General features: G+C 38.8%; 2 protein-coding genes across 2 annotated transcripts; both read right to left on the bottom strand.

Moving 5' to 3' along the window:
• Positions 1 to 24,776: 24,776 nt before the first annotated feature.
• LOC124145379 lies at positions 24,777 to 26,917 on the bottom strand. The gene is made up of 5 exons (XM_048395410.1): positions 26,495 to 26,917; positions 26,288 to 26,341; positions 25,939 to 26,131; positions 25,654 to 25,782; positions 24,777 to 25,474 (listed from the first exon to the last, which is right to left on the bottom strand). Exons 1-5 carry the CDS (start codon positions 26,915 to 26,917, stop codon positions 24,777 to 24,779), a joined length of 1,497 nt encoding a protein of 498 aa, XP_048251367.1.
• A 1,048-nt stretch (positions 26,918 to 27,965) lies between these two features.
• LOC124145380 lies at positions 27,966 to 30,427 on the bottom strand. The gene is made up of 4 exons (XM_046515129.2): positions 29,915 to 30,427; positions 29,224 to 29,404; positions 28,824 to 28,925; positions 27,966 to 28,401 (listed from the first exon to the last, which is right to left on the bottom strand). The coding sequence occupies exons 1-4, from the start codon at positions 30,372 to 30,374 to the stop codon at positions 28,269 to 28,271; spliced, it is 876 nt and encodes a 291-aa protein (XP_046371085.2). The 5' UTR covers positions 30,375 to 30,427; the 3' UTR covers positions 27,966 to 28,268.
• Between the last annotated feature and the right edge of the window lie 41,662 nt (positions 30,428 to 72,089).

Genomic DNA, 72,089 nt, shown 5'->3' on the forward strand with positions numbered 1-72,089 from the left:
TGCTGTTCCTGTTCTTGTTCACGTGTAATCAGGAGTCCTTTATCGACATGTTGTATGATAACCGTCTGCTTGTAACCAGTACAGCAGAGAATAATGGTTGATGATAAAATTACAACTTGATAAAAACCATCTAGTTTATTGCAATACTGACGTGTTGATGTAGAATCTTACACTGTTATCAAGCTGCAATGAATACAAACAAGTGATGATAAGTGTATTAACATACTAAGTTGTCATACGCAGCAGATTAACAATAACAAAAACAGGAGAATGATAACAAATATCACAAAGATAGTTGGATTAAGCCAGATTTGATTAAGGATAGGAAGACGATGTTAAGTTGTTCTTACATGCTTCTTTGGAATCTAATTAAAGAATCATATTGCTTTATTAGATCTCCATGGGCAGGGGGGATCTAATACCTGAAATCTGTGTTGATCAAAGGTTTTCAACAGAGGATTTCTTTAGCTATTGAGAGTTTTCTTGTATTTTCTCTGACATCGGTTGAATACATGTTTCACTCCATCCTGCTGCTCACAGTTTTGAGTGAGTGCGTTGTGTTTTAACGGCGTTTTTAATAGTATTCCTGTTATATCACGGCGTGTCAGCTTTACGTGGGAGGAAAGCCCGAAATGAAACAGGTCTCAGCAGTTTACCACTTTGGTGAAACCCACGAGCACAGGTATGGTGCTGACAAATCTAGAAACATGAGCGGGGGACACCGGGATTCCAACCAACAATCATAGGTTTCTGGTGTGCCCAATTGACGCAACTCTGCACAGCAAATCGCTGCGCCTCAGACGACGGGACCACCAGTGCCCCCACTTACAGTTATTCGCAAGGGATTCACATTATGAAAGCGTAAATGTTAAATATCTATTTTTCCGTGTCAGCGGGCATCTTATTATCAGCTCTGTGAAAGAAATTGGTCTGTATAATAATTTTAAATTTGAACGGGAATAATTAAATGCTTGTTTTTAAATTTGGTGTGATTCTATTATCAACTGACATTATTGAAGGCTCTGTCCAGGGGCTTAAGCATCGTAAAATTATTGCCGCCCCCCCCCCCCCCCCCCCTGTGACACGTAATCCTCTCTTATTACCCACCTAGTGAAGATACAGGTGGTAAAATACTAAATCCGTACGTCACACGTGTGTCGTGACGTAGTTTTATTCGTTTTGATTGTATCACCGTGACCTCTGTCACACCGGGACTACTTTTTTCATTCATAAAAAAAATCGCGAGACATCATTCATTTTGCAACTACAAGGCAGAACTGAAGCATGAGAGCGAGAGATATTAACAAACACTTCATGAAACCGAACAAGATAGTCACACGCATCACATGCGGTTTGCATCCTATATTAATTATGCATTGTGCTTCTACAGACATTATATAATCGAACTATATCCATTTACAATGTACGACTACAGTTCAATAGATCAAGGGTCCCCATGAGCGGGACGCACCCGACCGCTTTTGCATCACGTTGTGCCATCAGTGTCCTCTTCGAAGCGTATTTTGTGGCACTGTGGAGTTGTTTGTTCACTATTGCACGACCAGATCACTCAAAGTGAACATTTCCGATAGAATTCATTCGAAAACTCTGTAGAAGTGTGCCTGATTTCTGTTTATGGGGCCAAAATATCCTTATCTCCAGCGTAAAACGCCGAGTAGATCACGGTTGTCATTTCTTATTCCGGTGGTGACCTTGCCCTTCGTTCGTAACTGTCACTGACATGCAAGGAGACTTGAGCGTGTTGATTTTCACGTCTTCAATATTGGGTGGTACTGTAAACATGAATGTCTTACGCGAAAACTCTGATTTCTCTCTTCCAAAATGGTACAGACATGATGTAAATTCAACTGATAGATCAAGGAATACGAACCATTTTAAATGCACAGGCGGGACGCCGGCAGTGCGAGTGACCGACTGTTTGTCCCATATTCAAAGCGCGGCGCTAATGATATTTTTCAAATAGGTGTCTTATAGGTGACCTGCGTACTAACAATATGAATTCTCATAAGTTGAAGAAATTCTTCCAAAAGGATCTTGAACGTCGGTGCTGTTATGTTTGCAAACACAACTGCAGGTGCATGTTGTTAATTCGTATGCATAGAAATGTCAACAATGTCAATATTTGGGCATATATCAATATTCATGCGCAGCCAGATTTTGCAACTGGTTTCAGTTTGGTCTGTCAACGAACAAAAGTTGTTATGTATTTACACTTACGTATATATTTAACGTGGGCAATAACTTCGCTCAGTCAGATATCACAGAAAGTCCACTCGTTTTGTACAAATGGTATCTAACGAGAATGAAAGAAGTATTCTCAATATAATCAACGTTAATATCATCAACCAGTGTTTTTAAGCCAACTCAATTCCGAGTATCTTTTAACATTGGCTTGGGGGGCACCGGTGGCCCAGTCGTCTAAGGCGCCGCGATTCGCTGTGCAGAGATGCGTCCCTTGTCCACGCCAGAAACCTATGATTGTGGGTTCGAATCCCGGTTCACCCCCATTATGTTTCTAGGTTTCTCAGCACCATTCTCCTGTTTGTGGGTTTTACCGAAGTGGTAAACGTCTAAGACCTGCATCACTTCGGGCTTTCCTCCCACATTATATATTTACATGGTATAACTGGAATACTGTTAAAAGTAGCGTTACACCCAACTCACTCACTAATATTGGCTAGGATTGTGCACAACCAGAAGTATCAAAAATGATGCCCGTGTTTTAAAAATGTATATATCATATTGTTATGCTGAAATATGTTTCATAAATAGTTTTTAAATTTAGTATGCTCAAATATGTTCCATAAATTGTTTTTTTTAAAATAAATAAATGTTAACTCACTCACCCTGATAATGCCTGTTAGTTTGATTGAAATTGCAATATAGATATTATTTTTTCATATATACAGGTTAATGAGTACCGATTTCCTTTTATCTTATAACTAAAACTGAATATATTACTTGAACATAATGGATCATATGTATATTAAATATCGTATGCAGACATTTGCAGAAGGAATTAATTAGCTACTGTTCCTGTCGTTTGATTGACAGAACATTGATGTCTTTCTACCAGCTGTGTATCCAAATCACTTCTCTCGTTTTGTGAAATATTATCAAGTGTGTCAACCGTTTAGATATCATAATAACAGGATTTTAAACTGTTCATTTTATATATTCGGTGTTTTTGGAAATGCATAAAAGCGTGGCATGTACCCCACTGGTCGAACAATTTATGAATATCTTGATAATTCCATACACAAGGAGGGTTTTCCACATCTTTTAGTGTATAAATCTGAGACGGGATGACAAGAGCCACCCACATAATAGTGACCAATTAAATGTCCAATATTAAATTTACATTTGCTTGTTTTTAGATCATTTTTTTTAAACCTAGTTTTAAATATGTATCTGTGATAAGTCTTGTTCTTTTACTGTCCTTAGTCGCAGGTTTAGTCACGATATACTGCTGATGTGACTATTAATCATAGCACACTCACTCATTGATGCCTCAAACTGGAACATTCTTGAAATTATAACACTAAAGCATTCTACGTTCGTAGCGTGACGCCAAAGGACTGTAAACATTTACAGTGGAATATCAATACAGTCAAAGCTGCTGATTATAGGCAATATTTCATGAATATTGATTTTTGACACTTTACACCAGATAGAAAAGTTATATTTTGTGCTTGCAGCAACATCCAGGTTCAGAAAGATGCTTCCTTACAGACGATGTGACTGTAGTCTTCGAATAGTTTGCGCTGCTTTTATAATGGTGGTCACGGCAAGATTTGAAGAGAGGCAGCCAGTCGGGCTGGAAATGTGCAAAGATCATTGTGGCCACTGCGATGATTGCACTTTTTGCGTATTTCTGATAAAACGGTTGGCCTGCATAGCTACATGGTCCAAATATCCACTACAGACACATGGAGAGGAGGCAATATATCTGAAAATAAGCAAGGTACCACCTTTTACTGAGGCTCTAAGGACAGATTTAGGCCTCTTAGTCGTATGATAATCATGCGAAAATACACTTGAGGTTTAACAAGTTGAGAGTTCAGGCAGCTATGTATTTATATCCTTGCAATGACAAGCTGTTACTCACAGTCGCTTTTTTATCAGTTTATTTTCTTTTTTGTCTGCTTGAAAATAATAATGTTTAAATCGTCGGAAAAAACATATGACTTTTACTAATCCTCAACGTGAATCAAAATAGTTTCTCCTCTGCTACATGGAGTTATCTCTTGGGTTTTGGCATTACACATTGCAAGATTTGCATCCCACTTGTCTCTATTCAATCTAAACAGAAATGGGGTTCATCGTGAAGATTCTCAGCATCCTTCGGACAGTACTGATATCAGCACCAGCGATTAATCAGCACAGCCTTGAAGTGTAATAATGATTATGAAAGCTGAATTGAGATTACTTTGGAGGAGTGAATGAGTTGTGTTTAACGCCGCTTTTAACAGTATTCCAGTTATATCACGGCGTGTCAGCTTAATGTGGGAGGAAAGCCCGAAGTGATGCAGGTCTCAGACGTTTACCACTTCGGTGAAACCGGCGAGTACCGGTAAGGTTCTGACATACCTATAAACATAATTGGGGCGAACTGGGATTCGAACCCACAACCAGAGGTTTCTGGCGTCCAAGGGACGCAACTCTGCACAGCGAATCGCGGCACCTTACACGTCTTGGCCGCCCATGCCCCCTACTTTGGAGGACACACTTTCTCTTCTTAGTAAGACATTAAAATACCATTTGGCGAATAATCATAGTTATGATTTGTTTGTGATTCCGTAACAAGATTCTATGTAATTTGTATAAATACATTTGTAAAATCGATATGTCTGTCTTAGAAAACACTCGGATCTTTTTCACAAAGAAAGGAGCTTTGCACAGAGAGACATTCTAGGATTGTTCTTTCCAGATCAAAAGGCTTTCGATGCATAAAACGTAAGTGTTCAATATGTGTTCTTTCACTTATTTGAAGCAAATCTAACTGCAACGTGATAAATAATTTGTAATAATAATCAACTGATGATTTCCCTGTGCAAAATAAACTTGGATAGTTTTCAAACATAATAACATGATATCGTTAATAACAAACGGACATTTGGAAAGACATTTTAACACGAGAATTAACGGGAACACTCAGGGCATTCTGAAAAACCTTGCTCAAATACATTGCCTTTATGTTGGCCGTATTATGAAGCTCTTCTCTCATTCATTAAATCATACCCTCTCGGTGAGCTCGGAAATGATGTAATGTATATGTTTATGTGGAAATGATAGAATTTGAAAGGCATATAAAGTGCTACATTAATTATGACCAGGAATGTTAGCAACATGTTACCAGTGTATTGTGTGTATGTGGAGTTGTAGTCACATTTTGAGGAGTCACGTTTTCTTCATAAGAAATATATAGTTTTTAGATCTTAAGTTCAAACTAACCGCACATAACTCTTGCTATCCCGAAAAAAACTTAAAAGAAACCCCTAACCACATTAAATAAGAAAGGGTCATCCTCTTCTAAAATGGCAACGAAACTGACATATGTGTCCTAGGGGATTAAACAAACGAAGCATTGCCAGACTTTCCCTGTTATCAACTCTTTTTTCCCCAGCATGTGGCATTTTCATTTTTTTACCGGGAGCAGGTGTAGCTGGAATATTGCTGAATGCCAAGTCAAAAAACTAACCAAAAGAACACCTGGTGAGCCTGTCACATAATTAGTATGAAAATGTTCGTTTGTTGCCTTCCGACAATGAAGTGATGGACCAGAAAATCCGATGACATGATGGTAATGTACTGAGTTAGAGTACTTACAGATTGCACACTTGTTTCTAAGATTCAAAACCGGATCAACCGAAATTGATATCAACGGTCAATTCATTTATAAAACAAAATTATATATTTACAGGGAGAACAGAGGAGAAGACACATCTCTTGGTTGCACCCTATATGAAGGGATCAAAGACGCCATTACGTGCGCTCAAACTTCCGAACGGCTCCATTACAACATATTATAATATAAATCAACGATACGTCCTTGCCCTGGCATATGTGCCAACACTCCAAAAGCTTTTGATGGCTACTTCAAGTCCAATGAAGATCAGGTCATTCTCATTGCATTCTAAAGGCAGTGTTACTGTAAGGTCGCACATCCGTGCACTGTCAATGGCAGTGGACGATGCTCAGCAGCTCGTGTTCCTGTGTTCGAGGTCGCCACATTCCTGCTTATATAGGATGACACCTGATGGGAGATATTTCAAGAAGATCACATGTCGCACGATACTTTGGGCTGTTTGCCTTGATACAAGGCGAGAACTAGTGTATGTTGCTACCAGAAGAGAAATCTACTCGTCTGAATATAATGGGCAGGGTTTGCGGAAGATACCAGCATCAAATGAAGTACATGGTCTGACTTTGAGTGACAATGGAGAAGCCATTTATTACAAAGACAAAACCAATCTCATGGAATTATGGTTGTTCAAAAACGGAAAGAGAAGAAACCTAACAAGATTACATTTTCGGGTCAAGAACATTGTAAGGAATAAAGGTGACTTGTATATGAGTTCTCTGGAAAACAAATTCATTCACCTATGGCATGAGTCAAAAATGTACCGTTTGGGAGAAGCTAATCCTGATGGTCGAACTAAACAGGTGATTGCTCTGATACCTTAAAGTGCTTGATTTTATTGTATAAAACAACTGTACTTATTTACTCTACATTCTTTTGGAAATCTATTACACAGGGCGTACCAATGTCTGTATGTCGTCTGTGGAAGAGACAATACGTGTTCACTTATCTGACTGATTACATGTAGCTGTCTTTTATTACAACTGTTACATGTCATCATGGGGGCACGGGTGGCCCGGTCGTCTAAAGCTGTGCAGAGTTGTGTTCCTTGGGCACGCCAGAAATCTATGATTGTGGGTTCGAGTCCCGGTTTACTCCGATTATGTTTCTAGGTTTGTCAGCACCATACCCATCCTCGTGGGTTTCACCGAAGTGGTAAACGTGTGAGACCAGCATTACTTTGGGCTTTCCTCCCACATTAAGGTGACACACGGTGATATGACTGGAATACTGTTAAATGCGGGGTTAAACTCACTCACTCACTACATGTCATCATATTCCTCGTCATTTTAGGTTGTTCCAGTATTTTAAACCTGCTTAATCAAGGAAGGAATGGGCACCAATGTTTGAGATTTTGCTGAATCAAGTTCTGGGGTCAATGACTCCAGCATCCTTGGTTCACATACGGGTTCCCTTTCCAATTTTCGGTTGCAAACGTAGACCCTTTTCAGTTATTCGTTTCCGATTCGCCCTGAAATTGTCGAGGATTCAAAGTGGTAATATCTCTTCAGTTATTAAAGAAATAAATATATTAAGACGTCCTTTGGAGATGGCTGTGGTCATCACCTTTAACTGATGTATATATCCACCTCTTGATCTTAATTCTTACTGTTGTAAATAGTGATCTTCTAAAATACGTTGGAAAGTTTGCTTAAACGTGTAACATTTATGTATTTATAGTATAAGTGCCTATAGCTATTGAAACTTGTTCTCGTAGCTGTATGGGTGAAATAATTCTGATGCGATGTTAAATTGTATCTCACTCACTGTCGACCTTAACCGACAATTATACGTAACATGAACTTTGAGAAACCCTAAACAATATCTTTTGTCATCTTTTGACGATATTGCTGTTCCACTGCATGCGTATATTATAGAAACACTACAACTGCACTCTTTTTGTAAATATCATCAATGTAAATGTTTATATGTTCCTTCAATTTCCTATCTTAAACTACTCGTATGTCAGTGACATTGTTATTGTTGTGCAAAGAGAGGTGTTTTGTCACATCCTCTGCACGAAAGCATCTGTTTTGTATCTGGATCTTGCTGCGAGGAAATGGCTAAAGTTCATTGACTGTGGTAGGAATATTTCCAACACAAAAAGGTGTTTGCATTACGTGCACAAATAGACACATCCTCACCCCCACCATTTCCTAATCCAGGATTCCTATCAAAACCATGTAACATGAACCATTTTGTCTTAACCGAATCAGATGACAGCTATCTGACATCGACACTTTCTATCTAGCTTATATCTATCTTATGCTTAAGTTATAAGCATTTCATTTCTGGAAGCACAAGCCAAAAGCAGTATAGATTTAAATGCAACTTTTACCTGTTTGGGAAACACCCGCAAATGCTAGACAAGTTTAAAACAGAACGTCACGTGCCTCTAGTTACTTTAATAGACTCGTTATAGGCACTTCCGGTTGAATTACATTGACCCTCAGTTTAAAATCATATGCTTCATTAACTCTAGTCGTGAACATAGGGGCTGGCTCTTGTAAATATATCCTACAAAAACGGGCCTTGGTGCAATAACAACGAGACAGTACAAACTTAGGAGTGACAATTCGAGGATTCTTGACTTTCTATAACTGTGGCTCAAAGGTTAACCAGTTCAATGTTCCAAATTTCATCCTTTTGTCATAAAAACTACTTAAACACATCAATTTTGGTCATATTTTTAGTGCATGCAATGATAGTTTGAAGGTTGTTCAGAGAGTTCATTTTGTTCTACCACAGCGCCACTTGCATTATTTTTCAGAATAACACTTTCATTGTGTGCACTATAAATAAGACCAAATGTGATATTCATGTCTATCAACTATAATTTGCAATGTTTAGTTGTTTTTTTCAAAATAACACTTTCTTTGCGTGCAATATAGATAAGACCAAATGTCATATTCATGTCTATTAACTATAATTTGGAATATTTAGTTTTTTTTCTCGAAATAACACTTTCATTGTGTGCACTATAAATAAGACCAAATGTTATATTCATGACTATCAACTATGATTTGCAATTTTTAGGGTTTGATCTCGAAATAACACTTTCATTGTGTGCACTATAAATAAGACCAAATGTCATATTCATGTCTATCAACTATAATTTGCAATTTTAGGGGTTTGTTCTCGAAATAACACTTTCATTGTGTGCACTATAAATAAGACCAAATGTTATATTCATGACTATCAACTATGATTTGCAATTTTTAGGGTTTGATCTCGAAATAACACTTTCATTGTGGACTATAAATAAGACCAAAAGTCATATTCATGTCTATCAACTATAATTTGCAATTTTTAGTTTTTTTTATCGAAATGATACTTTCATTGTGTGCACTATAAATAAGACCAAATGTTATATTCATGTCTATCAACTATTATTTGCAATTTTCAGTTTCTTTTCGAAATAACATTTTCTACATTTTGTGTATTCCTTATTATTCATAAAATTCAATTGATCGAGCATAAAATGTTACATAATTTGCCCAGTTGCTTGTTATTTTGTGTATTGGTACCAATATCTGTCTAAATGAAAATATTGTACTCAAGGCATGCGCAATTTCAAAAACGTTTCGTGATTAATTTTACTTTTGTATTGTTAGACATGATGAGCTACCTTAAAAAAACACACGACTGTTGCTGTCTTGTCGTAAAATTGCATCGTGATATGGATAATGGATTAGGGAAGTCTGCTGGTCTGTTTTCAGAGTGGTTAATTCTGTCTAGTGTAGGTATTCTTATACTGCTGGATGGTTGGTTGGTTTGTTGTTTAACGCCACACTCAGCAATATTGAAGCTATATGACGGCGGTCTGTAAATAATCTAGTCATGTACAGTGTAACCTGATATCAAACCAAAGTGTCGAGTTAATTGGTCGGCCAAGACGAGGCTTAACGGATGTGATTGTTGGGGTACTGAGGCTTATAATGAGCAGCTACTTGGATGCATTTGCTTATTTATGACAAAGATAGACATGAGCGAAACCAAGTTGAGGATTGTTTGGGTCAGTGTTTTCTGTTGACTTGCCAAGGGACTGCCCACCAGCTCCCTGCAGTTCTCCAGTCTTCCTCGCCAATACGCCATATGGCTACTGTTAACTGATGAGTGAACTGAAGGCTCCCCTCTGTCCAGTTCATTGTGCCGTGCATAATATTGTTACTAACAAGTTTAGAATGAGAATCCTTGCCGTGGCCTTAAACAAATTATAACAATTCAGTAAACTATGGAAACAGGAAATGTAATTCAGTTTTATGTCACCTGAATATATCAGTTTAATCTTACGTATTTTAGGGATATTATAAGAATAAATCGATTCTTCTTTTGAGCTAGCATGACTGTCATAAAATAATACCCCCTGTTCCACCATGCATTTGATCCTACATTAGACGTTCTTCATGAATACTGTAAATCATGAAATTAGCCACCAAATTTTTGCAAAGGCAAAAAGCTAAGTTATGTGAAGCCCTCTGCTTTTCATAGATGACTCGCTCTGGCAAGCCACTGAACAGACGATAAGAAGACAAGACAGACATGATGGACCACGCCATCGAGCTGCCTACGGCGACCTCCATCAACGTCTACAGGCTGGAGGTGGAGAACCAGTTCACCTACTTAGGCTCCACTATCACAGACAATCTGGATGCTGAGATCTACCGACAGATTAACATAGCGCCGCCCTGTCGGACTGATGAAGAGAGTGTGGGAGAACAGCAAGCTGACAACCCACACCAAGGTCATTGCTTACATGGACTGCGTCTTCAGCACATTGCTGTACGGCAGCGAGTCTTGTACCCTCTGCTCTAGACAAGAGTTGGATCCTCGGACTAAGTTGGAGTGACCGAGTTCACTGGCTCGGACACGTCCGTCGCATTGAGGACGTGACAACACGTAAAACCTTCTTACTTACTTACTTACTTTGGAGATTTAACGTGCGCTTTCCGACTGATGCGTATTTCTGCATGGCGCACCTTGAAATACGCCTGCAGGCGGGACAAGTGTCACTGGGCATTGCGAGGAAGAACAAAAGCACGACATTCGAATTTACAAAGTTCGATACAGTTCGTTATTTTTATTGATTTAAAGACCCCAATCAGCCCTAATCCCATTGTTTATATTACTGACTCCACCGATGATTGTCATCGCTACCTTTGTTCTCTACGCCAGTATAACAGTATCTACTCTACTGAATAAACATTGCCTTCTACTTGTATATATACTTGCCAACCACACTCTGTATATCACTTGCTTGATATCGGTGATAGAACCTACACCGAAACGTCGCTCTTAATTGTAATAAAGAAGTTGTACATCCATAGATTTTTTAGTACTCCAACTTCTAAATGCCTATCAAAGAAGTTAGAGTTACATATGTTTGTATTTTTAAGTGTTTGTATTTTGTCTGAACGGATTCATTAATTTTGTACCTGAAACATTTATTTTTGCAATTTAAATATGCACATACTGCTGAATATCGACATGTATATTGCTACGTATATTTATTCAGAATATCATAAATGTGTGAGTAGTATTCCATTTGTTCAATAGGCTTTAAGTGATTTTTATGAAATACCGACGACCTGAGTTGAACAAATCATTCACTATAGAAACTTGAATATATGAGCTTCTATATGTATCATATCAAACAATTATTCATGAAAGTTTCATGCTGGAATGTGTATGCATACATTATATACAGTAAATGTTTAGATTTATTGCGGAGGTAGTGTTAACAGGTAAAGTTAAGGGAAATACTTTTCCTTCTGAAAATTATTATATCAATGTTTGTCAAAATGAACCTATAATGTAAAGTACGCAGGTTTGAGTATGAGATAATATGACAGTTGCGTATATCATGATCAAACAATAGATGCCTGGGGGAACTTTTTAAGTGCTGCGCCAATTTCCCCCTTTCCGCGAAAGGTTATGAGGAAGTCTCTTACTGTGTTAACAATTTTGCATGGAAAAATAATGTTATGGCTTTTAACTTTATAAATACTTTAGCCACATAATAATCATAATTCCTCATAAAACCTCATGATTTCGATGTTGTAGTGTGATTATTTTGTAAACATATGTAAATATTTCCCTCAATTTTTGTCTTGTAGCGACATTCAGTGCTTGACGCCCCACAACACATTTGACTGAACTTCTCTTTCTTTTGCTGAAAGCAATGGTCTACCGTTTGAAAATTGGAAATATTCACTTTCGTTTAATACATTGCGCCATGTATTTTACGAGTTGACTTTAAGTCTGATTACATATGTGACCCACCAGGAGAAAGGGGACCTTATGGATGCCAGGAAACAATCGTGCTGTGACCTCAACTTACTTCTGAGAAAATGGCCATGTGTGCGAACTGTACACAACTCTTCTCGGTAGTTCTTAATGTAATAAAAACATTAATTCATAACATTTCAGTATACATACATACGTTCAATTAATCAGACTTTATAAAAAAGTCCAAATGTTTGATGTCATGCATCTCTGTAATGAATATAAATTGAAACTTGTGAATTGTATGTTTGTGTTTCTTAGATACTTTAGTTTTCAAATAAAATGAGAAATCTTAATGTGATATTTCATCAATGTGGTCCTTTATCGCATGGTTGGTCATGTAGGTCATTATAGAACTGCACGGTAACACTCAAGCAAGGTTGTTTAATTAGCATCAGTTCCTAGCATCAGTTCCTAGCATCAGTTCCTAGCATCAACGGTTGGTTACTTATGTCATTATAGAACTGCACGGTAACGCTCAATCAAGGTTGTTTAATTAGCATGGGTTCCTTGCATCAATGATGTTCGTGTACGATATACCTTGTCATCAACATAGATCTTTGCGTGTGTTCATATGAATGTGTTTAAAAACATATATATCAGGGACATGAACACTTCCGACAGTTAATATCCCATAACTTGTAACATAGGGGGCACAGGTGGCCCAGTCGTCTAAGGCGCCGCGATTCGCTGGTCACAGTTGTGTCCCTTGGACACGCCAGAAACCTATGATTGTGGGTTCGAATCCCGGTTCGCACCGATTATGTTACTAGGTTTGTCAGCACCATACCCGTGCTCGTGGGTTTTACCGAAGTGGTAGACGTCAATTCGGGCTTTCCTCCAATATTTAGCTGACACGCCACGATATAACTGTAAAACTGTTGAAAGTGGCGTTAAACCTAACTCACTCACTCATTCACTCACTACTTTAAACATGAACTCGTATCACAAAATATTTCGAGAACTGCAATAAACAAATATTGGATTGGAGTGTTTGGGAGTATCTACCCCACCTGTTGTAATCTATTTTGTTTCTTGAAGTGTAACCCAAAATATATAGAACCGAAAACCATCGACACTTCATCACAAAAAATACTTTATAATCCCTAATAGCATATATCAATTATATTGAATCCAGGACAATAGCATTGGTTTCCAGTTTCAACAAAATTATCAGATTCTCTATCGTGTCGCTAAATCTTCAGGTCCTTTTATCACTTGACTGTCTGGTTTGTATACAGGCCGCCGTCACAAGGCAGGAGTACTTCGGGGCGGTGTCAAGCTACAAACACTTGCTTTTTTGTAAATTGCAACGTGTATCAGCGCGCGCGGGGGGGGGGGGGGGGGGGGGGGTACTATCATTTTGGCAGAACATGATCTTCTTTTCAGGAACACCGGTGTCATCATGGACTTTAATTGGGGACATTCGAGATAGGTTTGGTCTTGTGTCCACGTTACACTGGCTTTATACTTTAATCCATGGAGCATCAGACCCTCGATGTTTCATAACGTGGTAATACGTGGGCGAGAGGCACATGTGTCACAAACCAGGTGAAGCTAAGCACTGTCGTCCACGGAGAGTAGTTGGGTGGGGTGATCGCATTTCTAGAGCTCCTGTCCTGCCCGACACTGAAGCATGTGTATCACATGTCTTGTCTCCTGAGGCAAGTGACTTTGTTTCGATCTGCTTCTGTTTACCCAGCAGTAGTCACTATATAAGTGCACTAATCTTGGACGCGACGTTAAACCCCATTTCACCTCACCTCACCTCACCTCACCCCACCTCACCTCACCCAGCAGTAAAATTAGGTACTCAGTAGGATGAATGGGGATATGACTGTTAACCTTTAAGTGCACCACAAGGATAAGGTAGCTTGGGTTTTTTACTCCCCAGGGAGCTGAGAATGAAAATCGAGAGCACACTCATTCATTGACTGGGGTAATAATGAAGCGTTTTGAGCAAGCACCGACTGTATTGCGACTAATGCAATATATGTACACACATTATCATTATTCTGATGACTATCGATATTATTATTATTACATAGGCAGCTTTATATGGAACATTGAACCTTCAATATAGCATCACACAACATGAAATAAAATCTCTTGAACTGTGAACCTTTGATATCACATCAAATAACATGAAATATAATCCATTGAACTGTTTCATCATAACACCTGCTTTATTATACATGGAACAGTGAACATTCGATGTCTTATCACATAACATGAACAATATTTTTGGGGGAATCAAACGTTCGGTGTTTCATTAAAACACCTGCTTTATAATCCATTGAACTGTGAACTTTCGATGTTTCATCCCAGAACATGGTTCATAATCCGTGGAACAGTGAACCTTAGATGTTTCATCACATAACATGAATCATAATTGATTGAAAATCAAACCTTTGATGTTTCATCACAACACTTGCTCTATTTTCCATAGAACATTGAACCTTCGATGTTTCATCATTTTGCATGGTTTATAATCTCTGCGATATTGAAACTCTTAATATCTCATCACATAACATGAAAAATAATTTCTTGAACTGTGAAGCTTCGATGTTTCATCATAGCACCTGCTGTATTATCAATAGAACACTGAACCTTCGATATTTTATCACATATCAAAGTTTATATAATACACTACATAGCATGCTTTATTATCCATGAAACAGTGAACCATCCAAGTCTCATCTCATAACATCTTTATTATCTATGGGAAAGTGAAACTTTGACTTTGCAACAAAAATCTGCTTTATAATCTATGGAATACAGAACCCTCGACATCTCTTTACATAACATGCATGAGCAATGGAGCTCATAGGCGTGATCAGATGGAACTTTTACGTCACGTTCAGGATTATTAAACTTATACTGCCACATACATGCACTGTGTGTGGCAGCTAGTATCAGTCTGGAATTATGCTGGTTAAAGGGTGCTAGCCAACTGAGATACCTTGGCGCTGTTGACAACTAAGACACAGTATTCTCCGAAACGATCAATCAATGTTTTAACCCCTTCACGCCGAACGTTATGCAGGGAGCTCATAATACTTGAGGGTTGACGGGCGGCCCAAGTCTAGATCTAGCTGCAACAATTCTTTGTGCTAATTTCTTTATTTAGATGTGCCAGAGATATGTCATCAAGGGATCGAATCCCAAATCCACCGTCTAGTTGCATTCACCAAAGAGGCATACTTCTAAGACCTGATTGAGTTTCGGGTTTCCTCCCACATCAATCTGACATGCCATGAAATGTCTGAACTGTTTTTCACCGAGCCATTAAACATCACTCACTCAGATCCCTCGCACGATGCCTCGTCAAACGGCATAAGTTATTTTTTACCGATCATTGAATACACTGGTTATTCTGTTGAGAAATTATTCATTGGCACACCAGAACCTAAATACGATAACCCCGCATGAGTAATAAGTGATTTTAGGACCCGGTATGCACCATTAATTGTCACTGTTTCAACTAAAATGAAAGACCAGCATCAGATGAAATTTGATGATGATAGTGTTGTGATAGGTTGTCGGATTTGTAGCGTTATAACAAAGTAAATTAAATATGTCATGCTTTCTATTATAAAACAATTATAACTTATCGTGGCCTCTTCAAGGCAGTGAATCAAACAAATGATGATTACGAATGGGCAGGATGATAATTCATTCAGAGAAAGATGTCTTTTCTTGGATATTCTCCTCTGACAATTGTTTTCAAGGAATTCATTTGTACCCTATTCAAAACTATTTATTTTCTGAGTTACATTCGTAATTTTGAATGAAGCACTTCTCAGTCCAATAACATTGCGTTATATGTATCTGGATGAAAAGTAAAGATTCATAAAGTATGCAAATTGTACATTATACGACATCTGAAATAATAAGACAAATGATTAACACTTTTGTTACATCTAATCAATACCACTGATGTCAATTCTGAATTCGTGAATGGTTGTTGAAAGACCATTTGTGTCTAATATCATATTTCCTAAACAGAGTTAAACTGTAAGAGACTCATCCTACCGTGTGTGCTCGCCAGTGGCACCAGTTCTCGTCAGGAGTCTTTCAGAGAACAACCATGTCTTCGTGTAGGTTGGCCACCATGCTGGCATGCTCTTGCAGTATTTGGGTATCGGTGGTCGATGTGTCCCTACAAGGTACAGCGTACCCAAGGGATCAGCTCCCTGCAGTCTCCTTCCATCGCAGATTCTATACAAGGATGTCCGCTTCTGCCATTATCAGGTCTGCACACTGTATTAGTAAGGTGGAATGTGGAATGAATTGTGCCAATATTCCTGACTGCAAGTCTTTCATCTTCAAGACCATTGCTAAGATGTGCCACCTGTATAACACTGGAATTGCAGGATATACAACACCTGATAGAAAACAGAATATTCAGTATTATTCAAAAGGTAAAGAGTCATAATTATACTTTTTAACCAGATATGTCTGTGTGATCGTGATTGATAAGCTTTCATTGTGCTGTCATTGACTGGTAAAACGAAGTCTGATAAAATATATTTTTAAATACATTTTCTTACCTCGTATCAGAGGCAAAGTTGTGACATCGTCGATACTGCATCACATGTTAAATCACGCACTGTCAGAATGAATGGGATTGATTAAGTAGTTAAAAGGTTTCTTTGTCATACTTGACTTGTCTTTGCATGTATTTGTGACGGTGCCATCTGTGAGCCTGGACGTATGCATCACTGTTTTAGACATCGTCGTATCCTAATTACCTGTCACATGTTTAGAAGATCAAACAAACTGATGTTTGTCACAATCTTCACTCGATGATTCCATATTTCCATTTTAACTTTCTTCTTTCAGGCAGTGTCAGGAAAGAAACAATGAACTCTAAACCGCAAAGACGCATCTTGTTGACAGCTGTCAATCATTCTCTGTACCAGTTATTCTTGTGGAACACCTCAATGAAGAAACACCCACACCTGGAGCAACGCTCTGTCATTGCACTGGCGTTTATGCCGTCAGTGCAGCGTGTCCTCATTGCTTCAAATTGTCCACGTCAAATTGTGTCAATTGCCTTAGACGGCAGTAGTAAATCATTGATCCATACGGGTACATATGTGTGGAGTATGACAGTTGATGAGACCAAGCAGACAATGTTCATATCATCCTTCGGACAGGCTGTAGTAAAGCGTATGTTAACAAATGGTGCAAAGTGCACACACATTTTAAAACTAAACTCTTTTGAAATTTCTAGTTTGTCCCTAGATACAGTGCAACATTTGATTTATGGACGTTCTGATAGGAAGGTGTTTTCGGCCACTTACAATGGAGAAAATATTCAGATGATAATGCCTTGCACGCTTGCAACAGTCATTGCCGTGGATGCAGATTTACAATTACTTTACTACAACAAAGGGAAAGTGCTTTATGAGATGTCCATCTTGCAAAATACAACAACCAAACTAAGGTTGTTATATTTCATGCCACATAACATTGCGTACCAAGCGAGCATGCTTTACGTAAGTCCAAGAAATGGAAAAAGCTTTGGAATCATGAACTTGATTTCGAACAAGGTTAGGTATGTAAAGTTTAAAAATGATGAAACGATATTTTTTAATGTGGTCTTCTGCCTCATTACATGACTTGCTGTATACAACAAAGGGAAAGTGTTCAACAAGATGTCCATGTTTCAGAATACAACTCCCAAAATAGGGTCCTTATCTTTCGTCCCGGATAAGCTTGTTCGCCGTGTGAGCAGGATTAATGCAAGTCCAGGTTTGGAATCATAGAACTTAACTCGAACAAGGTTAAGTATGGGATATTTTTTAAATGAAACAATACTTAAAGCAAGGCCCTCTGTCGATTGAATGACGACTATAAAGGAACGTATTGTATCAGCGTTTAGCGTATTCTTAAGTACTGGTACATACTTATTTAATAGTAGTGTATCAACAAATTTGTAATTTCATAGATAATGGAGCTTATTTTATTTGTGTGTAAAACTTGAGCGTACTATATATGGGCGTCAGTTTGTAAAGCATGCACTATACTGTATCGCTTCATGTTCACTCATAAAAAACTGTCAGAGGAATATTAAATATCTTTTTAAGCATATCTTGTAGAAAAGACTTAAAGGGACCACCTGTTATTCTCAAGCTGGTTTATTGGTTTGTTGTTCAACGCCGCTCTCAACAATATTCTAGCTATATGATGGTGGTCTGTAAATAATCGAGTCTGGACCAGACAATCCAGTGATCAATATCATGAGCATCGTTCCACGCAGTTTGGATCGATGAGTAGCATCAACCAAATCAGGGAGTTTGACCACCCGATCCCGTTAGTTGCCTTACGACAAGCATAGTCGCCTTTTACGGCAAGCTAGGTTGTTGTAGACCTATTCTACCCCAGATCTTCACAGGAGGAAGGACTAAATATTCATCAACTGCAGACATATTATGGTTAAGTTGCTCATTCCTGTTATTGTATTATCTTGATACCATCTTAAATACGTTGAATAAAGTATGTATGCATATGCATAAGTGAACTATATTTCCGTTTTTCTTATATATGCTGTTTTCTGTAAGGACGTTTCACATGGTTTGAAGGAGTAAAAATCTCGTTCCTGATTATTAAAATAGCAACTAATAAACACTGCAGCAGTTAAATACGGATAGCTAGCTCTGATACAGTATACTATTTCTGAGCTGACTGGAATAGTGATCGCAAGGCACCATCTTTTATGATTTTGTGGAATGATGTATCCGGTGTCGATCCATCGACCTTTCGCACTCCAGGTGTTCACGAAAACGTGGGCGTATCCTGCCCCACAGGTGGCACATGTTTATCTGCTCCTTAAATACAAAGGTCATAAGTAATATGTCAAGAAACGTATTAATATGTAGTGAAAAGTCCGTAAATTGTGATTTTTTCAATTGTCAGCCTTCCCTTTATATCGAGCAATATTCCAGCAGCGAAAGCCTTTGATGTCTACATTCCACAATTACGATGAAAATGATTTCCCATGAAGTTTATAAATTCAGGTTGTTAAGTTTGCGCTAGTCTTCAGTATGAACGTCGGAGCTTGTGACGTTGTTTATACAATATTTTGCCCTCACTCTATGAAGGTTCATACTCCAATCAACTCACACAAAGTGAAAGTCAATTCTTATTATTTTTTATAACAAGTTCTTACCTCAAAGGATGTAGGCCAAGATCTAAACGCAATTTTATGAAGTTCATGTAATTCGTGTTTACAATGACAGCCATACAACAACCAGCTTTATCTCGTAATAAAATAGTTCCCCAAAACGAGAGGTGACATGAGCGTATGGATGCACAACTTGCTCTTCAGAAACATATTACGCAACACATGTATTCAAATAACATCCCTATTAGATGCCAAACGTCCGTTAAGAACTACTCAAGTAAGTCAGACAGAATGACAGCGTTGTAATACATTTACATTAAGTACAGGCACTCGTGAAGAGCAACCCCTTCTGATAGCTCTTCCCCCGTTTGGACCCGGGGTAGAATATGTCCACAGCACCTCATTGCTGGTCGTAAAAGGCGACCGAATTGGGCAACCTGTTTGCCGTAGGTTGCGCCCCTGTGTCGCTGGAGGAAGGGAGTCTGGTAGTTGAGGGCACTGGGGCCAGGAACCGGTGTTCCTTTTGCCCAACACAACACTTCGACCCTAACCTCATCTAGATAGGTGGTAGAATGGGCCCGGTTCTATCAATCGGCTGGTCAAGTCAAGCCCTGTGTGTATTACTTCCAATTCTAATTTAGTACATGCATGTGTATTGTGTATCACGAATTGCTTGGTATTTTGAAAACACATTTATTGAAATAAATCTCTTGGCTAGAGTCCTTTGCCAGAAGGCGGTGGCTCATGGGCCAATGTTGACCGCTGAATTCTGTATGTCTCTAAATTATTGTTATTGGCAGAACCAGCTTGGCAATAAATTTAGTAGACAAATATAGCTGTTCATGTCATATTTGCTGGAGTATAACATCCCTGTAGCCCTGGTGTTTGTAGTTGGTTTCCACTACATCACTGTCCTTGTTGACACTCCATGGCGGGTGGGGAGCACGGGTGCAGAACCACTTTCTCTCTTTATGTCAACAAAATACCCTGGTTCAAAAAGAAAACACTTAGATGCCAGCTCTTCTGATGAAGTAACTGATCTACACTTAGATCCCCGGCTCGATTCATTGTAATCGCGAAGCTTCAGATCACCAACCCTTAAAATTTGATCCGTTTGCCATTTCCAAGGCCATCGATGGTTGTTGTGGCAAAGTAGAAAATGTCTCCCGACTGCGTAATGGCTCCATACTTGTAGAGTGTGCAAGAAGACAGCAATCTCTGAACCTGCTCTCAATCAGCCAATTTGCAAATTTAGAGGTTGCTGTCTCGGCACTCAGAATGTTAAACTCGTGACGGGGCATTGTAAGAGACAGAGCCCGATGTCTGTCTGACATGAACGAAGATGAGATTGTGACTGATCTGACAAAACGACGTGTAACAGCTGTCAAACGATTCACACGAAAACAAGATGACCACATTATCCAGACTCACACTTATCTATTTACTTTTTCCCTATCTAAAATAGCAACATCTATCAAAGCTGGATATTTGAACATCGGAGTGGAGGTTTATGTACCAAACCAGCTCCGATGTTACAAATATCAACAATTTGGTCATGGTGCAAAGATCGGCACTCTCAGTAAAATCTGTGCCCGCTGCAGTGGATCACATGAGAGCACTGAGAGCACGGCTGCTATAAAATGTGCCAATTGCAAGTGGGACCATTTCGCCTCAGCTAAACTCTGTCCAGCATTTCTTCTTCAATCACAAATCTTAAAAATCAAGCACACAAACAATATCTCTTTTCTTGAAGCTAAAACATTAGTTCAGTCACAGTCTCCAAAAGCCTCAGCAAAATCTTACTCAGCCGCAGTGAGTACTATACCTGCAACCAAAGTTGCCACAGTGTCCACAGGATGCCAAACCATCTCCTGGCCTGGTGATCAGAGGATGCTGCCAGATATTACAACTCAAACATCTCAGCATGATACCGCAACATCAGCGTCACAAACGGAGGTTGTTCAACCTTCACAGACTCCAAATAAAACAAAAGAACCAGCATCAGATTTTAAATTATCAAAGACAGAGACAAAGAAAATGAAGAAAACAGCAAGGGCCCTCCAACACTTAGAGGTGCCTTCTTCTCAGTGCACGACTGTTAAGGTTCATAGCCAATTTAAACCTTTGGCGATGGAGATCACTCCATCACAAACAGATCATGGGAGTAGACCGCTTTAACGGTCTAGGTCCCCAGTAGAACCACCATGACCTGTATGAACCCTATAATACAATGGAATTGCAAAGGACTAAACAAAATTTTGTATGATTTCCAGCTATTAACCCAAGATTTCAAGCCATTAGCCTTTTGTTTGCAGGACACGTACTTTAAAACAACAGATCAACTAAACATCAGACAATATGATTCATATAATTTCTTTTCACCTCCAGGGACTAAACCAACTGGGGGTTCTTCAATCTTGGTGAGGCAGGGTGTTATTCATAGCCCTGTTCCTCTCAATACCACTCTACAAGCTATCGCAGTTCGTATCACCATGCACATTGTTTTCACTCTGTGCTCTCTTTACATTCTCAATCTGTATCTCTTCAACAGTCCGATCTTCAAGCTCTCTATGACCAGCTTCCTAGACCCTGTATTATAATGGGCGATATGAACGGTCATAATCCAACAATACTCTATGCCTTTTTAATGATAATTCTAAAACATATTTACACCATGGTTTACCGATGACTGCAAGCGAGCTCGGAAGGCGAGGAAAAAGGCAGAGCGTTATTTCCGGCGCCATCCTATGGTCCATAATTTAAATAAATTTAAAACTTTGAACGCAAAAGCACGGCGTACATTTAAGCAAAGTAAACGGCGAACTTATGTCTCAAAAATACATTCAAGAACGCCCATGTCCTAGGTGTGGAACATGATCCAAAGAAACAAAGGTAAGGGCACTAAATCTAGTATACATCATCTCAATAATGGGGACCATTCACTAACTCATAAATCAGCTATTGCAAATAAACTTGGTGAAAATTTAGCTAAACACTCTTCCTCATCTAAATATATACATCAATTCCAAAAGTATCAAAAACAGCAAGAAAAGAAACCTATTTATTTTCATTCAGAAAACGGAGAGGATTACAATGAACTATTATCTATTCATTAACTCCACACTGCCCTTGGACAAGCTCATGATACTGACACACGAGCTGATAACATACATTATCAACTCTTGAAGCACTTACCAGAATCATCTTTAGAAACACTGTTGAATATTTTTTACGTAATTTGGACCTGAGAGAAGTTTCCTCCTCCGTGGCGTGAAGCTATAGCTGTCGCGATACCCAAACCCGGTCGAGATCAGACTGATCCGTCAAATTACCGACCAATATCATTGACCAGCTGCGTTTGCAATACCATGGAACGGATGATAAATAATCGACTAGATTGGTACTTAGAAACCAATAATCTCATTACTAATATACAATATGGTTTCAGGAAAACAGAAGTGCAATCGATCATTTGGTTCGCTTAGAATCATTTGTTAAAAATGCAATAATAAATAAACAACATGCAGTGTCTATATATTTCGATCTCGAAAAAGCATATGACACTACATGGAAACATGGTATTTTTAAAAGATTTATATGACTTTGGATTGCGAGACCGTTTTGCCTCAATTTATAACCAAGTTTTTAACTGACAGGCAATTTCAAGTCCCTGTGGGTTCAACCCTGTCTGATCATTATAATCAGGATCAGGGTGTCCCACAAGGCAGTATTTTGTATGTCACATTATTTAGCTTTAAAATCAATAGCTTATCGAAAGTTTTAAATGATTCAATTGATGGATCACTTTTAGTGGATGATTTCAATATTTCCTGTCGTGGCAAAAACATGCATACAATTGAAAGGCAACTGCAACTATGTTTAAGGTATTCCCTGTATAATTGGCAGTTTTGAAAATCATAAAACACTTTCTTTTATTATCATATACACCCTACCCTGGATTTATTTTTAAAGTTTTATCAATATTCACCGTTCAGTTAATCTGTTTCATTAACTTTTATACGCCCACCCCCCTTTCTACAAAATTCGAAATCATGGAACAGGGGTATGTATGTTCAAATGATCATGAACTTGGCATTTATTTCTTAAATATTTCATAATAGATATATATCAGCAGGGAAATCATGTAAGTTTATAAATATAAGCAGTAAATTCAATGCAGAAGTAGTGTATTGAGGCATTCAACATGTGAACTTGTAATTAGGCTTCTGAAATGCTTGTTTTTTTCCATGTCTTTTTTCAATTGAGACATTGTATTTATTGCTCTGGAAGTACAAACAAGACACATAGATATGAAAACACTATGTAAAAACATCTGAAGTGACTATAAAATAAAAACAAGACAAAAGAAAAACAATTTACCATTATTTATTAGTATTATAACCCCAATCCTAATAACACCCCCCACCGCTATTTTTCTGTTTGACCAAATATAATGCCACAAAGAACCAAGCCTCAACAACTCGAAAATACTAAATATAGGGACTTAGTATAATGAGTGATGGTAACATGTGTAAATAATGAATATTTCCCTGTGGTTTTTTTTTCACCTTGACAATGACCTTGACCTCTGACATTGACCTTGCCTGCAGCAGTTCACATAAAAACAACCAAGCAACGTGCGTCATTTCACCCTGGAAATGTTATAATATTGTAGCAGGGAATGAGCCTTAAGAACAAATGAGAAATACATGTGAGAATTACATATATTTACTTCAAATAAAGAAAATCTCTCATAAAGCACTTGGATTTTCCCCCTGTATTCTCAACTTGCAAAATTGTCCTTTACATGACAATACTACTCAAGAATGTGAAGTTATTGGGATTTTTTGGAAAATTACACAATTGAAATGTCAAACCCATGTACATGTCAATGCGTCATTTCTAATAAAGATATGAATGAATAAATACATTTCTGTATTTCTTACAGATTTGAAAGCGAAGATGATAGATAGGCAAATACACTATTTACAATACATTATTTATATTACGTGACCATAAACAATGAAAGCATGCGATACAGTACTCATGAATACACAATTTACAATGTACAAATTGGGAGCAGAAGAGCGTATGTGTCTAGTACATACATATACATCAGGTGTTTCTCTAAAATTCAAAGAGACAGTATCATGTATTCCAAGTATCATAATCAACTTAGTCATGAACATCTGCACCCAGAGACAACAAAAGCATGTCGTCAAGCATTTCTATTTTCACATATACATCAACATCAAGTTTATCAGTCAGACCTGAACAGAAACGATTTCTGACTAACATAACGATCAGAAGATGACACATTTGAAAGAACAAACCATCTGTTGCTTGGTTTAGTCCTTGTTAAGAAAGAGCACTAATTTCGGAATGACATCGTCAAAGGTTTTCTTTACATCTGTCACACGTGGCTGACCCTCAGAGTTTTTATATGTAAAAGTATTGCGAAGACCATCTTCTCCATCACGCTGAAATTGTTTTGCGCAGGTGACCCAGATTCAGTCCTGATCCGGCAATTTTCTCGGCAATTGACATTTTCATGACACCTTGGGCTAAGAGAGAATGGAGTGTTTTGATATGTTTGGCCTTTTCTTTGTTGAAGAGAAGTAGATTGTGGCCTGCTGATGGTGGGAAACTGAACCTAGCAAGTTCCTGAATTTTCCTCTTTGTGTGAGATACAAGCTTACCAAGGACCTTTACATCTTCTATGGCATCGTGTGCTTCATATGATGAGTGCAAAAAGGTCTTGGCTAATTCTTCTTGCTTGTATGACGATTGTCCAGGAAAGGCCTTCTTGAAGACAGGTAGGCTATCAATAAGACCTGATACACAGTTGAAAAATTGTGCTTCACACTTGATGTTGATCAATGCAGATGAAAATACAGGAAAATCAAATCTTCTTCCATTGTGCGCTACAAGGAATACATTGGGAAACCCACTGAGCCATTTACAAAACTTGTCAACTGCAAACTGAACAGTTTCAGGCTGAACTTGTTTCCCATTGACCGTCATTGTACCACTATTATTAACTATGATACCAGTAACCTGTTGAGCTGTAGTTGAGATTGGTACTTTTGGAAGTACATAGGTTGAGAATCCCTTTCCTGTTTCCATATCTGAAGCTGCAATCTGTGTGATATGTGGCATTTTTCCTCCACGTACTGAAAAAAAGTTCAAGCTTTAAAATCCAAGTACATACAATATGATATATGAGTACATGTATCACTTGATGCTTATTTAGGTGATGCTTTACTAATCACAGACCTATTGGCACAACAAATAAAAAATGTGTAATCATTCAAAAAGTTCATTCAAAGATGAATAATCAATTCAAACTTACTTAGGTCTGTTGTCTCCAAGTCAAATGTAATAACCGTAGCTTCTCTGCCAGCTGATACAGTCGCGAATTTCCCACGGGGTACTGCTTCAGGTAACTGCTCAACATCTACATTAGTGGTATGCCCAATACCTGTGAAATGAAATAAGTACTGTACTAAAACGTAAAACTTTTCCATATGGTACTTATTTTTTATTTATATTTATTTGCAGTCAGAGGAAGTCGGCAAAATTAAAGTTTAAACAAGCGTTTTGTTAGTTTTCTTTGTTTAATGAAAATGAAACTTACCTGACTCATAAGTGGTCCCTTCTAACACTTCATTGGCTCCCTGTGCGATTACACGTTCCTGCTTCAGGGTAACACGTCTTCTTTTTGTTGAGGGTAATTGGGATTTTAGTTGTACACGTTTTCTGCGCTTCATTTGCTTAGCAGCATATTTTACAGAAAATGTCCCGGGAGAAATTCCTGCTGCAATGTTGACCTGAAATAGAAGGATGAGTTGCTGACACAGCCTGAACAAAATAGTATGCTGTTGTTCTGTTTCTGACTATCTTTTACTTAGGAGCCTTTTATTAATTTCTTTTTACAATATAAATGAATACTTTATAAAAAAATATTTTTGTAACATGTATTTCATTGAAAAATACAAAACAAACTTACAACACTGGAACTGTAACCCTGCTTTGAAAGTCTACAAATACAAAAAACAGGAAAAACGAACATTAATTCAAAAATATTTAAAATAAACATGAAAAAGCATGCATCAAAAGAAAACAAAAGCAAAGTTGAATCACATTTTTGCAAAACAAACAACAATAAAAAGCAGTTTCTGTTGAATATATACCTCAGACACATAGCTTCGTCCTTCATTAATAAAGGCTGTTGTTGCTGCAACACGAAAGTCCAGGGACTCTGAATTTCCATAATGCAAAGATTTTGGTGCCATCAATGTGACTTTGCGATTTGCATGTTCGCACTGTTGACTGGAGCCTAAATCAGCATATTGTTCAGCATTAGTAATAACTGGGTTGAACAGTTTTTTCAGCTTTGACTGTAGTTCATCATCTTTGAGAGCTGCTTTGTAGGGTAAACTTGTATGAGTATACTTCTCATTTGATGATGTACGTCTGAAGCCACAGAATCTGGGAAAACATAAACTGTGATCTCCAAATTGATGAGGAATCAACGCTTTGAGATTTTTCTCCAGTCCTTCCTTGTTCCCTTGGTTTTTGGCGAATGCATATTTGAGACATTTCTGAATGTGCATAATTACACTCCTACTGAGCTTTTTTCCTTGCAAGGCATATAAGCTTTTCCCTATGTTTTTCACGACGTGATTTCTATCAAACCGTTTTTTCATGGTAATGTTCAAGTCTGATTTGATATGAGCAATCATGGTATTATCACCGTCTCCTTCCAGGTAATCAACAGGAGTCCCACCCTCAGAAAGCTCCTTGATGCCTTGAACCCCACTTTTACATTCCATTAACCAAGCACTACCGAAGTGATTTAGGACACATCTGTGCTTTCGGATTGGTAGTCCAGGTCTATTCCTCATCCACCACTTGCATGTGCCGCATGTTCGGTGACCCACTAGTGCTTTAACTACCTTCTTTCCATATTTGGCCTTGCTCATGAAGAACGTGTGTACTAAAAATAAAGTTAAAAAGTTTGGTTGCATGTTTAAAATATAATTGCTGAGGCACATGTATGTCAGTATATTTTTAGGCAAACAGAATCATCATAATAAAGTGTTGTGTAAAGTAATAATAACAAAATAATGCCTCAAAATGTTTAATATACTTACATGTAAGACTGTCAAATCCCCTTTTATGCAAGGCTGTATCAACTGCACAAGACATTCCACTTGTGGTCTTGCATGGAAATCTTGATGCAAGTCTCACACGCTTCTTAGATGTTAAGATCTTCTTGCCGGGTTGTTTGTGTGGGGCCTGAGGAATTTCTTTTATTTTGGCAACAAGGCTTGCTAGATTTGATGGAGTGTTTACACTGAAACACATAAAAAGAAAACTTTGATACACATCAATAAATGTTCATGTCTGGCATACCAATACATAAATTTGAATCAAATACAGCATGTACATTTTAAAAGTTAAATCCTTTCATAGCTAAAGCTAATAAAGTCTGTGAGTGAATGAGTATGGTTTTACGCTGCTTTTAGCAATATTCCAGCAATATCATGGCGGGGGACACCAGAAATGGGCTTCACACATTGTACCCATGTCGGAAATCGAACCCGGGTCATGACGAGCGAACGCTTTAACCACTAGGCTACCCGACCGTCCCTTATAAGGTCTGTGATTATACCCGGTTTCCTTGGTGCTCTTAGGATAATGTCCCCCCACCTGGATGTTACACCAGTGAACCATTGCAGGTTAACCTGCAGTCGAAGTCGATGGCTATATACAGCTGGCTGGGCTGAGACAATGCAGATAAAGTGACTTGTCTAAGGACACAACAAGCATCATCAAGTGGGTTTGCTAGGATTCGAACCGGCAACATTTTGATTGTGTGCCTAGTTGGTTAAACTCTCAATCATGCACTTGGCTACATGATCAAATAAAACTATTGTTTGTGCTGAATTTTTTTCAAAATTCTCACCTGTTTGAAGATGAGACTGGTGGACTTTCAATATTCGATGCTTGAGGAGTCTGGTCAGAATGTCCACTTTCATCACCAGAACTAGCATCAACTACTGGTACAGTAGAGGAGTAGGATGACATCAATAATCTGAAAAATTAAAAATGAATTATAAATTATGTTCATGTTTTGTCAAAATGTTTGTTTGAGATCAGTTATTGTTTAACTTCTGTTCTGGAGGAATTTAACTGTATAACTTTTTAGCTGCAAACACATTTTACTAATGCAAAGAACCAACCCGAATTAATATTGGTTCTTTTATGTGCTAAAACAATTTCACTCATGGAACCACTTATTCTACAGTCCCATCTGATTGATTGATCTTCCATGTCCCACAGAAATACTGAACCTATGGAAAAGTGTCTTCTTGTTTCTAAATGATATACAATAGTTGCATATACATTGTACAATGGAATATTTTCAAAATAATCTTATTTCCATCTGAACATATCTCCCACTATTCAACACAAGCTATACATGTACATACTAAAAATATATAGAAAAGAATAGACCTAATTTCAGGAGGTGTGTCTGGTAGAGGACAAACTCCTAAATCTTCGATCACCTCCCCCATGATCTTTGCAGCTTGTCGACTCTCCTCTTCTGCAATGTCTCTGTACCAAAGAAATAAACCTGATGGGTTAAAGGCAGACCAAGAGCAACAAAGTGAAAGAGGAATTCCAAATTCAAATTGTGTTTTTTTTAATATCCGACGCCAATATGAGATGATATTCTTTGTTTATATTTGACGATTTCCACAATATCTACACACTCAGTTGTCATTAAACAATGAATTCATTTGATTCAGAGTATCCACCATGTTTATTGTATCCTTGTGTTATTAACAATTGGTTTGAACACAAATGACTAGTTTCATAAACAAACAATGCTATGACATTGTATAGAACTTACTCCATCTCCATTCTAAATGAATCATTTGCAGCCTGTTGAGTCGACTTTTTGGCAACAGCTTCAACATAGCCTCCAGCCCTCCGTTCCATGCTTTTTAAACTTCTCTGGTTGATGGGTTTGATATTTAATGTTGAAAGGAGATTATTCATCCTGTCTGGTCCCCCAACGCTATCGATCATAGCTGTAAATAAATATTAGCCACAATATAATTATATGAATGTATATATTATTGTTTTAGGAATGAGGGAGGGATGTGTGCCTGGTCATATAGTTGTCAGTAAAAATTCAAAGTTAAATCAATACTTTTTATAAATCGGGCATAGCTACCGCGCACCCGGCTACCCGCCGGGTCTGGGAGCAATACTGCCTTAAATTTCATCCCCCCCACCCCCAAGACACAAGGACAACTGTCACAAGCCTGCAATGTCTGACCCTTTTCCCATGTTGAAGCATACTGGAAAAAAGCTTACTATACTTACTTACCTTTTGTCATTTATACTTACCTTTTGTTGATAAAATAAGACAACATTGCAAACATAAGACATTAATAAAACATCTGCTATCATCGTGACATGAACATTAAGAAAGACATGACACTGAAATATCTGATCGAAAACAGGACGATATTTGTGCTTTAACTTTATGATAGCATTTTATTGGTCATTAAATGTAAAACAAAAATAAAATTTACCTGTTCCAAGCTTTGTGTTGATAACAAAACATGGCATCCCTGACTTCCCCTTCTTCTCCCTGTGTGTCTTCCCGTATGGAACCATGTTTATTTGCCCACATTCCGCGTTCTGACATTTCACGTACAAATAGCCGCTAAGTCCTTTCCTCATCTCACTGACAATATTCCCATACGTTAATGGAATAGGGCCCAATTTGCAGTACTTGCAAGCGACGAGATTTGAGAGAAGTTCCCCGAGCTCGACGATCCTCCGCCCTTCTTTCCATCCATCTCTGCTTGCGTATTTGCCGAGTTTGATGTTTCGAAAAAGAGGACAGTCGTCGTCCTTGCAAGGATCACCGTAGCAAACATGACAAGCTGGGTAGTTGTGGTCGATGAGCACGTTCGATTTTAATATTTTGGTGTGATTACCGGTCTTTTTCTTTTTGAATCGACCACAGCTATCTCTGTCAGTCGCCATGATTGTTTACAATAAGGGGCATAACTCTTACTCGGTATTACATCACCCGAACATTGCCGACAAAAGTCGTAGTTTTCACCGGAAGTGTCCCATTATACAAGGAATACCTTAAATAAAATCCAAAAATGGTCTTTTGAAAATGGATTTAAGTTCTCAAAATCTAAAACAAATTGTATTCATTTTTGTAGAATATATTGACCACACAAAGATCCGGAGCTATTTTTAGATAACACGCCTATTAAGGTTGTAAAAGAAGCTAAGTTCCTGGGTATAATTTTCTATTACCATTTGACTTTTCTGCCTCACATTATATATTTGAAGAAAAAATGTCTAAAAGCCCTGGACTTACTGAAAGTTGTCTCAAACTCTAAATGGGGAGGAGATAGGAAAACCCACCTTCAACTAAACGGAGCACTTGTCCGCTCAAAACTAGATTATGGCAACATCATTTATGGTGGAGCTTGTAAAAGCAATTTAAAAATTCTAGATCCTATTTACCATCAAGGCCTGAGGCTGTTGCCAACGCAACCGTCATTGGATCCAGGATTATCGCCTCCCGATTACAAGATAACTGTTCAATTTTTACAGCAGAAGCAAATGCTATTTTAAAAGCACTTAAATACATCAATAGACAATCTAAACATAAACAGTTCATATTATTTTCAGATTCTCTTTCTTGCCTCCAGGCTATTAAAAACATATCATCCACGCATCCACTTATAATATAAATTGTTGAATTGCTGATTGATCTTGCTACTGGCCAATGCGACATCGTCTTCTGTTGGTTACCCAGCCATGTTGGAATCACTGATGCTGCTGCGAGAGGGGCACTAAGCAAATCTGTGACACCACTGTGTATCCCATACACCGATATCAAACCTCTCATCAGATGTTACATCCGAGATCTGATGCAAAAGAAGTGGGACACCCAGGTAGGTATCAATAAATTACATGAAATTAAACCAAATATCGGTTACACCTACTTGGGCTGTCAGTCATTGAAGAGGTCATTATGCGACGATGTCGCACTGGCCATAGCAGATATACACAGGAAGATTTTCTGAAAGGTGAGGATCCTTCATTTTGTATCACTTGTCATGTGAGAATCACGGTCAAGCATGTCCTGCTTGACGGTATTGATTTAGCCATCACAAGGGATAAATATTTCAAATCATCATCTCTTAAGGATTTTTGTAATAGTATTAGTTGTCATTTAATTATAGGATTTTTAAAAGAAATATAACTCATTGATACATTTTGAATTGTGCAGCTAGTTATTTTTTGATAATTTTGGTAGTGTTTATTCTGTAACTTTGATGGTTAGTGGCTATATCCTCAAGGGGGGTTGAAGTAGTGTAAACTTATTGTCCCCCTGAGAGGTTTCGTAAGACCACATCCTTAAAGTACGTATATTCAAACCACCACATTTTTAAACGTAGTATATTCGTTTCTTTTAACTGATGGCTAAATTGCGTACAATCGACAGCCACTGAAGGGATGGTGTAAAGCCTGCTGGGGTCCCTGCAGCTAGCAAAGGTCCTGTAAGTCCCCATGGCCCCAGTATGGTGATCTACCTTCATCTCTAGCCCGTTTTTATCATGTTATTGTTATGTATACTTTTTTTTTAAATTACATACTAAACTAGTGTCCAAAAGAAAAGATACCACCTGTTTGCAACGACATAAAAGAAAAACTAAACAATGCAGAAGTTAAGGATTGGTGTTATGCTTTTGAGAAATCCCTTCACAACATCTGTACAAAAATTTCATTTCAATAAAATCTGTACAACCAATATGACATGCCTTAAAAGATGGGTGGGGTCGAAAAATGAACATTTCGTTAGAGCACTGATCACGGAAACAACGGGAAATGTCACACCACACGTCTCAAAGTCAAGTCAGTAGCGGGTATGTCCACCGTGAGCATCAATACATGCCAGAACACGCCTACGGACTGATGACGTCAAACGTCTGATGACGTTGGGAGTGATGCGTTGGCATTTCTCGAGGAGACATCGTTCCAAGTCCTGGACGTTGACTAGAGGCACACGGCGACGTCGGATTTGCCGATCGAGGTGGTCCCATAAGTGCTCGATGGGATTCATGTCCGGTGAACATGCGGGCCATGGGAAAACCTGTACGATGGCGTTGGCAAGGAAGTTCTGTGACAGTCTTGCTGTGTGTGGCCTTGCATTGTCATGTTGGAAAAGGAGTCCACGAGGCTGTTGCTGAATAAAGGGCACCACAACAGACCGTAGGATGTCATCAAGATAACGCTGTGCATTCAGGTTTCCACGAATTACGACAAGCATCGTTTTGACGTCACCACATATGCCACCCCAAACCATTAACCCTCCACCTCCAAACGGCCGCACCTGTTGGATACAGTTAGGCGCCAAACGTTCACCAAATCGTCGGTATACAAGATGCCGTCCATCGTTTCTGAAGATGAGGAATCTGCTCTCATCAGAGAACATAACACGTGCCCAGTCCCGCCGTTGCCAACGTCGAACTCGCCTGGCCCAGATCAGTCTGTTGTTCCGGTGTCGAGGCGTCAGGAGCGGTCCGCGGTAGGGATGACTTGGCCGGATACCATACTGCCGTAGTCTCCTGTAGACGGTCTGTCGACTGATCCTGTGTCCCAGTGCTGTAGCCGCCGTGGACGTCGCTGTTACGGTGCGGTTCCTCAGGTGTATTACCCGGATGTAACGATCTTCACGGGGCGTGGTTACTCGTGGTCTTCCACTCCTGGGCCTGTCTGACGTCTGACCTGTCTGACGTAACCGCTGCATCAACCTGGTGATAGTGATGCGTGCGCAGCCCAACCTTCTGGCGACGTCGACGTGTGACGCTCCTTGTTGGACCATTCCAACGGCTCTCTCTCGCTCGATGGCTGTCAAACGTGGCATATCTTGTGTTCTTTTTGTTGCTGTGATATCAACGTGTCTGATCAGCCGTTTTATACAGTTTTTATGCACGTGCAGAACATGCTAGAGAGGGAAATGTCACTTTCACGAAATTTACGTTTTTTCCCGGAAGTGATCACGTGTTCCCGGTATTTTTTATCGACTATGCTGTGTTTGGGATGTGCAATACGAATTGGCATGTTTTCATACTAGACAATTCACTTAGTTAACAACAATTTTGAAAATAAGTTGGTATCGTTTCTTTTGGACACTAGTTTAGTTTTATATACTTTTCTGTGATAAGTCTAGTTATTTTACTGTCCTTTGTTGGTAGGTTTTTATATAAGTTTCAAAACATTTAGCATGTTTAACACTTGATAGTCACGATATGGCTGCAATATTGCCGATGTCACTTAAATTTAAACTCACTCACTCACTCAATACATAAAGTACAAGACGTCCAAATGGCTAACGCGATAAACGTGACGGTACAGATTTCGGAAGATGATAATGAACCCATGGCGGTTATATTTCTTTGTCATCATTGATCAATTGGCCGAACATTGAAAGGTGTTTAAAGATGTGTCAAATAGACACTAAGGCAAAGTATGAATTGTGTCGTCAAGAACGTCAATTTCGCAATCAGGTGAAGGACCTCCCGTCCAATTGAAAAGCCGTATATCGCGTAAACTTCAAATTAAAACAAATATATAAGGGTGATCGATCGGCAGCAATTTATGCGCACGTTTTTTTGTATGAAAAGACTTAATGTATTCCGGAGCAAAAAGGAAACCTCTTTTTAACCATTCAGAATCAAGCATTCATCAATGTCATGGTAGAATACTTATACTTATTATCTATATATCTATCTAGCTAGCTAGCTAGTACACAATGTCATGCGCCTTATTGTGACTCACAAAGTTAGATTGCACTATGACGTCATACTATGTTAGAGTGCAGTTGAACGCCAAAACAGTCTAACAGTATGATTGTACTCTTGAAAATCACATTAGATCACAGAAAGACCCATAGAAAAAGGTGCTATATAACTATTTCAATTATCAACGTTCATCTTTTCGCGAATACCTGGTATCATTGCTATTTTATAATGATTCATAAATAAATGCTTATGATTGGTTGGTTGGTTTGTTGTTTAACCCCGTGCTCAGCTTATGACATAGTCGGGATCGTACAATCGACTATGCTTTTAGCATCGATTTCTTATGATAATGAAAACGGTTATGTCGCTCTCAGTTACATTATCTTAAGCATACGCTGAAATCAACTAGTAGAAAAAGAAATACTGAAAAGAAGCAAATAGGATATTCTACGAAATAGTAAATAAGTTAACGTTTACCTCACATCGGCAGCATTTCAGGCATACAGGAACAATGACAGCTAAACCGATAATAAAACCTGTGAAGGGAGGACAGTCAAACATATGGACATCACAGATAGAAGATACCGCTGATAACACGCTGAAATAGCCCTGCGCAAAATCTTAGTTAAGTTTAAATTTCCAAACAGTGAGCAGCAACTGAAATGTTAAAGGTTATGCTAACGAATATTAATGGAGCCATGTATACATCGTTTGTTCCTCGCATCAGGGCACATGTGCTTTTAAGTTACACAGAAGTAAGAGAACGATGTCCCATGAGGTCATGGGAATAAATAACTAAAGCCAAGAATATTTTAAGACATACATATTTGAAGCAAAACATTAGACTTCCACAGAGATTCACTTGATCCTTTGCTACAAGAGAATTCCTGTCTAATGTATCAGTATATCTGTACTGTAGATATATATCTACCTAATCAATTATTTGAAGAAAACACTTTAAGTGGTTCAGCATCCATGTTCTAAAAATGAATATTAAAAAGTTTTTTAATAGAAACCTTTCAGTTTTCTGTGAAAATATTGATATTCATTCGTGGGAACAAACTGAGAAAAAAACACATCGTCGAAAACAGTAGGTACTTTCTTGGAAAGTATGAATGCGCAGAAAATTTTCACTTGATCCTTTTGCTACAAGAGTATTCCTGTCTAATGTATCAGTATATCTGTAGATATATATCTACCAAGTCAATTATTGGAAGAAAAAGCTTTAAGTGGTTCAGCATTTATGTTCTAAAAATGAATAATTAGAAGCTTTTTTAATAGAAACCTTTTAGTTTCACGTGGCACCTACTTGGATGTCGAACACTTTTTTTCAGTGAAATTGTTGATATTCATTCGTGGGGACAAACTAAGAAAAACACTACGTCGAAAACAGTAGGTGTTTCCTTTAAATTCGTGTAAAATGGAAAGAAGGAAAAATTTAGTCAAATGACGTATTTCCTTCTCTCAGGCATTAATAATCCGCTATTCATCTATACAATATATTGGACTGCAGGAACATTCTTTCTCCCTGGGTGGGATGCCTGGGTAAATCCATCATCGCCCTATTAAAGAGATACTGGATATACAAGTGTTCTTGATTGAAGGCACATTCTCATTCAGATATTTCGAAATTAAATTTATTTGTTGGACAGTCTTTGGTACTTTTTAGGTATTCCTGTTGCAGAGGGCGGTATGTGTATAATTATCATGCTTGTAATTCTTGGTATTAAGAAGGCTTTGGAGTGTGAATAGGTTTGTTTATGAATATCAGGACAGATAACGCCAAAGTGGCTTAAAATCGTGAATGCAGTTATGCTCTCATCTTTTCATCTTTCACTCTAATCAGTTTGGAAAAGATTGAACCTGCACTCTTTTGGCAATACCACTAGCTGCTGTTCCTTTTCTAATTCACTGGTAATTGGGAGTCCTTTATCGACATATTTCATGATAACCGTCTGCTTGTAACCAGTACAGCAGAGAATAATGGTTGATGATAAAATTACAACTTTATTGATAAAAACCATCTAGTTTATTGCATTATCGACGTGTTGATGTAGAATCTTACACTGTTATCAAGGTGCAATGAATACAAACAAGTGTATAAACACACTAAGTTGTGATAAGCAGCAGATTAACAATAACAAAAACAGGCGAATGATAACAAATATCACAAAGATAGTTGGATTGAGCCAGATTTAATTAAGGATAGGAGAACGATGTTAAGTTGTTCTTACATGCTTCTTTGGAATCTAATTAAAGGAACATATTGCTATATTAGATTTCCATGGGCAGGGGGATGTAATACCGGTAATCTGTGTTGATCAAAGGTTTTCCACAGAGGATTTCTTTAGCTATTGAGAGTTGTCTTGTATTTTCTTTGACATCGGTTGAATAAATGTATAACTCTATCCTGCTGCTTGCAGTTTTGAGTGAGTGAGTTGTGTTTTAACCGCGCTTTTAACAGTATTCCTGTCATATCATGGCGTGTCAGCTTAATGTGGGAGGAAAGCCGGAAATGAAGCAGGTCTCATACGTTTACCACTTCGGTGAAACCCACGAGCACGGGTATGGTGCTGATAAACCTAGAAACACAAGCGGGGCGAACTGGGATTCGAACCCACAATTATAGATTGCTGGTGCGCCCAATTGACGCAACTCTGCACAGCAAATCGCAGCGCATTAGACGAATGGGCCACTGGTGAAAGGTCTCTTTTCCCTTGTCAGCGGGCATCTTATTATCAGCTCTTTGAAAGAAATTGGTCTGTATGATAAGTTTGAAATTTGTACGTGAATAATTAAATGCTTGTTTTTATATTTGGTGTGATTCTATTATCAACTGACATTATTGAAGGCTCTGCCCAAGGGATGTAAACATCGTGAAATTATTGTCCCCCTGTGTGACACGTAACCCTCTCTTATTACCCACGTGGTGAAGATACAGGTGGTAAAATACTAAATCCCTACGTCACACGTGTGTCGTACAAGGTTGACCTAGTTTAATTCGTTTTGATTGGATAACTGCGACCTCTGTCTCACCAGGACTACTTTTTTTCATTCATAAAAAATCGCGAGACGTCATTCATTTTGCAACTACAAGGCAGAACTGAAGCATGAGAGCGAGAGATATTAACAAACACTTTATGAAACCAAACAAGATAGTCACACGCATCACATGCGGTTTGCATCCTATATTAATTATGCATTGAGCTCCTACAGACATTATATAATCGAGCTATATCCATTTACAATGAACGACTACCGTTCAATAGATCGAGGGTCATAATGAGCGGCACCATTCTCGTGTTTGTGGGTTTCACCGAAGTGGTAAGACCTGCACCACTTCGGGCTTTCCTCCCACATTAAGCTGACACGCCGTGATATAACTGGAATACTTTTAAAAGCAGCGTTAAACCCAACTCACTCACTCACTACTATTGGCTAGCATTGTGCACAAGCAGAAGTAGCTAAAATGATGATGTAAAATCCTGCTAGGTATCATGCAAGAAGCAGAGGTACTGTAAGTCCCCATGATTCCCAGCGAGGTGGCCTAGTTCGCCCGTGTTTTAAAACTGTATACATCATATTGTTATGCTCAAATATGGTTCCTAAATAGTTTTTAAATAAAGCATGATTAAATATGCTCCATAAATTCTTTTTTTTAAATATAACTCTGCATAAATGAACAAACTGTGTATGTATCAACTTAGTTTTGTCGCTATATGGCAGAAATAATGCTGATGCGACGTTAAGTATTAACTCACTCACCCTGACAATGCCTGTTAATTTCATTGAAATTGCAGTATAGATATTATTATTCATATATACAGGTTAATGAGTTTCGATTTCCTTTTATCCTATAACTAAAACTGAATATATAACTTGAACATAATGGATCATATGTATATTAAATATCATATGAACCCATTTGCAGAAGGAATTAATTAGTTGCTGTTCATCGTCACTTAATTGACAGAACATTGATTTCTTTCGACCAGCTAGGTATCCAAATCATTTCTCTCGTTTTGTGAAATATTATCAAGTTGGTCAACCGTTTAGATATCATAATAACAGGATTTTAAACTGTTCACTTTATTTATTACATGTTTTGGGAAATCCATAAAAGCGTGGCATGTAACCCACTGGTCGAACAATTTATGATTATCTTGATAATTCCATACACAAGGATGAAATTATCAAGACGGGATGACAAAACCGGATGACAAGAGCCACCCACATAATAGTGACCAATTAAATGTCCAATATTAAATTTACATTTGCTTGTTTTTATATATTGTTTTGAAGCTAGTTTTAAATATGTATCTGTCTTGTTCTTTTATTGCCCTTAGTCGACAGGTTTTATATTGTCTAAATCGGTGTATTATTGAGGTATAATTGCTTCAGTCATGATATACTGCCGATGTGACTATAAATCTTACACACACACTCATTACCGCCTCAAACTGGAACATTCTTGAAACTATAACATGCATGCATTCTAAGCCCGTAGCGTCACGTCAAATGACTGTAAACATTTACAGTGGAATATTGATTCAGTCACAATGTTGATAATTGGCAATATTTGATGTATGTTGAATTTCACAATATACACACTGTAACTAGCACTGTCAATGAGCTGAGAAAAGTTATTTTTTGTGCTTGCAGCAACATCCAGGTTCAGAAAGACGCTTCGTTACAGACGATGGGACTGTACACTTCAAATAGTTTGCACTGCTTTCATAATGGTGGTCACGGCAACATTTGACCAAGAGAGGCAGCCAGTCGGACTGGAAATGGGCAAAGATCATTGTGGCCAATGCAATGATTGCACTTTTTGCGCATTTCTTATAAACCGGCTGGCCTGCACAGCTACATGGTCCAAATATCCATTACAGACAAACGGAGAGGAGGCAGTTTATCTGAATATCAGCAAGGTACCAGGTTTTACTGAGGTTCTAAGAACAGATCAGGCCTCTAAGTCGTTTGTTAATCATGCGAAAATACACTTGAGGTTTAAGAACTTGAGAGTTCTAGGCAGCTTTGTGTTTATATCCTTGCAATGACAAGCTATTGCTCACAGTCGCTTTTTTATCAGTTATTTTCTTTTTCGTCTTCTTGAAAATAATAATATTTAAATCGTCGGAAAAACATATAACTTTTACTAATCCTCAACAATGAATCAAAATAGTTTCTCATCTGCTACATGGAGCTATCACTTGGGTTTTGGAATTACACATTGGATGATTTGCATCCCACTTTTATCTATTCAATCTAAACAGAAAAAGGGTTTCATCGTGAAGATTCTCAGCATCCTTCGGAAAGTACTGATATCAGCACCATATTTAAATCGTGGGAAAAACATATGACTTTTACTTTCACCTGCGATTGATCACCACAGCCTTGAAGTGTAGTAATGATTATGAAAGATGAATTGAGGTTTCTTTGGAGGACACACTTTCTCTTGTCAATAAGACATTAACATACCATTTGGCGAATGATCATGGTAATGATTTGTTTGTTAATTCCGTCACAATATTCTAAGTAATTGTAAAATCGATGTGTCTGTCTTAGAAAACACTTGGATCCTATTCACAAAGAAAGGAGCTTTGCGCAGAAAAACATTCTAGGATTGTCCTTACCAGATCAAAAGGCTTTCGATGCATAAAACGTAAGTGTTTATATTTTGTTCTTTTACTTATTTGAAGTAAATCGAACTACAACATGTTAAATCATTTGTAATGATAATCAACTGTTGACTTTCTTTTCCAAAATAGAATTGGTTATTTTTCAAACATAATAACATGATATGGTTAAGAATAGACGAACATATTAAACATATGGAAACATATTAACGCGGGTACTAATGGGGACACTCAGGTCATTCCGAAAAACGTTGTTACGTTGCCTTCACGTAGGCCATATTATTTAGCTCTTCACTCATTAAATCATACCCTCTCGATGAACTGTTTATATCTTTGGACCAAATCACTACCCCCTGCGCCAGGAACTGATGTAATATATATGTTTATGAGTGAGTGAGTGAGTGAGTTAAAATTTAACGTCACATCGGCGATATTTCAGCCATATAGTGACGAGAACATTAATAGTTAATACATGTAGACAAGAAAAACCTGTCATCGACGGACAGTAGAAATAACTAGATTATCACAGTTTAGAAGTAAAACTAGTTGCGTGAACAATTGAAAAAGTAACCTATGATTCAACAATACATTATAAACACGGGCTATAGATCACCAGCAACCAAAGTTAGGTCACCATACTAGGGATCGTGGGGACTTACGACACTTCTGCTACCTACACGGTTCCCCAGCAGGATTTACACTATCGCTTCAGCTGCTGGTGATTGTAGTCAATTTTAGCCAGTAATTATAATTTACAAATATTCTACGATTAAAAATTGCGGTAGGAATAACAAACTGAATGATTTGGTCTTATGATACCCTCTCAGGAGGACAATAATTTTACGTTACTTCAACCCCCTTCGAGAGCACAGCCAAAATCAATCTAGGTTTATAATTAAACACTACCATTTCGTCAAAAGGCAAATGAAGTGCCCAATTAATTATTACAAAGAATGTTACCAACATGTCACCAGTGTAGCGTGTGCATGTGGAGTGGATGCAAGTTGTATTCAGAGGGGTCACGTTTTTTTTCATAAGATATACCTTGATTATTTTTAGCTTATGTTAAACTAACCGACATAGCTGTTCCCAAAAGAACTCTGAACCACATTTAATAAGAAAGGGTCATCCTCATCTAAACTAAACACTGACTAATGTGTCCTTGGGGATTCAACAAACGAAGCATTGCCATTCTTTCCCTGTTATCAACTCTTTTTTCACCAGCATGTGGCATTTAGATACTGCTGTCATGTAGCTGGGATATTGCTGAGTGCGGCGTTAAAAAAAACCCAAAACACCTGCTGAGCCAGTCACACAATTAGCATGAAAATGTTTGTTTGTTGCCTTCCGACAATGAAGTGATGGACCAGAAAACCCGATGACATGATGGTGATGTAGTGATTATGCTGGAACTAAAAACTAGGGAACTTACAGATTGCTCACTTGTTTCTAAGATTCAAAACCGGATCAACCGAAATTGATATCAACGGTCAATTCATTTATAAACTACAATTATATTCTTACAGGGAGAACAGAGGAGAAGACACGTCTCTTGGTTGCACCCTATATGAAGGGAACGAAGACGCCATTACGTGTCCTCCAACTTCCGAACGGCTCCATTACAACATATTATAATATAAATCAACGATACGTCCTTGCCCTGGCATATGTGCCAACACTCCAAAAGATTTTGATGGCTACTTCAAGTCCTATTAAGATCAGGTCATTCTCATTGCATTCTAAAGGCAGTGTTACAGTAAGGTCGAACATCTATGCCCTGTCAATAGCAGTGGACGATGCTCAACAGCTCGTGTTCCTGAGTTCGTGGTCGCAAAATTCCTGCATATATAGGATGACACCTGATGGGAGATATTTCAAGAAGATCACATGCTGTGCGAGACTTTTTGCCGTTTGCCTTGATACAAGGCGAGAACTAGTGTATGTCTCCGCAAGCAGAAACATCTACTCGTCCGGATATGATGGGCAGGGTTTGCGGAAGATAACAGCATCAAATGAAGTATATGGTATGACTTTGAGCGATAATGGAGAAGCCATTTATTACAAAGACGAAACCAATCTCATGGAATTATGGTTGTTCAAAAACGGAAAGAGAAGAAAAATAACTAGATTACAGTTTCAGGTCAAGAACATTGTAAGGAATAAAGGTGACTTGTTTATGAGTTCTCTAGTAAACGAATTAATTCACTTGTGGCATGAGTCAAAAATGTACCGTTTAGGAGAAGCTAATCCTGATGGTCTAACTGGACAGGTGATAGCTCTGATACCTTAAAGTGCTTGATTTTATTGTATAAAACAATTGTACTTATTTACTCTATATTCTTTTCGAAATCTTTCACACAGGGCGTACCAATGTCTGTATCTCGTCTGTGGAAGAGACAATACGTGTTCACTTATTACACGTAGCTGTCTTTTATCACAACTGTTACTTGTCATCATGGGGACACAGGTGGCCCAGTCGTCTAATGCTGTGCAGAGTTGTGTTCCTTGGGGACGCCAGAAATCTATGATTGTGGGTTCGAATTGTGTGGTTTACCCCGATTATGTTTCTAGGTTTGTCAGCACCATACCCATCCTCTTGGGTTTCACCTAGGTGGTAAACGTGTGAGACATGCATCACTTTGGGCTTTCCCCCAACATTAAGGTTGTGATATGACTGGAATACTGTTAAATGCGGGCTTAAACCCTACTCACTCACTCACTCACTCACTCACTTACTAGAAGTCATCATATTCCTCGTCATATTAGGTTGTTCCGATATGTTAAAACCTGCTTAATCAAGGAAGGAAATGGGCGATTTTGCTGACTCAAGTTCTGGGGTCAATGACTCCAGCATCTATGGTTCACATACTGGCTTCCTTTTAAATGTTCGGTTGCAAACGTAGACCCTTTTCATATATTCGATTCCGATTCGCCCTGAAGCTGTCGAGGATTCAAAGTGGTAAAACTATCTCTTCAGATATTAAAGACATAAATATATTAAGACGTCCAATGGAGTTGACTATGGTCATCACCTTTAACTGATGCATGTGTACACCTCTTGGTCTTAATTCTTACTGTTTTAAATAGTGATCTTCTAAAATACGCTTGGAAGGTTTGCTTATACATGTAACATTTCTGTATTTATAATATAAAGTGCCTATAGCTATTGAAACTTGTTCTTGTAGCTATAAGGGTGAAATAATTCTGATGCGATGTTAAATTGTATCTCACTCACTAACCGACAGTTATACGTAACATGAACCTTTGAGAAACCCTAAACAATATGTCGGATGTCATCTTTTGACGTAATTGCCGTTCCACTGCATGCGTATATTATAGAAAGACTAAAACTGCACTCTTTTTGTAAATATCATGAATGTAACTGGATATATGTTCCTTCCATTTCCTTTCTAAAACTATGTAATTGACAATGTTATTGTCCTGCAAAGAGAGGTGTGTTGTCACCTACTCTCCAGGAAAGCATCTGTTTTGTATCTGGATCTTGCTGCAAGGAAATGGCTAAAGTTCATTGACTGTCGTAGGAATATCGCCAACATAAAAAAAGTGTTTGCATTACGTGTACAAAAAGACCCAGCCTCATCCCGACCATTTCCTGAATACCCCCAAAAGATTCACATCAAAACCATGTATTATGAACCATTTTGACTTAACCAAATCAGATGACAGCTCTCTGACATCGACAATTTCTATGCATCTACTATTCATCTTATGCTCAAGTTTTAAGCATTTCCGCTTTCTGGAAGAACAAGCCCAAAGCAGTATAGATTTAAATACAACTATTGTCTGTTTGGGAAACACCTGCAAATGCTAGACAACTTTAAAAGAGAATGTCACGTGCCTCTAGTTACTTTAATCGAATCGTTATAGGCACTTCCGGTTGAGTTACATTGACCCTCAGTTTAATACCATATGCTTGATTAACTCTAGTCGTGAACATAGTAGCTAGCCTTTGCAAATATATCCTACAAAAACGGGCCTTGGTGCAGTAACAACGAGTTAGGACAACCTCAGGAGTGACAATTCGAGGATTCTTGACTTTCTATAACTGTGGCTCAAAGGTTAACCAGTTCAATGATCCCAATTTCATCCTTTTGTCAAAATAACTACTTAAACACATCATTTTTGGTCTTATTAATAGTGCATGCAATGAAAGCTGTTTGAAGTTTGTTTTTTTTCGTTGTTCAGAGAGTTCATTTGTTCTACCACAGTGCCACTTGCAGTATTTTTTTCGGAATAACGCTTTCATTGTGTGCACTATAGATCAAACCAAATGTTATATTCATGTCTATTTACTATTATTTGCAATGTTCAGTTTCTTTTCGAAATAATATTTCGAACATTTTTTGGTATGTATTATTATCCATGCAATTCAATTGATCGAGCATAAAATGTTACATAATGTGCCCAATTGCTTGTTATTTTGTGTATTCGTACCAATATATGCATGCGCAATTTCAAAGCGTTTCATGATTAATTTTACGTTTGTATTGTTAGACATGATAAGCTACAATAAAAAAACACACAACTGTTGCTGTCTTGTCGTAAAATTGCATCGTGATACGGAAATTGGATTAGGGAAGTCTGCTGGTCTGTTTTCAGAGAAGTTAATTCTGTCTAACGTAGGTATTTTTATACTGCTGGTTAATTGGTTTGTTGTTTAACGCTACACTCAGCAAGATTGAAGCTATATGACGGCGGTCTGTAAATAATCTATTCTGGACCAGACAGTCTAGTTATTGATATCATGAGCATCGATCCGCGCAATTGCGATGATAACATGCTTCAAACAAGTCAGCAAGCCTGACCACCCGATCCCGTTTGTTGCCTCTTACGACAAGCATAGTCGCATTTTATGGCAAGCATAGGTTGCTGAAGAGTTGAAGAGTTTGTTTGCATTATGTTGTGTTGGGGGCACTTTTAAAGTGTCTCGGCAAACTCTGTAATTCACTCTGTTGACAATTTTAATAGAATATACTTGATAGCATTTAACTTTCAACCATAATTAAGGCACATATGGATACATCGTCATTACTTTGATGTGCTAGTGTTTATTAATTTTAGCAAATGGATCAAATGTTCGCATTTACGTGCTTCACTTAATTTCAGTAAATATTGTTTGCATGAATATTTTTGCGAAACACATTTCTGTTTGACTTTGTTATAAAGTTAGAACATGCTTCATCAATAATATGCATCGCAAAATGTTCTGAGAACTCTAATAAAAACATATATTGAGGCGTATCTTTTCAGTGTGGTCTTGATACACACTACAATATCTTCCATGCATGTGGTAATCCTTTGTATCTTTGTTGTCTATTTAGTAATAAACAAAACCCTCGACATCTCGTCACAGAACTTGCATTATCACCCATGGAACTAATCCTTCGACATCTAGTCACAGAACTTGCATTATCACCCATGGAACTAATCCTTTGACATCTCGTCACCGAACGTAAAAAGAAATACAACTTCTATCCATATGTAAATGATATACGTTGTCACCTCGTCACAACAATGTACAACGGTAACAATTCGTGAAGGTCACATCAACAGTTTATACTGATTCTGAACAAAAATATTGTTGTGATACACCGCACGACATAGTGTATTTCCATCTGTTCCATTGTGAGGAAGAAACAACAGCACGACATTCTAATTTACAAAGTTCGATACAGTTCGTTATTTTTATTGATTTAAAGACCCCAATCAGCCATAATTCCATTGTTATATCACTGGCTTCATCCTTTGTTTATGTCACCGACTTCACCGAGTGTCATCGCTACCCCTGTGTGTACATAACAGGCTTCTCTACTCCAGTATAACAGTATCTACTCTACTGAATAAACATTGCCTCCTACTTGTATATATACTTGCCAACCACACTCTGTATATCACATTCGTGATAACGGTGTTAGAACCTACACCGAAACGTCGATCTTAATTGTAATAAAGAAGTTGTTCATCCATAGATTCTTAGCCTTACTTAGTACTTCAACTTCTAAATGCATATTTTTAAGTGTTTGTATTTTGTCTTAACGGATTCATTAAGTTTGAACCTGAAACATTTATTTTTGCATGTTAAATATGTACATACTGCTGAATATCCATATGCATATTGCTTCGTATATTTATTCAGAATATCATAAACGTGAGAGGAATATTCCATTAGTTGAATAGGCGTTTAGTGAGTTTTATGAAAAAACGACGCCCTGAGTTAAACAAACAATTCATTATAAAAACTTGAATATATGAGCTTCTATATGTATCATATCAAACAAATATTCATGAAAGTTTCATGCTGGAATGTGTATGCATGCATTATATACAGTAAATGTTCAGATTTATTGAGGAGGTAGTGTTAACAAGTAAAGTAAAAGGAAAGAGTTTTCCTTCTGAGAATTGTAATATCAATGTTTGTCAAAATGAACCTATAATGTAAAGTACGCAGGTTTGAGTATGAGATAAGACGACAGTTGTGTACATCATGATAAAAAAACAGATACCTGGTGTTCGTTTAGGGTAAGCATAATTTGAAAGGTTTTTTTTCCCATGATCAGATTATACAATCTATTTACATATTATTTTTTACATTTACTATTTAAAAAAAAATAATATACAATTTGGTGTTTCAAATACGAAATCAAAACAACATACAGATGTTTCATATGTAGTGTAATAAAAATAGTCTTGCTCTGAATTATTACAGTCAAAGCAGTCGAGGACGCTTGTCCGAGTGCTCTTACTTTACAATAGTTTAGGGCAGAACTATACTTTAATACAGTGGCTAGAATAACCTTGTTTTGGCTATCCTTGAAACAAGAGAGACGGTTGACATCACGTCCTGTTATTTCTTACCCAATTCGGTCGCCTCATACGACCAGCAATGGGGTGCTCTGGACAAATTCTACCCCGAGTCCACACGGGGGAAGAGCTATTAGCGCTACCTAGCAGTCACAACGAGGAGGTTGCTCTTCACGAGTACGGAAAGATAAAGAACCTAAGTTTTGATTTATGTAGCTAATCATCAATTATCCGTTTAGCAGATAATTATTAGATAACAGTATGTGTCAGTGTTATTGTGCCATTGGGAAATGAAATTTGGTAAAAAAAATTGGTAAAACTACAAGTAGATTTAAATAAAGCAACAAACCCCTTTCATATTCAATGGAAATGTCTGCATAAAGCAGTCAATTGTACGATTCAGACTGTATCATGAGCACGTGTTTATGAATCACTATCAAACAGTTATAACATCAGGTGTTCACGAAAATATGGGCGTGTCCTGCCCCACCGGTGGCACATGTTTATCTGCTCCGTCAATACAAAGGTGATCAGTAATATGTCACGAAACGTATTTATATGCTGTGAAAAGTCCATAAGTCGTGAACTTTTCAATTGTCAGCCTTCCCTTTATATCGAGCAATATTCCAGCAGCGAAAGCCTTTGATCTTCACATACCACAATTACAATGAAGATTATGTCCCATGAATTTGATAAATTCAGATTAGTAAGTTTGCGCTAATCTTCAGTATGAACGTCAGAGCTTGCGACGTTGTTCAAACAATACGTGGCCCTTACTCTGTGAAACTCTTATGTTTTATCACAGTTCCTTACCTCCAAGGATGCAGGCCAAGATCTAAACACAATTTTGTTTAGTACGTGTAACGTCATGTTTACAATGACAGCCACACAACAACCAGTTTAAGCATACGCTGAAATCAACTACCAGTTAAAAGGAATACTGACATGAAGCAAAATAGGATATTCTGCGAAATAGTTGATAAGTTACAGTAACAATGACATCTAAATTGATCATAAAACATGTAACTGAAGGACAGTAAAACATATGGATATCACAGATAGAAGATACCGCTGATAACACGCTGAAATAGTTCTGCTCAAAATCTTAGTTAATTTTTAATTTTCATTAAGTGAGCAACAACTGAAATGTTAACGAATAGTTAACTTTAGCCAAGAATACTTTAAAACATACATATTTGAAGCCAAACATTAGATTTTGACAGAGATTCACGTGATTCTTTTGCTACGAGAGTACTTCTGTCTAATGTATCAGTCTATCTGTAGATATACATCTGCCTAGTCAGTTATTTGAAGAAAAAACTTTAAGTGGTTCAGCATTCATGTTCTAAAAATGAATATTTAGAAGCGTTTTAATAGAAACCTTTTAGTTTCACATGGCAACTACTTGGATGTGGGACACTTTGTTTTGTGAAATTATTGTTATTCATTCGTGGGAACAAACTGAAAGAAAAAATACGACGTTGCAAACAGTAGGTACTTTCTTTTCCCTCGTGTACACATAATCCGCTATTCATCTGGCAATGTTTTGGACTGCAGGAACATTTTCTTCCTGAGTGGGATGTCTGTGTAATTCTATCATCACCCTATTAATGGGATACTGGGGTTATAAGTGTTCTTTATTTAAGGCACATTAATATTCAGATATTTCCCAATGAAAATTATTTGTTGGCCAGTCTTTGGGACCTTTTAGGTATTCGCCGAGTGCAACATGTATATAATTATCAGGCTTGTTATTCTTGGTATTAAGAAGGCTTTGGAGTGTGAATAGGTTTGTTTATGAATATCAGGACAGATAACGCCAAAGTGGCTTAATATCATGAATGCAGTCATGCTCTCATCTTTTAATCTAATCAGTATGGAAAATATCTCTGCTGTTCCATTTCTTGTTCACTGGTAATCAGGAGTCCTTTATCAACATATTTTTTTAGATTATCTTCTGCTTGTAACCGGTACAGCAGGGAATAATGGTCGATTATAAAATTACAACTTTATGGATAACAACATCTGGTTTATTGCATTACCGTGTTGACGTGTTGATGTAGAATCTTACACTGTTATCAAGCTGCAATGAATACAAACAAGGGATGATGAGTGTGTGTGAACATAATAAGTTGTGATAAGCAGCAGATTAACAATAACAAAAACAGGCGAATGCTAACAAATATCACAAAGACATTTTGAATAAGCCAGATTTAATTAAGGATAAGAGGACGATGTTAAAGTGCTCTTGCATGCTTCTTTGGAATCTAATTAAAGGAACATATTGCTTTATTAGATCTCCATGGACAGGGGATCAATCTGTGTTGATCAAAGGTTTGCGACAGAGGATTTCTTTAGCTATTAAGAGTTTTCTATTATTTTCTTTACAGATCGGTTGAAAAAATGTATTACTCTATCTTGCTGCTTACAGTTTTGAGTGAGTGAGTGAGATGTGTTTTAACGGCGCTTTTAACAGTATTCCAGTTATATCACGGCGTGTCAGCTTAATGTGGGAGGAAAGCCCGAATTGAAGCAGGTCGCAGACGTTTACCACTTCCGTGAAACCCACGAGCACAGCTATAGTGCTGACAAACCTAGAAACATAAGTGGATCGAACCAGGATTCAAACCACAATCATAGCTTTCTGGTGTGCCCAATTGACGCAACTCTGCACTGTGCATCGCTGAACCTTAGACGACTGTGCCACCGGTGCCCCCCGCTTACAGTTATTCGCAAGGGATTTACATTATGAAAGCGTAAATGTGAAAAATATGTTTTCCCGTGTCAGCGGGCGTCTTATTATCAGCTCTTTAAAAGAAATTGGTCTGTATAATTAATTTTAAATTTGCATGTGAATAATTAAATGCTTGTTTTTAAATTTGGTGTGATTCTATTATCAACTGACATTACTGAAGGCTCTGTCCAGGAGGTTAAGCATCGTAAAATTATTGTCCCTCTGTGTGACACGTAATCCTATTTTTTTTTAGGATACAGGTGGTAACATGCTAAATCCGTACATCACACGTGTGTCGTATTAGGTTGACCTAGTTTTATTCGTTTTGATTAGATAACCGTGACCTCTGTCACACCGGGACTACTTTTTTCATTCATAAACAATCGCGAGACCTCATTCATTTTGCATCTACAGGGCAGAACTGAAGCATGAGAACGAGAGATATTAACAAACACTTTATTAAACCAAACAAGATAGTCACACGCATCCTATATTAATTATGCATTGAGCTCCTACAGACATTATATAATCGAACTATATTCATTTACAATGTACGACTACCGTTCAATAGATCGAGGGTCCCAATGAGCGGGACGCAACCGACCACTTTCACATCCGGTTGTGCCATCAGTGTCCTCTTCGAAGCGTATTTTGTGGCACTGTTTCGGGAGTTGTTTGTTCACGACTGCACGACCAGATCACTCAAAGTGATCATTTCCGATAGAATTCATTCGAAAACTCTGTAGAAGTGTGCCTGATTTCTGTTTATGGGGCCAAAATATCCTTATCTCCAGCGTAAAACGCCGAGTAGATCACGGTTGTCTTTTCTTATTCTGATGGTGACCTTGCCCTTCGTTCGTTACTGTCACTGACATGCAAGCAGACTTGAGCGTGTTGATTTTCACGTCTTCAGTATAGGGTGGTACAGTAAACATGGATGTCTTACGCGAAAACTCTGATTTCTCTCTTCCAAAATGGTACAGACATGATATAAATTGAACTGCTAGATCAAGGAATCTGAATTATTTTGAACACACGACCGGGACCCCGGGTCACTGGTGGCCCAGTCGCCTAAGGCGCCGCGATTCGCTGTGCAGAGTTGCGTCCGTTGTCCACGCCAGAAACCTATGATTGTGGGTTCGATTCCCGGTTCACCCCACTTATGTTTCTAGGTTTGTCAGCACCATTCTCGTGTGTGTGGGTTTCACCAAAGTGGTAAACGTCTAAGACCTGCATCACTTCGGGCTTTCCTCCCACATTAAGCTGACACGCCGTGATGTAACTAAAATACTCTTAAAATCAGCGTTAAACCCAACTCGCGTACTCACTACTATTGGCTAGGATTGTGCGCAACCAGAAGTAGCTAAAATGATGATGTAAAATCCTGCTAGATATCATGCAAGAATCAGAGGTACACTAAGTCCCTATGATTCCCAGCGAGGTGGCCTAGTTCGCCCGTGTTTTAAAACTGTATACATCATATTGTTATGCTCAAATATGGTTCATAAATAGTTTTTAAATTTAATATGCTCAAATATGTTCCATGAATTATTTTTGTTTTTAAATATAACTCTGTATAAATGAACAAACTGTGTATGTATCAAGTTAATCTCGTCGCTATATGTCTGAAATAATGCTGATGCGACGTTAAATATTAACTCACTCACCCTGATAATGCCTGTTAGTTTGATTGAAATTGCAATATAGATAATATTTTTTCATATATACAGGTTAATGAGTACCGATTTCCTTTTATCTTATAACTAAAACTGAATATATTACTTGAACAGAATGGATCATATGTATATTAAATATCATATGCACACATATGCAGAAGGATTTAATTAGCTACTTTTCCTGGTCGCTTGATTGACAGAACATTGATGTCTTTCTACCAACTGGGTATCCAAATCACTTCTCTCGTTTTGTGAAATATTATCAAGTGTGTCAACCGTTTAGATATTATAATAACAGGATTTTAAACTGTTTACTTTATTTCTATAGGTGTTTTTGGAAATCAATAAAAACGTGGCATGTACCCCACTGGTCGAACATTTTATTATCGTGATAATTCAATACACAAGGAGGGTTTTCCGCATCTTTTAGTGTATAAATCTGAGACGGGATGACAAGAGCCACCCACATAATAGTGAACAATTAAATGTCCAATATTAAATTTACATTTGCTTGCTTTTAAATATTGTTCTGAAATTAGTTTTTAATATGTAACTGTGATTAGTCTTGTTCTTTTACTGTCCTCAGTCAACAGGTTTTATATGGTCTAAATCGGTGTATTTTTAAGGTATAATTGCTTTTGTAACGATAAGCTGCCGGTGTGACTATACATCTTAACACAATCACTCGTTTTCGCCTCAAACTGGAACATTCTTCAAACTGTAACATTAATGCATTCTTAGTTTGTAGCGTGACGTCAAATGACTGTAAACATTAACAGTGGATTAATGATACAGTCACAACTGGTGACAATAGGTAATATTTAATGTATGTTGATTTTTCACAATATACCTAGCACCGTCAATGAGCTTAGCAAAGTTATATTTTGTGCTTGCAGCAACATCCAGGTTCAGAAAGATGCTGCGTTACAGGGGAAGTGATTGTACACTTCAAATCGTTTGCACTGCTTTTATAATGGTGGTCACGGCAACATTTGACCAAGAGAGGCAGCCAGTCGGACTGGAAATGTGCAAAGATCATTGTGGCCAATGCAATGATTGCACTTTTTGCGTATTTCTCATAACCCGGCTGGCTTGCATTGCTACATGGTCCAAATATCCACTACAGACAAACGGGGAGGAGGCAGTTTATCTGAATATCAGCAAGGTACCAGATTTTACTGAGGTTCTAAGGACAGATTTAGGCCTTTTAGTCGTATGTTAATCATGCGAAAATACACTTGATGTTCAACAACTTGAGAGTTCAAGGCAGCTTTGTATTTCTATCCTTGCAATGACAAGCTATTACTCACAGTCGCTTTTTTATCAGTTTATTTTATTTTCCGTCTGCTTGAAAATTATAATGTTTAAATCGTGGGAAAAACATATGACTTTTACTTTCACCTGCGATTGATCACCACAGCCTTGAAGTGTAATAATGATTATGAAAGCTGAATTGAGGTTACTTTGCAGGACACACTTTCTCTTGTCAGTTAGACATTAAAATACCATTTGGCGAATAATCATGGTAATGATTTGTTTGTGATTCCGTTAAAATATTCTTAGTAATTTGTAAGAATACATTTATAAAATTGATGTGTCTGTCTTAGAAAACCCTCGGATCCTATTCACAAAGAAAGGAGCTTTGCACAGAGAGACACTCAAGGATTTTCCTTACCAGATCAAAAGGCTTTCGATGCATTAAACGTAAGTGTTCATTATTTGTTCCTTTACTTATTTGAAGTAAATCTAACTACAACATGTCAAATAATTTGTAATAATAATCAACTATTGACTTCCCTTTCCAAAATAGAATTGGATAGATTTCAAACACGATATGATATGGTTAATCCTAGACAAATATTTCCAAGTGAGTGAGTGAGTGAGTTAAAGTTTAATGTCACATCAGCAATATTTCAGCGATATCGTGACGAAACAAAATTTGACATTAACGATAAATATTAAGCTGTATACAATTCTGCCGCCGAAGGGCAGAAAAAAACTAGCATATCACAGGTCACCGTAAAACTAGTTTGAGAATATGTTAAAATAGATAACTAACTGAATCATTCGACAACACATTATCAAAACGGGCTATAGATCGCCACCAACTGAAGCTTGATCACCGCGCTGGTGACCATGGGGACCTACAGTACTTTTGCTACCTGCATGAACCTCAGTCGGAATTACACCATCCCTCCAGTTGTTAGCGACGACTGACAAATTTAGCCAAACATTAAAATAACATATATGTTACGATTAAAAACGTGGAAGAAATAAATATACTTTGAAAGACATGTTATTTTTAAGACATACTTATACAGTTGTGCAGTGTCAGCTAGGACAATGTTTTATTTCCATAGCTACTTATAGTAACACAGGTATTAATGGGAACACTCGGGTGATTCCAAATGACGTGGCGCAGTTACGTTGCCTTTATGTAGGCCATATTATGCAGCTCTACTCTCACTCATTGAATCATACCCTCTCGATGTACTCTTCTTGTGCTCTGATCGAGCCGCTGTTGCAGGTTTAAATCTTGGGATTAAATCACTCATGGTACAACTGAAAAGGCGTATAAAGTACCACACAAATTTTCAAAAGAATGCAAGTAACAATGTCACACAGTGTATCGTGTGTATGTGAATGAGTGAGTGAGTGAGTGAGTTGGGTTTGACGCCGCTTTTAACAGTATTCCAGTTATATCACAGTATGTCAGCTTATTGTGGGAGGAAAGCCCGAAGTGACGCAGGCCGCAGATGTTTACCACTTCGGTGAAACACACGAGCACGGGTATGGTGCTGACAAACCTAGAAACATAATCGGGTGAACCGGGATTCGAACCCACCATCATAGGTTTCTGGCGTATCAAGGAGACGCAACTCTGCACAGCGAATCGCGGCGGCTTCGACGACTGGGCAACTCGTGCCCCCGAAATCAATCAGAGGATTCATTTGTACAGACTTGATTATTTACAGACTGCCGTTGTGTAGCCGGAATATTGCTGAGTACAGCGTTAAAAAAAACAACATGAGACACAATTTGCATCAAAATTATAGAACAGAAAATCCGGTGACATGGTGGTGCATGTACTTATTTTGCTGAAACTACAAACGGTGTGTTAATTCTAAATTACGTCTGTTCTGTAGATGTGAACATGTGAGATTCGTCTGCTGTCAGTAAAGAAAAAAACTCTTAAGTAAACGCTTAAGTAATGTGTGTTGGTTTTAGGGAGAAGGTTAAAAAACTCTGCCCAAACATTACTTTTGTCGTCGGCTCAGTGTAATTGATAAATGCTACTAGCTTATGGTGAATGGTTTCATACCTGATAACCATGGTGACCAATACTCATAAGAATATGATGTGCAGGTGCTTACAGACTGCACACTTGAGTGTAAGATTCGAACCCTGATCTCCCCGTGGGGACCCGGGGACGATAAACAAGAATGTGCGCTCAGCACCCCATTGCGACCGAATTGGACAACCTGTTTGCCATTGGTTGCGTCCCGGTGTCAGCAGAGGAAGGGAGTCTTGTGGTTGAGGACGACGGAGTCGGCAATAGTCCAACACACCACTTTGACCCTAACTGTCCCTAGAAGGGTGGTAGGATGGGCCCGGTCCTATCAATCGGCTGGTCATGCCAAGCCCTGTACATTTAATTTCATTTGCACACTGTTGTCTGTCATGCTTTTGACTTGGCTTATTTAAAATGCAGCTGTCACTTGACAAATAAAACAATGTCATGTTATCCTAGCATGTATGTAGACATTAAATTTTGGAACAAAATGACATATATATGCCTAGGGCCTTTAATGCCCAGAAGGCGGTGGCTCATGGGCCAATCAGGAGTATATCCTCTTGGTATCCTTGGTGTCGCCTGTCGGAGGCCCACAGGCATATGACAGTGTCCTTGTTGACACTCCATGGTGGGTGAGGACCCAAGAGGATGAAATACAATTAATACCCTCATGGAAACCCCCTTTTAAAAACGCTCTCATGTATCTAATGGCTGGTTTGATTCTGTAGATGATAGTCGAAGACTTCTCCTGTTACTGTAGACAACTGGCCTCGATTCTTGGTGATATCTGCTTCGAATGGCAACCCGTTAAATCTGAACCCCTTTGCAATTGAGAAAGCAATACAAGGCGCAACTGGAGATGTGGCAAATGCCAAACGATTGGGTCTTGGTGCTTATTGATAGAATGTAAACGACAAAAACAAGCCATCAATTTGCTCCCACTTAAGTCATTTGTCAATGTTCCTGTTGAGGTTTCCCCACACAGGTCGCTCAATAGTAGTAAGGGAATCGTTCGAGATAGAGGGCGATTCCTGGCAGATATGACTGAAGATGAAATTGTATTAGAACAGAAAGGGCAAGGTGTAACATCGGTGAAGTGCTTTTAACCAACACTTATCTTTTTACTTTTGGATCTCCTAAACTCCCAAATTCACTTAAAGCAGGATATTGTAACATCAAGGTGGAAAGGTATATCCCTAATCCGCTGAGATGCTATAAATGCCAACAATTTGGTCATGGTTCTAAGTCGATGTGGTGGCAGTTGTGCCGACATTGCTGTGTATGAAAAAGTTGATTATTCTAAGAATAAGAACAACTCTGATCGTGTCCCAAAAGGTCATAGAGATCCTGTCTCTTTTTGTAATAGGTTCGGTGTGTTCGACATGTCCTCTCCACAAAACACACGCTCCAAAAAAGAAAGACCGAGATTGGTCTCCTGTAATTGCTCCTTAATGTATCCTAATACAATCCTACAGTGGAACTGTCGAGGTCTGAGGGCGAATGTTGACGAAGTGAAACTTTTATCAAAAGAATGTAGGCACGCTGACTTGGTTGATACATACCATCGATCCTAATTGCGTGTGTCGATGCTCATGATGTCAATCACTGGATTGTCTGGTCCAGACTCGATTATTTTACAGACCACCGTCATATAGCTGGAATATTGCTAAGTGCAGCGTTAAACATCAAACAAACAATAATCAAAAGAATTTAATCCTGTGGCTTTAAGTCTTCAAGAAAAGAATTTAAGAGCATGCTATATTCTTAACTTCCGTCAATATGATATATTTCATTCCTTCATGTGAAGGTTACTTATGGTAAAAGGACAGGTGGTGTAAGCATACTCGTTCAACAAGGGACAATCCACAGTGCTGTCCCACTAAATACCAACCTACAGGCGGTTGCAGTACGCTGAACTTTGCATATTGCAACAGCCTTATGTTCGCTTTATTTATCACCACCAACTGCACTTAGAGATTACAGATTTAGATAAGCTTATCACCCAACTTCCTAAGCCGTTCTTACTTATGGGCGATCTTAATGGTCACAACCCATTATGGGGTTCAGGTGATCAAAATCATTAAGGGAACATACTGGAAGAATTGCTCCAGAAGCATGGTTTCTGTTTATTTAATGAAGTAGCAACACGTATTTACATCCAGTGACTGGTACTTACTCAGCTCTTGACTTAGCTTTGGCTGATCCGTCTCTCAGAGATTAGTTCTCATGGTCAGTATATGATGACCTGTGTGGGAGTGATCATTTCACGACCATATTTAAAACTATCGTTCCTTGTAAGGACCCACCAATTACTAAATGGAAACTAAACAAGGCAGATTGGCAGACCTTTAGTACCCTATGCAGTGATGAATTGACCTTTGAAAATTGTATTGGTGATCCTGACCAGATGAGACCCTTTTATGATAAATTAATTAACATTGCCACATTATCCCCAAGACCTTGGTAATCCACATGTAAAAACACCATAATATAATGATGGTTGTAGAAAAGCCAGGAAAAAAACAGAAAAAAAGTCTGAGAGTTTAATAAACATCCAACGACCAATCATTTACGAATGTCAAGAGCAGAGGCTCGAAGAACAATAAAACAAAATATACGTACAGGCTGGGGGAAAGTTTGTTTCGAAAATATATTCTCGTACCCCACTTAATAAAGTGTGGAATATGATAAGAAAGATAAAAGGAAAGGGGTGTCTGAACAATATTCAGCATCTACAATCAAATCAGGATGTATTGACATCAAAACAGGATATTGCTGATAAGTTGACAGAAAAGTTCAGCCAAAATTCGTCATCTGCCAACTATGACCCCAAATTTCAAAAATTTCAAAATCGACAGGAAAGGAAAATTCTGAATTTTTGGTCTGATAGTTCAGGGGATTACAATGAATCGTTTTCCTTGACTGAGTTACAAAAGGCTTTGAACAAGGCTCATGATACAGCTTCTGGGTCAGATGATGTTCACTATAAATTTTTGAAACATCTTCCGGAGCCGTCTCTTTTAACCCTTTGATCCATATGTATTAGTATATGGGAAAATGGTAACTTCCCTCCTTTCTGGCATGAGGCTACTTTAATACCTATGCCTAAACCAGGTAAGGATCACACAGATTCTTCCAATTACAGACCTGTTGCTCTGACGAGTGGTTTCTGTAAAAATATAAAAAATTGGAACGGATGATCAACAGACGTCTTGGTTGGTTTCTTGAATCAAATATTTTCATCACAGACATTCAGTGTGGTTTTAGACACCAGACGAGCACCATCGATCATATTATCCGATTAGAATCATTTGTACGGAATGGCTTTGTAAACAAGCAACATGTTGTGTTGATCTTTTTTCATCTTGAGAAGGCTTACGATACCACATGGAATGTGTACGGTTCAGCTCGTAAATCATATCTTCGAGAGCTTGACAACATTCATCATCAGGGACTTCGGTTGTACCTTGGAGCATTTAGGCCATCGACAATTGACAGTATATATGACGAGGCCAATGAACTTAGTCATAGTCTAAGACGAAAAAAACTGCCATTGCACTAAACTTCGCTCCAATCTTTCTAATCCAGCATATAACAATATCTTCCATGCTGCGTGCCAGCATTTATATATCAGAAATCCAAACACAGAAGTTCGATATTTACTGCAGAAGCTCAGGCTATATTATGAGCTTTGTAATGTATTGAACAGTCTTCTAAAAGCAGTTTTCTCATATTATCTGTTGGTTTGTCCAGAAAACAGGCAATCAAAAATCGAAAAGTGGATCATCCATTTTTAGTTGATATTTTAAGGTGTCATCTCAATTTATCCGTACCTGGAAAAGATTTTTTTTTTTGTTGGATGCCCAGTCATGCTGGCATCAGTGGCAAATGTAAAGCAGATTCTTCGGCAAAAGCCACTCTCAATAAACCAACTTCAAACACAAACTTCCCATATTCTGATCTAAAACATTCAATCAGACAATATGTGAATGATCATTGGCAAATAAGTTGAATGTTGAATGTGATACTTGAATGGGATTTTAGTGATTTTCAAAATCACTTTTATTATATTGGTTGATATATGATGAGAAAAAACACATTTCTCGCCACGAATAGCCGCAAAATTGCTGATGCTGCGTTTAGCAATATTCACTCACTCACTCACTCAAAACCTGATCAACCGAAATTTACATCAAAGGTCAATTCATTCATAAACCTCAATTATATTCTTACAGGGAGGACAGAGGAGAAGACACATTTCTTGGTTGCACCCTATATGGAGAGAACGAAGACGCCATTACGTGCGCTCCAACTTCCGAACGGCTCCATTACAACATATTATAATATAAATCAACGATTAGTCCTTGCCTTGGCATATGTGCCAACACTCCAAAAGCTTTAGATGGCTACTATAATTCCAATGGAGATCAGGTCATTCGCATTGCATTCTAATGGCAGTGTTACTGTAAGGTCGGACATCTATGCAATGTCAATGGCAGTGGACGATGCTCAACAGCTCGTGTTCCTGAGTTCGTGGTCGCCACATTCCTGCATATATAGGATGACACCTGATGGGAGATATTTCAAGAAGATCACATGCCGCCCGAGACTCAGGGCTTTTTGCCTTGATACAAGGCGAGAACTAGTGTATGTCTCTACCAGAAGAGAAATATACTCGTCCGGATATGATGGGCAGGGCTTGTTGAAGATAACAGCAGCAAATGCAGTACATTGTCTAACTTTGAGTGATAATGGAGAAGCCATGTATTACAAAGAGGAAACCAATCTAATAGAATTATGGTTGTTCCAAAACGGAAAGAGAAGAAAACTAACTAGATTACAGTTTCGGGTCAAGAACATTGTGAGGAATACAGGTGACTTGTTTATAAGTTCTCTGAAAAACAAATTCATTCACCTATGGCATGAGTCAAAAATGTATCGTTTTGGAAAAGCTAATCCTGCTGGTTTAACTGGACAGGTGATTGCTCTGATACCTTAAAGTGCTTGATTTTATTGTATTGCCTGGTCGTCTAAAGCTGTGCATAGTTGTGTTCCTTGGGCACGCCAGAAACCTGTGATTGTGGGTTCGAATCCCGGTTCGCCCCAATTATGTTTCTAGGTTTGTCAGCACCATATCCATGCTCGTGGGTTCACCGAAGTGGTAAACGCCTGAGACCTGCATCACTTCGGGTTTTCCTCCCACATTAAGCAGACACGCCGTGATATAACTGGAATACTGTTAAAAGCGGCGTTAAACCCAACTCACTCACACTCAAAAACATTGATCGTGTCACCTTGACAGACACACGTACACGATACAGTTAATGTCACAGGGGTACAGAAAATGTCAGTATCGGTTGTGCCCACCACGTGCATCAATCACCGCTTGACACCGACGACCCATAGATGCAATCAAGTTGTCAATAACAAGCTGTTGGATGTGCTGCCATTCATGCTGAAGTGCATCAAGAAGCGACGGAAGTGTTTTGGGCAGTGGATTCCTTCTGCGAACACATGGATCCAACTCGTCCCACAGATGCTCAATCGGGAACAAATCTGGTGACCGGGCTGGCCAAGGTAATGTCTGGATGTTGTTGAGCTGTAAGAAGTTCTGACAAACACGTGCAATATGCGGTCGAGTGATGTCCTGATGGAACTGTACGCCATGAACGTTGACTTGAGGAAGAAGGTAAGGCTGTGGGATCAAGTCTCTGTAACGCACACCTGTCAATGCACCTGCCACATGCACGAGAGGCGTCCTACCACCGTGATGAATTCCGGCCCATACCATGACACTCCCGCCGCCAAATGGGACAACCTGCTGCACACAGTTGGGGGCGTAACGTTCACCCCGACGTCTGTAGACACGTGCGCGCCCATCAGCACGTATGAGTAGGAAACGGGACCACAGTAAACAGTACATTTCTCCACCTTGCACGTGTCCATCTTACCCTATGTTGGCACCAAAGCAGACGGTTCGCCAGATAACGTGGGGTCAATACATGACGTCGAACAGGTCTTCGTGCAAAAATGCCAGCCTCCCTCAGTCTGATGCGTACCATTTGATCTGATATTCTGCATACCCCAGGGATCTGTGTGGTTGTAGACGTGGCTGTGGTAGTGTGGTCTCGGAGGTGTCGCAGCCGGATGTATCAATCTTGTGCTTGGGTTGATACTTGGGTTGGTCTTCCTGACCTTGGTCTGTCGTCAACTCTGTTGGTGTTGTTGTATCGGGTCCACAGTGCGGAGATTGTCTGTCTGGATACGCCAAAGTGCCTGGCCACATCTTGCTGAGTTGCTCCAGCTTGTCATCCCCCAATGGAAATAGTTTATCAGAAGTTTTAACTGATTCGATCGACGGATCCCTTTTTGTGGGTGATTTTAACATTTCCCGTCGTGGTAAAAATATGCATACTATTGAAAGGCAACTTCAATTATGCTTACATAAAATTCATAAATGGTCTCTTGAAAATGGTTTCAAGTTTTCAAAAGCCAAAACAAACTGCATTCATTTTTGTAGAAAGTATAAACCGACTAAGGACCCTTATATAGTTTTAGATGGTGTTCCTATCAAAGATGTAAAAGAGGCCAAGTTTATTGGTATTATTTTCCACATATAAATGGCTGAAAGCATTGGATTTATTAAAAGTAGTTTCAAAGTCAAAATGGGGAATGGATCAGAAAACCCTCCTCCAACTGTACAGAACGCTTATCCGTTCTAAACTTGATTACGGCTCTATGGTGGAGCATGTAAAATTAATCATCATCAGGGCCTGAGGCTTTGCCTTGGAGCGTTTAGAACGTCATAGCCTGAAACTGGAAGCTGATGAACCATCACTTCAACAACGTCGCATTAAGTTATCTTTACAGTACATTTCTAAATTGCATTCTTATAACTCCAATCCAGCCTTCGGTTGTGTTTTTAATCCCATCTATGAAGAACTCTACAATAAAAAATCAAGTCTTACTCCACCCCTTAGAATAAAAATATACATCATATTTCAGCTGCTAAAATACATCTTGACAATATAGCTCCCACAGAACTTTGGTCTTCTCTGCCATGGCAATTGTTAATGCCAGAGGTGGATTTATCCTTAACTAAATTCAGGAAATCGGGAACAAATCAGCTTATTTATCAACAAGAATATAATGAATTAAGAGGCAAATATGATACTTATAAATCTATATTTACCGATAGATCTAAGGATGGTGACGCAGTTGCCAGCGCCACCATCACTGAATCCAGGACTATATCTTCAAGACTTCCAGATAACTGTTCCATTTTTACAGCCGAATCCAAGGCCATATTAACAGCATTAGAGTACATAAGTAAACATTCCAAACATTTTCAGATTCTCTTTCTTGTCTTCAGGCAATTAAAAATCAGTCTTGTAAACATCCACTTTTAATTGAAATTATTGCATTATTAAATGTTCTTGCTACTGGCCAGTCCGACATCGTTTTTTGTTGGTTACCCAGCCATGTTGGTATTGTTGGGAACACAATGGCCGATGCTGCTGCAAAAGCAGCACTCAACAAATCTGTGACACCACTTCTTATTCCCTATAGTGATTATAAACCTGTTATTAGATGTTACATCCGAGATATAATGCAGCAGAAGTGGGACACCCAAGTAGACAATAAATTACATGAAATTAAACCCACTACTGGTTACACCTACTTGGGTTGTCAGTCCAGATCTGAAGAGGTCGTATTAAGACGATGTCGTATACGCACGAATATTCATTAAAAGGTGAGGATCCTCCGTTTTGCATCCCTTGTGATGAAAGAATCACGGTCAGGCATGTCCTTCTTGACTGTGTTGATTTTTCCATCACAAGTGATAAATATTTCAAGATTACATCTATGAAGGATCTTTTTAATATCAGTTCTCATTTAGTTATTGGGTTTTTAAAAGAAATTGAATTGTTTCATAAATTTTGATTAATATGTTGTATATATAAAATAGTGTTGCATAATTGGCAGGATAAATGCACTAACTGGGATTAATAGTGGCTGTATCCTCGAAGGGGGTTGAAGTAATGTAAAATTATTGTCTCCTGGAGAGGGTATGTAAGACCACGTCTTTCAAAGTAGATTTATTCTTACCATATCTTTTAACCGTAGAATATATGTTGTTTTGATATGGCTAAATGTGTTAATAATCGCCAACACCTGAAGGGATGATTTAAATCCAGCTGGGGTCATGCAGGTAGCAAAAGTACTGTACGTCCCCATGGTTCCCAGTATGGTGATCTACCTTCAGTTGTTGGAGATCATAGCCTGTTTTTATAATGTATTGTTATGTATCGTAATATCAATTTTATGATTCCATACTAGTTTTAAATATTTCTCTGTGATAAGTCTAGTTATTTTACTGCCCATCGTTGGCAGGTTCTTTATACGTTTTCAAAGTATTTATAATATTTAACCTTTGATGGTCACGATATGGCTGAAATATTGCCGATGTGACTTAAAACTTAACTCACACACTCACTCTCCCAATGGCGTTGTTCCGTTGAGCTGCATCCAGTCTGGCATTCTGTCACCGCCTCTACTGCCGTTATAAGGACTGTATGAACAGCCGTGGATGTGGATTTTTATACCCATTCAGCAGGGGGGCCTGCATGCCTAAATGCAGGATCCTGTGCTGCACGTTTTTTACAGGCCGTTGCATTTGGATGAAGCTGTAAAACTCATCCCCAAACGCTACGTTTATGTGCTTTGCATGTGTTTTCGCGACTTATAAACACATCATCTTTCTGTTTGACTTATTTGGTTCTCATTTGTGGTAATTATTTTAGATATTGCGCCAAAAGTGGTTTTACATCTATGTCAAGTTTCTTTTTTTGAAGAGTATATCAAGACGTCCATTGGAGTTGGCTGTGGTCATCGCCTTTAACTAATGTGTCCACCTATTGATCTTAATTCTGACTGTTGTACATAGAGATCTTCTAAAATACGTTTGGAAAGTTTGCTTATACATGTACATTTTACATTATAACTTTTATGTATTTGTATGTATTTATAATATAAAGTGCCTTCAGCTATTGAAACTTGTTCCCGTAGCTATATGGATGAAATGATTCCGATGCGATGTTAACTTGTATCTCACTCACTGTCGATCTTAACCGACATTAATACGTAACATCAACTTTGAGAAACCCTAAACAATATGTCGAATGTCATCTTTTGAAGTAATTGCCATTCCACTGCATGCATATATTATAGAAGCACTAAAATAGCACTCCTTTTGTAAATATCATGCATGTAAATGGATATGTTCCTTCAATTTCGTTGAACTATGTCAGTGATATTGTTATTGTCGTGAAAAGAGAGGTGTGTTGTCACATCCTCTGCAGGAAAGCATCTGTTTTGTATCTGGATCTTGCTGCAAGGAAATGGCTAAAGTTCATTGACTGTCGTAGGAATATTGCCAACACAAAAAGGTGTTTGCATTACGTGTACAAATAGACACAGCCTCATCCCCACCATTTCCTGAATACCCCAAAAGAGTATTATCAAAACCATGTATTATGAACCATTTTGACTTAACCAAATCAGATGACAGCTATCTGACATCGACAATAGCTATCTAGCTTATATCTATCTTATACTTAAGTTATAAGCATTTCCGCTTTCTTTGTAGCACAAGCCCAAAGCAGTATAGATTTATATGCAACTCTTTGTCTGTTTGGGAAACACCTGGTTTGGCCGGAGATAATGCGCAGTCTGGCCATTTAGTTTGCTGTGGTCGTCCTTTCACGTAGGTGGCGCAGTCGGATATAGCGATCGTGGACGGGGGTGGTTACTCTTGGTCGTCCCGACCTACGCTGATCACGTGTTGAACCATGCTGTTGAAACCGATCCCACAGCCTTGTGATGGTGCTGAGCGCTACATTGAAAACCTGGCTACAGCTGATCGGGATTCCCCTGCCTGTAAGCGGCCTTTGACGTTGTTCTTGGCATGTTGTTGAACGGTCACTGTTCGATTGACGCAGATGGCAGGCAATCGAAAACCCTGCACTTTAATACCGTTCATAGTGCTGCCTCACGCGCAGGACCGCCTCTGTGGACTAATGGTAGAGCATCCGCCCGGAGAGCGGAAGGTCCGGAGTTCGATCCCCGACCGCGTCATACCAAAAGACGTTAAAAGATGGTACTTGGTGTTACCCTGTCTGGCGCTCGGCATTAAGGGGCTAAAACAAGGACTGGTCGGCTCGGAGTCAGTATACTGTGTCTGAGTTGGGAATTCATGTTAAACTGCGGCATGGTATCTCAGTGAGCTAGCACTATAAATCGGCATCAGTCCAGACTAGTACAAGCGGCCACACAAACACGTACATCCACGTCGCTATATAAGTGCAATAATCTTGGACGCGACGTTAAACCCCATTTCATCTCACCTCATCTCACGCGCAGTGCGTGCAGCTCCATGGCCCTTTTGTTAATCCATTGGGTGCGATTTTTTCTGAATCGTATGTGTTACCCGACTAATGGTTTGCATGTCCCTGTTTTGATCATTTAGATCAGGGAAAATTGGCACTGACACTATAACACATTAAACTCCTTCATTTCCTCTTTGTCCGCTAATTTGGCTTTTATTGCCAAATTTATCCGTATTATTTATTTTTTTAAGGGTATTTGTATGTTCCTATTTAAATGCGGATATTAAAATGAATTATGGCTATTGTAACAGCGGTGAAATGTAAACGCCAATGTATTAAGTCTACAAAAATCAGAGTCTCAAACGGGGAAACTGTGGAATTTGCGAACACAAAGCAAATCCATGAACAAAATTCAAAAACAGGAATCAACCATTTCGTGTACCGGTACTGCTCCGCAAAACATATTATATTTGTTACTATATGCTAAGGCTGTCAAGAACAATACATTGGACAAACGGATAGCATAAGAGGCAGAATGTGAGTCCGTAAACAACACATAAAGGGCCCCAAGACAAGATGCATTCCCTTAAGCGCTCACATCGACAAATGTGCAGCAGGAAAAATATAAAACTCCGTTTATTTAAAAATGAATACTGCTGATGCCATGCAGCATAAGACATTTTTTTTATTAATAATATGTGTCCATCGTTAAATAGGTAACACAATGAATATGAGTTACATTTGCTTGTATTATGAAAGTAGTGTCAATTTAAGCCGCCAATGTGACGTCACGGCAACACCGCGTCACACTATTCGTATACAGCTGCATTGAGACGTCATGACATAGTGACGTCATGACATAGTGACGTCATTATATAATTTGTTACTGTAATCACTTCTCCCTGAAGACACAACTGAAACATTCAGAACAATCCGTACCGTGTGATTAACATATATATAATTTCAGTCGGATATCTTCTGTGCTGTACACCAAGTACATATGTTACTTCAATAGCTCCTGTGATGTGGAGATTTCAGTTGTATCTTTCTTCAGTCCGATATATTCTGTGGTGTAGAGTAAGTTTATATCTTATTTCAGTCTCATGTCTTCCGTGGTGTGGATCAAATGTTGTTTTATGTCGTCTGTGGAATGGATCAACTGTATAATTAAGTTGTTCCGATATACGTTGTTCACAAATGATAAACTCTGGTGTTGTCTATTGTGTGAATCCATGAGATATACTATTCATATACACCATTATATATTCCGCGCTGCATTTGTCCTGTATATTCACAGTCATGTGTCCATGAAATGGAGATTTCTGTAGTATGTCAGGGAATAAGACAGAAGATAACACTATACAACAGGGTGCTTTCATTTGCCAATGAGACATATTGTACCCTTTCACGTTCTGTGTATATGATTCCAAGCTGCTGTCGATCAGATGGACTTGCATAAATTTTATTATCAGAATATGCAATGTTGTGAAAGTGATCAAATGTTGACATCACAACAGTAGTTGAATTATCCACAAGGGATCGCTTGTAAAGAACTTTCTTTATGTTAAAGTATAAGACTTGGCCATTTGGATCCAATGTTAAGACAGTGTTAGGAGTACACAGTGTTATCAACTTCTTTTGTGCGCCATCATAAGCAACACAAATTATCTTTCTGTGAACACTTACATAAATAGCATTATTTGTTGTATCGAGAGCAATGCTCGAAATATGCTGGTTGGCACTTTTCATAATAACTGTGCTGTTTCCAGACTTTGCTGAAAGACGGTGTATTTCAGCTGGCTTTGAAGATGCTAAGAAAACGATCTGCTTGTCCTCATCAACAGTCATATGATGAGCACGTATCCCCTTGTGGAGTACAACTCTTGACCTACCATCTAATGAAACTGAGACAACCTGACTAGGTTCAGTGGTAGCAATAAGGGTACGCTGCTGCGATTTCATAAAGGCCAAAGCTTTGATGTTGTCTTCTCTGATGTGGGGGTACCTCTGTACAGATGAGTTCTTCAGGAAGAGTTTGTACACAGGCCATTTAAATCTGCTTTTAAACAGGATAGCAGTCACTGGCTTCTTCATGACCGCGTCTGAAATACGAGGCTAAATGGTTTAACTTGAGTTGTGTAAGCAATACCTTTAACTCCATTGATCTATTTCATAAACAACATCTCACATACAAACCAAGCATACTAGCCCAATATCTGCGCACCATAGATAGTGATGAGACACACGTGACAGATTATATAGGTGAAAACTACAATGTGAAAGTGTTGGCCCTTCGCCACAAAGTAATATGTCCCTCCACAAGCATCACATGGCCATTCAATAAAAAATATTTCTTAAAAATATTTGATCTCTCAACTTTGTACTCCACCATAACGCATGAGGTGCGGTGAAATTTGGTTTAACGTCGCGTCCAAGATTATTGCACTTATACACGTGTGTGTGTGTGTGTGGCTGCTTGTACTAGACCGGACTGATGCCGATTGATAGTGCTAGGCCACTGAGATACCATGCCGCAGTTTAACATGAATACCCCACTCAGACACAGTATACTGACTCCGAGCCGACCAGTCCTTGTTTTAGCCCCTTAATGCCGAGCGCCAGACAGGGTAACAACAAGTACTATCAGAAAGAGTTCTCCATATGTCAATACTGAACGTCAAAGCAAACGGCAAAATATTCAACGTCAAAGCAAACGGCCAACTAATAGACCCGAGAAAAGCCGGGGTAGAACCGGTCATTAGCAACCCATGCTTAGGCGGGTATGCTTGTCGTAAGAAGCAACTAACGGGATCGGGTGGTCAGGCTCGCTGACTTGGTACATGTCACTGTATCCAAATTGCGTGGATCGATGCCCGTGATGTCAACGTCTGGTCCAGACTCGATTATTTACAGACCGCCCTCATATAGCTGGAATATTGCTGAGTGCGGCGTTAAACAACAAACAAAACAAACAAAAAAGCAAAATAATATGTGACTGTTCAGACCCTGAGAACGGTAAATGAAAGGCTCTTGAATTGCTGTCTCTTGAAGACAAAACATGTTCTGTACTGTTGGTCATCAACAGAAGATGAGTGAGTGAGTTGGGTGTAACGCCGCTTTTAACAGTACTCCAGTTATATCACGGCGTGTCAGCTTAATGTGGGAGGAAAGCCCGAAGTGATGCAGGTCTCAGACGTTTACCACTTCGGTGAAACCCACGAGCACGGGTGTGGTGCTGACAAACCTAGAAACATAATCGGGGCGAACCGGGATTCGAACCCACAATCATAGGTTTCTGGCGTGTCCAGGGGACGCAACTCTGCACAGCGAATCGCGGCGCCTTAGACGACTGGGCCACCTGTGCCCCCTCAACAGAAGATGACCCTTATTGATCGCTATTCACCCCCCGACACACACACACACACACACACCCCACCCCCACACACCCCTCCCTTACTCATAGGCATATGACAACTGGAATACTGATCAAAGTTGCATTCACTAACTCTAAGAAGACATGTTTATACAACCAAATGCAAATAAAAAGACACCTATCAGAATAGGCCATCTCATTTTCATTCTATACATTGTCATTCTCCCCTTGGTGTAAGAAGTAGGGAAACATACAATAAACATAGGAGTGTATATAACGATAGAGAAAACTAGAACACCCCCTCCACCCTTGCTTTGAAATAACAATTCCATGAGGTTTAAATCATGTTTGTTCATCAAGGTTATTACATACCTTGTCCATCATACTGCAAGCTGTGATGTTGGAGGTGCGCGCCAGTGCCAACGTTCACACCAAGGAGCTGATTTGTTCTGCTGTTCCCTTTAAAACAGAATGGTTTGCAGCCATGAATCTTTGCACACCAAATTCCACAATGTACCCGAGGTGGACACTGAGATGACCAGGTAGCACGAGTGGCAGACATCAGCTTCTGGACCTTTCGAGGATGAGGACCCTTAGGTATTGGGGCATCTGCTGATGCAGTAACATGCAAACACACATAGGAAGTCAGTACCCAAATATTGAAGACCCATGTCAGTATTTGGATGTGTGTACATGCAGGCATGGTTGCTCTTGTGAAGAAAATCATCTGACTATCAACATTTACGTTGCGAATAGTGAGAGAGCCCAAACGTAGTGACGTTCATTTGCCAAACTGTCAGCCCATCTCAAAACGTGTGTAACTTGTACTTTGTGTCACAATAGCATTCGCTCTGATCATTTCCCTACACAGAGAGCTTTGGAAGAACAATAACAATGAAGATGACTATATAAAGCATAAATATGGCGCAAGAGGAATTACATTTCACAATTCTTCTCCATTGTTTCACAAATGGGGGCCTTTTATATGCCTTCGTACGATTTCCTAAATGTCACTTTTCATTGGGACGGGTGATTTACTTGACTGAATGGGAAGTTATATAACGATTTCTTAAAACGAATTATGCTTCCTCCCATAACACCGTTACATAACGAATATTTCCTACTTATAGAAATTAGGTCCATGATTGTAGAGATTAAACATTCATCCTCAACGGTTTTATGAATTATCCTTTAATGCAGACATTATTTGGTTTGGTTTCAATATAGCTTAAAATGTCACTCATATTTGCTATTTGAGGTTTTGGGTGGGATTGTGCGCGTGTTTTCTCAAAAAGAATCCGAAAATTATCGGATATTGCATTTGGTGCATGTTTTTTATGTGTGGGTCCAGAACCTTTTTTCTACTAATCATTTTAAATTGATTTCTGGTCAGGTAACATGCACATCTATGATATTCAACCAATTTGTAAAGTACAATATTTATCTGTTTCGACGGTTACTCTGGATTGGTATTTCTCTGGCGTTGAAGTTAAAAAATGGAACTTACTGTTTTATTGGTATTTTATAAGTTGGAGAATGAATAACAAACAGTGAGTGAGCGACTATGGTTTTACGCTGTTTTTAACAATATTCCAGCAATATCACGACGGAGAACACCAGAAATAGTCTTCCCACATCGTACCCATGTCGGGAATCGAACCCGCGTCTTCAGCGTGACGCGCGAACGCTTTCACCACCGTTAGGTCGATTTATGACGACAACAAGGAACTGCAGATATCAAAAACACCACAAACGCTCCGTTCCATCCCGACCCTGTCGCGGGACCTCCAAAAAGCCAACAAAACATCGAACAAAATGCATCTACCTGACCCTAGCTAACCCCCTAATCCTCTAGGGTTAGATCTAACTATACCCGTTAGGTCGATTTTCGACGACAACAGGGAACTGCAGACATTAAAAACACCACAAACGCTCCGTACCTCCTTTCCGCCCCTGCCGCGGAACCTCCAAAAACCCACCAAAACATCGAAAAAATGCAAAATCGACCTAACCCTAGCTAACCCCCTAACCCCCTTGGGTTAGCCCTAACCATACTCGTTAGCTCGATTTTCGACGACAACAGGGAACTGCAGACATTAAAAATACCCACAAACGCTCCGTACCATCCCGACCCTTTCGCGGGACCTCCAAAAACCCACCAAAACATTGAACAAATGCAAAATCGACCTAACCCTAGCTAACCCCCTAACCCCCTAGGGTTAGCCCTAACCATACCCGTTAGTTCGGTTTTCGACTCTAACCCTAGCTAAGACCAGTTTGGGTCAAAATCACCACAAACGAGCAGAACTAGGGTGAAAAAAAACCTCTTTTTCAACCTCCAAACTCCAAACGCACACTCCTAGGGGCACCCAAGGCCATTTCTACATCTTTCCAAACCTCGTTCTTACAAAATAATAACTTCAGGTCACAAAGAGCATATGCGCCAAACACATTCAAATATACTTAGCAATATCATATTGTCGTTTATGCCCTGCTAAAGCTACATGGAGTAAGGAATGCTTATGTAACATATATTTTATTTTCAGCACTGTATTGTATATTAAATATTGAGTAAACCCTTTGGAGACGTGCCATAAAATGACACAAAAGAAACCAAAATCGACCTTACCTTAGCTAACCCTCTAACCCTCTAGGGTTAGCCCTAACCATACCTGTTAGACCGATTTTCGACGACAACAGGGAACTGCAGACATCAAAAACACCACAAACGCTCCGTACCATCCCGACCCTGCCGCGGGACCTCCAAAAACCCACCAAAACATCGAAAAAAATGCAAAATCTCCCTGACCCTGGCTAACCCCCTAATCCTCTAGAGTTAGATCTAACTATACCCGTTAGCTCGATTTTCGACGACAACAGGGAACTGCAGACATTAAAAACACCACAAACGCTCCGTTCCATCCCGCCCCTGTCGCGGGACCTCCAAAAACCCAACAAAACATTGTAAAAAATGCATAATCGACCTAACCTTTAGCTAACCCCCTAACCCCCTAGGGTTAGCCCTAACCATACTCGTTAGCTCGATTTTCGACGACAACAGGGAACTGCAGATATCAAAAACACCACAAAGGCTCCATACCATCCCGCCCCTGCCGCGAGACCTCCAAAAACGGACCAAAACAACGAAAAAAATGCAAAATCGACCTAACCCTAGCTAACCCCCTAACACCATAGGGTTAGCCCTAACCATCCCCGTTAGATCGATTTATGACGACAAGAGGGAACTGCAGACATTAAAAACACCACAAACGCTCCGTACCATCCCGCCCCTGCCGCGGGACCTCCAAAAACTCACCAAAAACATCGACAAAAAATACAAAATCTACCTGACCCTAGCTAACCCCCTAATCCGCTAGGGTTAGATCTAACTATACCCGTTAGGTCGATTTATGACGACAACAAGGAACTGCAGATATCAAAAACACCACAAAGGCTCCGTTCCATCCCGACCCTGTCGCGGGACCTCCAGAAAGCCAACAAAACATCGAACAAAATGCAAAATCTACCTGACCCTAGCTAACCCCCTAATCCTCTAGGGTTAGATCTAACTATACCCGTTAGGTCGATTTTCGACGACAACAGGGAACTGCAGACATTAAAAACACCACAAACGCTCCGTACCTTTCCGCCCCTGCCGCGGAACCTCCAAAAACCCACCAAAACATCGAAAAAATGCAAAATCGACCTAACCCTAGCTAACCCCCTAACCCCCTTGGGTTAGCCCTAACCATACTCGTTAGCTCGATTTTCGACGACAACAGGGAACTGCAGACATTAAAAATACCCACAAACGCTCCGTACCATCCCGACCCTTTCGCGGGACCTCCAAAAACCCACCAAAACATTGAACAAATGCAAAATCGACCTAACCCTAGCTAACCCCCTAACCCCCTAGGGTTAGCCCTAACCATACCCGTTAGTTCGGTTTTCGACTCTAACCCTAGCTAAGACCAGTTTGGGTCAAAATCACCACAAACGAGCA

The sequence above is a fragment of the Haliotis rufescens genome, unplaced genomic scaffold, assembly GCF_023055435.1.
Source record: "Haliotis rufescens isolate VD_foot unplaced genomic scaffold, xgHalRufe1.0.p SCAF_14, whole genome shotgun sequence".
Taxonomy (NCBI): Eukaryota; Metazoa; Mollusca; class Gastropoda; order Lepetellida; family Haliotidae; genus Haliotis; species Haliotis rufescens.

Excerpts from the sequence above, each read along its gene's own strand:
- LOC124145380 (XM_046515129.2), bottom strand. The coding sequence starts at position 30,374 with ATGGCGACTGACAGAGATAGCTGTGGTCGATTCAAAAAGAAAAAGACC. Across the intron at positions 29,405-29,914 it reads CAACACAAAGCTTGGAACAG|CTATGATCGATAGCGTTGGG; the intron begins GTAAATTTTATT and ends ATTTATTTACAG. Across the intron at positions 28,402-28,823 it reads GACACACCTCCTGAAATTAG|ATTATTGATGTCATCCTACT; the intron begins GTCTATTCTTTT and ends TTAATTTTTCAG.
- LOC124145379 (XM_048395410.1), bottom strand. The coding sequence starts at position 26,917 with ATGCACATTCAGAAATGTCTCAAATATGCATTCGCCAAAAACCAAGGG. Across the intron at positions 26,132-26,287 it reads AGTTTGTTTTGTATTTTTCA|GTCAACATTGCAGCAGGAAT; the intron begins ATGAAATACATG and ends CTTCTATTTCAG. Across the intron at positions 25,783-25,938 it reads AGGGACCACTTATGAGTCAG|GTATTGGGCATACCACTAAT; the intron begins GTAAGTTTCATT and ends TTCATTTCACAG.